At 60.2% G+C, this 67,780-nt stretch overlaps 4 protein-coding genes across 12 annotated transcripts in view; all 4 read right to left on the bottom strand.

Annotated features, from left to right (window-relative positions):
• LOC123370619 (N-acetyltransferase family 8 member 3-like) overlaps window positions 1-1,793 on the bottom strand; it is a 6,359-nt gene extending 4,566 nt beyond the window's left edge. The window contains exon 1 of one of the 3 annotated variants that reach the window (XM_045017253.1): window positions 1,612-1,793. In XM_045017253.1, the coding sequence (XP_044873188.1) occupies window positions 1,612-1,742 (131 nt within the window). In that variant the 5' untranslated portion in view covers window positions 1,743-1,793. Of the gene's footprint in view, window positions 36-1,391 lie in introns of those variants that run through there. The other 2 variants (XM_045017254.1, XM_045017255.1) reach the window with 2 other exon arrangements.
• Window positions 1,794-4,936: 3,143 nt separating this feature from the next.
• LOC123371424 (N-acetyltransferase family 8 member 3-like) lies at window positions 4,937-8,215 on the bottom strand. 2 transcript variants are annotated; one of them, XM_045019031.1, is made up of 3 exons: window positions 8,126-8,215; window positions 6,294-6,491; window positions 4,937-5,759 (listed from the first exon to the last, which is right to left on the bottom strand). In XM_045019031.1, the coding sequence occupies exons 2-3, from the start codon at window positions 6,365-6,367 to the stop codon at window positions 5,066-5,068; spliced, it is 768 nt and encodes a 255-aa protein (XP_044874966.1). In that variant the 5' UTR covers window positions 6,368-6,491; window positions 8,126-8,215; the 3' UTR covers window positions 4,937-5,065. The 2 variants fall into 2 exon arrangements, with proteins under 2 accessions (XP_044874966.1, XP_044874965.1); XM_045019030.1 differs by lacking the exon at window positions 8,126-8,215 and adding an exon at window positions 7,942-8,104.
• Window positions 8,216-21,557: 13,342 nt separating this feature from the next.
• LOC123370939 (probable N-acetyltransferase camello) lies at window positions 21,558-29,239 on the bottom strand. 6 transcript variants are annotated; one of them, XM_045017883.1, is made up of 4 exons: window positions 29,087-29,137; window positions 26,386-26,487; window positions 25,320-25,395; window positions 21,558-23,221 (listed from the first exon to the last, which is right to left on the bottom strand). In XM_045017883.1, the coding sequence occupies exon 4, from the start codon at window positions 23,213-23,215 to the stop codon at window positions 22,550-22,552; it is 666 nt and encodes a 221-aa protein (XP_044873818.1). In that variant the 5' UTR covers window positions 23,216-23,221; window positions 25,320-25,395; window positions 26,386-26,487; window positions 29,087-29,137; the 3' UTR covers window positions 21,558-22,549. The 6 variants fall into 6 exon arrangements, with proteins under 6 accessions (XP_044873818.1, XP_044873819.1, XP_044873817.1 ...); XM_045017884.1 differs by lacking the exon at window positions 29,087-29,137 and adding an exon at window positions 27,312-27,328; XM_045017882.1 differs by lacking the exon at window positions 26,386-26,487 and having other exon boundaries at window positions 29,087-29,211.
• Window positions 29,240-31,657: 2,418 nt separating this feature from the next.
• Window positions 31,658-53,521, bottom strand: CPXM1 (carboxypeptidase X, M14 family member 1). The gene is made up of 14 exons (XM_045017879.1): window positions 53,245-53,521; window positions 50,607-50,714; window positions 45,789-45,898; window positions 44,832-44,971; window positions 44,544-44,628; window positions 42,651-42,801; window positions 40,286-40,374; window positions 40,032-40,155; window positions 39,294-39,490; window positions 38,217-38,396; window positions 37,447-37,744; window positions 36,452-36,591; window positions 34,595-34,697; window positions 31,658-32,731 (listed from the first exon to the last, which is right to left on the bottom strand). The coding sequence occupies exons 1-14, from the start codon at window positions 53,450-53,452 to the stop codon at window positions 32,469-32,471; spliced, it is 2,196 nt and encodes a 731-aa protein (XP_044873814.1). The 5' UTR covers window positions 53,453-53,521; the 3' UTR covers window positions 31,658-32,468.
• Window positions 53,522-67,780: the final 14,259 nt, after the last annotated feature.

Below are 67,780 nucleotides of genomic sequence, written 5' to 3' on the forward strand. Positions count from 1 at the left end.
AGCTGCCTAGAGCCGAGCCGTAGCCGCCCCCCCCCCGGGAATCCAGCCAGCGGGCGGGGCCCAGGCTGCTTAAAGGGACAGCCGGCTTCAGAGAGAGCCTGACAGGCAGCTCCGCCTGGGGGGCAGGTCAGCTCCCCCCCGACTGCCGCACTCGAGCAATAAGCTGCTCGCCCCCCCCCAGAACCCCCCCTCTAGCTGCTCCCCTCCCTCCCGGCGGGCGTGGAAGCGGATTATAGCTGCGTCCGCTCGAGCTGCTCTGTGCTGGGAGCCCCCATCTCTGCAAGGGGGTCACAGCACGACCCACCCGCCCTCGGGGTCAGGCCTCGGCCACGTCCCGCAGCAGCCAGCAGCCAGGCAGTGTGGGCGAGTGGCTGGGGCGGTGGGCTAGCGTGCAGGAGGCGGGGCTACCCCAGCTCTGCCCCTGACCTGCTGCGGGACGTCTGGGCGGGTTTCCCCTCGGCCCTTTGCCTGGGGCGTCTCTGTGGCCTGGCAGCTGCTGGGGGCAGAGCCTGGCTGGCTGCGTGTGTGCAGGACAATGGGGGGCCAGGCGCTGCGGGGGCCACACACACAACGAATAGTTCACCTACAGGTGGAACTGGGGGGCGGGGGGGGATGAGCAAACTGGAGCCACAGCCCTTTCCCCCTCCCAGAACCTCTTGCCCAGATCCGGGGGGGGGGGGCACTCAGGACATGCAAAGAACAATGAAACCTGCCCCGGGCTATTCGCATCCCACTGGAGCGAGCTGACGGCCAGTTCAGGCTGTACCAGCTCCTGTGCCAGCTCTGCCGAGGAGAGACACCCCTGATGCTGCGGTTACTGCGGAGAATCCACAGGCTGCGCCAGGGCTGTCTGAGGGGCCGGGACGTTTTATAGCGAAACTGTCCCCAAAGTTTTTACCTCGCGTCCCCCTTAACCCTGTCCGCGCCCCTCCCCCCGCGCTGAGGCTGGGAGCAGGGCGATGTCTCCGGGTGAGGGGGGACACAGACAGGGGTGAGGGGGCCGAGGCTGGGGCCACAGCTGGGGGTGGGCCTGGGGCCAGGAGCAGAGGCCTGCGTAAAACCTGGGGGTCCTGCAGCACCCCTACACCCCTACTTCCCGCGCCTAGGCTGGCCGCTGCAAGTCCTAACCGGATGGAAGGCTCCCGGCTATTGCCATGCAAACAAGCCTGACATCGGTGCTTTGTCTCAGCGGCTCTCAACCGTTCCAGACCAGTGTACCCCTCTCAGGGGGCTGGCTTCTCTTGCGTACCCCACAAGTGTCATCTCACTTAAATCTGCTTCCTTACAAAACCAGACATAAAAATACCAACGTGTCACAGCCCAATGGCTGCGTCTCATTTATGCCATGTACTTATAAAATAAATCGATTGGAATATAAATACTGTACTTACGTTTCAGTTTATCATCTATAGAGCAGTATAAACCTGTCAGTGTCTGTATGAAATTTGAGTTTGTGCTGACTTCGCTCGTGCTGTTTACGTGGCTTGTTGTAAAACTAGGCAAATCTCTAGATGAGTTGATGTCCAAGCTGGAAGACCCCTGCGTACCCCCGGGACACATGTATCCCTGGCTGAGAACCACTGGTTTATCTCACCCACATACACCCCCTACCTCAGGCCAGCGAAGGCGGGTGGAGAGTGTTCTGCAGGGCAGTGAAAGTGAAAGGAGGGAGCAGGAACGTCTCTGTGTTTCCTGTGGAAGAGCGACTGAACGAGAACGCGCAGGGTGGCGTGCTCGAGCATGCAGGGGTGTAATCAGGAAGGCCAAAGCACAACTGGAGTTGCAGCTAACGAGAGGTTAAGAGTAACAAGAAGGGTTTCTACAGGTATGTTAGCAACAAGAAGGTCAGGGAAAGTGTGGCCCCTTGCTGAATGGGGGTGGCAACCTAGTGACAGAGGATGTGGAAAAAGCTGAAGTACTCAATGCTTTTTTTGCCCTGGGTCTGCACAGACAAGGTCAGCTCCCAGACGGCTGCACGGGGCAGCACGGTATGGGGAGGAGGTGAGCAGCCCTCAGTGGTGAAAGAACAGGTTAAGGACTATTTAGAAAAGCTGGACATGCACAAGTCCATGGGGCCGGATCGAATGCATCCCAGGGTGCTGAGGGAGTTGGCTGATGTGATTGCAGAGCCATTGGCCATTATCTTTGAAAATTCGTGGTGATCAGGGGAGGTCCCAGATGACTGGAAAAAAGCCAATGTAGTGCCCATCTTTAAAAAAAGGGAAGGAGGATCCAGGAAACTACAGACCGGTCAGCCTCACCTCAGTCCCTGGAAAAATCATGGAGCAGGTCCTCCAGGAATCAATTCTGAAGCACTTAGAGGAGAGGAAAGTGATCAGGAACAGTCAGCATGGATTCACCAAGGCCATCATGCCTGACCAACCTGACTGCCTTCTATGAGGAGATAACTGGCTCCGTGGATATGGGGAAAGCCGTAGATGTGATGTATCTTGACTTTAGCAAAGCTTTAGATACGGTCTCCCACACTATTCTTGCCAGCAAGTTAAAGAAGTATGGGCTGGATGAACGGACTGTAAGGTGGATAGAAAGCTGGCTAGATCGTCGGGCTCAACGGGTAGTGATCAACAGCTCCATGTCTAGTTGGTAGCTGGTATCATGCCAGGTGCCCCAGGGGTCGGTCCTGGGGCCGGTTTTGTTCAACATCTTCATTAATGATCTGGATGATGGGATGAACTGCATCTTCAGCCAATTCGCAGATGACACTAAGCTGGAGGGAAGGGATAGAGGGACCTAGACAAATTGGAGGATTGGGCCAAAAGAAATCTGATGAGATTCAACAAGGACAAGTTGCACTTAGGACAGAAGAATCTGACAATAAGGTACCTGGCCCCGCGGGCTCGGGAAATGCTCTTACCCTGGCTCAGGCACGGAGAGGCTTGTTCACACTCACACAGGCAGGCAATCGAACCCAGCTCTGACTCCTAGTCAGGGCCCTAACCACTGGGCCAGCCTTCCTCTGCCATCAGCCAATAGCAGAGCAGGCTCTTCTGGGATGCTAGGTGTTACATATAGGCCTGTTTGTGGGCTTGACAGAATTTTGGGGTTGCCTTTTGATATTCTTGTATCCTTACTAATATGTGTGATCAAAGACACCGTGTGTTGCTTCTCATAGAATCACAGAATATCAGGGATGGGAATGTTGTCTAGTTCTGCTGGGACTGTCTGCATGGGGGAGGGGAGATGTGGGGGTGACTTTATTTGAGGGTCGGTACCTGAGCCTGTAACCTGAGCCAGGAGGGGGGTGGGGCCAGGTGACACCTTTGCCTGGGACACTAGACAAAGGGAGAGGAGGAGCCGGGGGGAGGGGAGGGAGCCAGCTGGAGGAGGGGGTTCAGTTTGGGGCTGGCTGGGAGGAGGCAGGAACCCAAGTCTGGGGTCTAAGCTCCTTGCCCCCAGAGGGACCTGGCTGCAGGGTCCTGGCTGTACCCACAAGCCCTTCTTGGGACTGTGTCCTGTCGGCTAATAACCCTGCTGTGTTACTGGCTGGCTGAGAGTCAGGGTGAGTCGCAGGAAGTGAGGGTGCAGGGCCCGGACTCCCCCACACTCTGTGGCACCCCCCAAAGCTCTGCCATGCGACTCCACATTTGCGCAGATCAAACGCAAATGGACTTGAGAGTGCGGAGATGCAGGACTTCAGATCTCTCTGAGAAGAAAAGTGGTTGTCGAAACACTCTGCCAGTGTAGCCAGCACTTGTCTGTGAACTGACGGATCAGATTCAGTTCCTTGATCAGTGTTTGTCTAGCGTTTTTTTCAACTGCGGGCAGAGAGTGTAGTCACATGGAGGTAACTGAGGTGACATTGACTGCAGGTGTAGCATGAATTTTCACACCCCTACAATTAGTGTGGGCAAGAGGTGATTTTCTTCCCCTGCAATGACTCATTCAACACGTTCAGGTGACCAGTGATGTCGACGAGAAAAGCCACATCCAAAATCCAGTTTTCATCTTCTAACTCTGGTACGTTTGAGATTTCTGAGCAAGAACCGGCTGGATTTCTGGTAGACGTGCCAGGGAACGGCCCAGGACTTTAACCACGGCGTAACCACCGCATGTCAGTGGGCGTGACGAGGTCTCCATCTTCTGTTTCAATTAGTCCACAAGTTCCCCACCTGGACGGTGACACAGGGGGCGAGCGCATATGAAGTGAACAATCTGCACCACGTGGTCCCTTACAGGTTTCAGCCTGTCTCCCTTGTCAGGTTTAGCGCCGAGCACTTCTTGGTGTATTACGCAATGCACCCCAAATATGTCAGGTTCACAAGCTTTCCACAACCACAAAGCCATGGTGTGTTCCTGGCACGGAGGGGCACCCATCTGGTGTAAGCTGCTTCCAGCAACAAGGGCCGTTCCCAGCCGCTTGGCTAGTCCCTGTGTCACAGGGTCCCCGGGCGATGCTCTGGAACTGCTCCCCCACCAAGCCAGGCAGGACTCTGGGGAGCCTCCTCTCCCTCGGAGCAGCCTGTCTGCAGGGCAAGAAGCTCACGTCTTCCACCTTCCTGGGTCTCTCCTTGGAGCATTCAGCATCCTCTGCCCCTCCATGCGCTTCCCACAGCGAGTCCACCCCAGCGGGGTCCTGGGGAAGCCACAGGGTCCTGCCCCCCCACTGCGCAGTCAGACGTGACTCTCAGCCAGCCAGTAAAACGGAGGTTTATTAGATGACAGGAACATAGTCTAAAACAGGGGGGGCTGGAGGCGGTTTTTCAGATTGGAGCTGGCTGGGTACTGGAAGTGAGGACAGATGTGGGGGTCTGGCTCGCTGGGCCCCAGAATGGGGTGAGTCTGATCCTGGCCGGCTCAGCTCCAGGGGTGAAGGTCAGATCCAGGGGACCCAGGTGGCTGTGGGGAAGGGGGAGCCCCTGGCCCTGGGGGAACAATAATCCCAAGCCAGCATCAGAACAGCGTCTGCGAGCGAGACTTTTCCTCCAAGCGCAGTTTATTTTTTAACCAAAAAGGCAAAAAGTAGCAACTTGCTGGGAGTTAATTAACAAGCCAGGCAAAGCTCCCAGCGGCTGAGTGGGCAGGTGAAGAATCCACCCCTGAGCCTTCAGCGAGATCCTGGAATCTCGTATCGGTAACAGAACACGGAGAACTGCAGGAAGCTGGCGAGGCGGGATGGGGACCTCTCTGAAACCCTCTGGAAGCCCAAGCTCTCGTATAGCTGCTGGGCCGAGTAGTGAACCATGGAGGTGGACAGCACGACCGCACTGTACCCGCGTTCCTGGGCGAAGCGGATGACCGTCCTGCAGAGCACCCTGCCAATGCCCCGGCCCCGGTGCTCCCTCCCCACGGACATGCGCTTCAGTTCCAGGGCGCGCCCCCTTTCCGAGGGGTCCTCCGGCAGGATGGCCCCCACCATGCCCACCACCACCCCCTCAGCCTCTGCCACCCAGAAACAAGAGTCTGCTGCCTGCAGGTAGATTCTCCGGATGTCCAGTAGGTCGTTGCGAAGAAACTGCTGGACGTACTCGGTCCAGAGAGACTGGATGCAAAACCAGCCCCCGATGAGAGTGAGCAGGAGAGCCAGGAGGGAGACCAGGAGGGACCCAGAGCCTGCGAGCATGGCCAGGAACAGGCCCAGGAAGAGCAGCTGGGTCTGGAGACACTTCAGCATGTGGATGTAGGCAGCAGGAGCGTGCTCCATAATCCCATGGCCGAACATGGTGCGCACCGCCTCGTAGTCACCGTCCTCGTACTGCCGGATGCGGTACGGGGCCATGGGGCCATGCAGCCCAGGCACTCTAGGGCAGAGAGAGTTTAAAGCCAGGGGAGCGGGTTGGGACCTTGCTGATCCACCGGCCACTTCCCGCAGTGCCCCTCACTTCTCGCTGCACTGAGCTCCCCCGTCCCCCTCACTGACTCCTGGCAAACACCTTCCACGCCTCCACCCACAGCCCTGCCCTCCACTCCCAGCTACCTCAGCACCCGCCCATCAGCCCTGCCCTGCGAGAGGAGCACCAGGAACGGGTGGGGGGCGGGGGAAGACAATCTCTCCCAGGGGCTCAGGAGAGAGGGGCTGGGGGGCAGGGCAGGGGGATTCACTAGGCGGACGCTGCCCCTTTAAACGCCAGCCCCAGCTGGTGACAGGCTGGCCGTGGAGGTTCCATGCCCCACGCTCCAAGCAGCTCCCCAGAGTAACGGGGCTGCGATCCCGGCTGGAGGGGGACGGCAGGTGTTTGTGGATCAGCCTCTCCCCTCCCCCAGATCCACGCACAGAGCAGCTCGCACTGCAGTGGTCCTGTCACCCTTGTCCCCTGGGCCAGCGCGGTACCTACCCAGCGGGGGTGCAGCGCTGCGGGGTCACAGCCGGCCCGTTGGGCGCTCTCTGCTCAGGACGACCTGCTGCCATTGCAGGAGTGTTGGGAGCAGATCCCTGGAGCCCGAGTCCCCGGAGATTCCACGGTCGGGAGCAGAAGAGGCTTCCTGGACTCGTGGGAGAAGAGCCGCTCTGTATCCAGGGCTTGTGCCCCACGCTGCAGGGGACAAAGGACAATAACCGTCCGCTGGGACCAAGCCCCCGGGAAGCTCCTCAACTCCATGGGGCACTTCCTGGATTCCTTATTCCTCCTCTGCTCTTTCACCTTCCCCAGCAAGGAGCAGGGCAGGGGGCCCAGCCCTGGGATGGGAGGAGAGGCCTGGGCAGTGGGAGGGGGTGGGAGACCCCAGAGGAGGCAGGTGTCAGCTGGACAGAGAGGACCGAAGGGGTGGGAGGGAAGGGGCGGGGAGCCCCGGTGTTTGGGACATAGAACAAGGCACAACGGCCCATGCTGCCCGGGACGGCCCAGAGTCGCTGCCCCTGCCTGGCACCGTCAGCTGCACAGCCGGGACTGCCGTCCTCCCTGGGCATGGCCAACAGCCCGCAGGGCGTCCAGCTCCGTGCACCACGGCAGGCACACAGCTCGGGGATTGTTTTAAGGCACGAATGGCCATAAACCCCCTGCACGGCCACTTCCCCACCCCCCCGGAGCGTTTGTCTGGTGGTTTGATTTGTCTCCCCCCAGGCAGTGATCACAGCAAACAGAAAAACATTCTCCCCAGCCTCGTTGTCGGAGTGCGTGAGCATAACCCCAGTGTCACGCAGTGTGGGGGAGTCAGGGCCCTGCACCCCCACTTCCTGCGACTCACCCTGACTCTCAGCCAGCCAGTAACACAGACGGGTTATTAGCCGACAGGACACGGTCCCAAGCAGGGCTTGTAGGTACAGCCAGGACCCCTCAGCCAGGTCCCTCTGGGGGCAAGGAGCTTAGACCCAGACGTGGGGTTCCTGCCTCCTCCCAGCCAGCCCCAAACTGACAATAAAAACCCCTGCAGCCGGCTCTGCCCCCTCCTCCTCTCCCTTTGTCCAGCTTCCCGGGCAAAGGTGTGACCCCCCCCCTTCCAGGCTCAGGTCCTGTCCCTCACCCAAAGTCACCCCCTGCTCTCCCCTCCCCCATGCAGACAGCCCCAGTAAAACTAGACACATTCCCTGGGCAGCCTGCCCCGCTCCCTGCTGCGTCACCCCCAGCCCCCGCAGGAGCCAGCAGCCATCCCAGGCCGCTGCAGGGGGGTGGGCTGGGCACTGACCCGGGAGCCTGGCACTGCTGGTGATGGGGGCAGGCTGCTCAGTGCCTCCCTTTGCACACCTGGGCTTGCACACCTGGGCGCGAAGCTCTGTGGATCTAACACTTCCCTGGGGAGACCCCGGCTGGCCTGACTCCCAGTCACGGCTCTAACTACAGGGCAGGACCCTCGTGCTGCTCACAAGGCTCGCCTGCTCTGGGGCATGGTGAGCGACGGCTGCCCTCGGGGAAATGCTCCATGACCGGCACAGGGGAGGGCCTGACGTGCCCCGGATCCCCTCGGTTCGGCCTGGCCCTGACACACCCAGGCACCGCCAGAAGCTCTGGAGAGGGAGCGCAGCAGTCAGTGCTCGCCTGGTGATACCTGTTCTGCTGCCCGGCTGGGCAGGACGCCTGGGTTCTCTCCCCCGCTCTCAGAACGGCCTGGGCTCCAAAGCTCAGTGTAGCTGCGGCCTGGCCAGCCAGTCCCCACCAACAGCCCCCCACTAACACCTCCTGTGTGGGAGCTGCGGGCTGGCCAGCTCAGGGCCTTGGACAGCACGACCCACCCGCCCTAGGGGTCAGGCCTCGGCCACGTCCCGCAGCAGCCAGCAGCCAGGCAGTGTGGGCGAGTGGCTGGGGCGGTGGGCTAGCGTGCAGGAGGCGGGGCTACCCCAGCTCTGCCCCTGACCTGCTGCGGGATGTCTGGGCGTGTTTCTCTCTCGGTTCAGAGCCCCCCTTCTGACCCTGGCCCCCCTCTGGACAGGCTCCTCGGGGCGGGGCCCGGGTCTTACAGCCATCTTCCCCCTGTCCCGGGCCTTCCTCCCCCTCTGGCAGAAGTCACAGGAGCGGCAGTGCTGCCGGACATGGGCAAAGACCCCAGGCCAGTAATAGTTCTGTAGCAGCCTCTGCTGGGTATGCCAGGCTCCCTGGTGCCCTGAGGGGGGAATGTCATGGGCCTGGCACAGCAGCTGGTGGCGATACTCCTGGGGTACCACCAGCTGCCTCCTGATCCCCCCTGACTCCATCGTCCCTGGGGGAGCCCATTCTCGGTACAGGAGCCCCTTCTCCCACAGGAACCTTTTCCGGCCACCTCCCCCCATGGTCTGTCCCCCCCCGAGGTTGGCCAGGTCCCCTATGCTCCGCAGGGAGGGGTCTTCCCGCACCGCGGCCTGGTACTCAGCCGCTGGGGCAGGGACGGGGATCTGCTCTCTCTCACCGGCTGGGTCTGAGGCCACAGCCTCTCTGAGCCCTGCCCCTGGGCGTTCCCTCCCCACCGGGTCAGGGCCCTGCGCCTCGGGCAGAGTACCTTCCCCGGTGTCAGGGTGCAGAGCCCTGCGTCGACTCGGACTACGGTTCACGGCCAGGGCACCCCGGGTGTTACTTGGCCAGTCCTCGAGATCCCCCCCATTAACACCTCCGTGGGCAAATGTGGGTGCACCCCCACGTCCTTGGGGCCCTCCTTGTCCCCCCACTTCAGGTGTACCCTCGCCACAGGCACCTTGAATGGGGTCCCGATCACACCCCGCAGGGTCAGGTAGGTGTTGGGCACCATCCGATCTGGGTCCACCACCTCGGGCCGGGCCAGCGTCACCTCTGCGCCCGTGTCCCAGTACCCAGTGGCCTCCTTCCCGTCTACCTCCAGGGGAACAAGGCACTCGCTCCGGAGGGGCAGCCCTGTGCCCACCCTGTAAACCCAAAACTCAGGGCTGGGAGCATCCAGCCCCTCGGAGGGGCCGACCCGGGGCCCCCCTCCCTCCTTCGCAGGTGGTACGCGGCCAGCCCCCCTTTCCTGCGAACGCTGCCCCTCATCCGACTGGGTCTCTACCAAGTTAACCCGGTGGGGGGTCGGTCTGCTCAGTTTGTCCGTGGGTCTGGGGCACTGGGACTACAGGTGGCCCCTCTGGCCACAGTGATAGCAGCGCATGTCCCATTGGTCCCCTCGAACCGGTCGGTTGTCCCTGGCGCTGGCCGTTCCCTTTGGGAGGGGGTTCTCCCGATTCCCCTTTTGGGTGGTCTCAGGGTGACTCTCTCTCTGCATCGAGGCAGACCTGCTCTCTTGAGACGCCTCCCTGCTATCCCCTGCCCGACGGTCCACAAACTCGTCGGCCAGCCGGCCTGCATGCTGCAGGTCCTCCGGCTTCTGGTCCATCAACCACCGCCTCAGGTCCGACGGGCACTGCTCATACAGGTGCTCCAGTATGAATAGGTCAAGCAGGTCCTCTCTAGTTTGGGCCCCAGCCGTCCACTTGCGGGCGTATCCCTGCGCCCGGTTGACCAGTTGTAGGTATGTGACCTCCCGGGTCTTAAGTTGACTCCGGAACCTTTTCCGGTACATCTCCGGGGTCAGCCCAAACTCGCGGAGCAGGGCCTCTTTGAACAGGTTGTAGTCCCCCGCCTCCGCCCCTCTCATTCGGCTGTACACCTCCACGGCGGTGGAGTCCAGTAAGGGGGTGAGGCACCGGATCCTGTCTGCGGGGTCAACCTGGTGCAGCTTGCAGGCGTTCTCAAAGGCCGTCAGGAAGGTGTCTATGTCCTCCCCCTCCTTACGCCGGGCCAGGAAGCTCTTATCAAAGCTCTTTGTAGGCTTGGGTCCCCCCTCACTCACCGCACCCGGGGCCTTACTGTTGCTCAGCTGGGCCAGGGCCAGCTCATGTCTGCGCTGCTGCTCCTTCTCCCGCTCCTCGTATTCGCGCTGCTTCTGCTTCTCCTCCAGCTCACGCTGGCTTTGTCTCTCCTCACGTTCCCTCTGTCTCTTCTCATGTTCCCTCTGTCTCTCACAATCCTCCAGCTCTCTCAGTTTTATCTCTCTCTCCCAGTCCAGCCGCCTACGCTCCATGGAGGCCGAGCGTCGCCGGGACGATCCCCGGCTGGGGGGGGAGCTTCGCCGGGCCGATCCCCTGCTGGCCGGGGGGGGTCACGGTGCCCTCGGTATCTGGACTCCTCCTCCCCCTCCCCCTAGGCCTAGGGGTGGGAGGTCTCGGGGAGCCCTCAGCGGCCGGCTGACCACTCCCAGCGGGGACAGACACTGGTGCCTGCGCTGCATCTGCCCGGCTGCTTCCCTCAGAGACAGGGATCGGTTCATTCACACAATCTGTCTCCTCCAGCCGGGCAATCAGCTGGTCCTTGGTGAGCTTCCCACTGTGCAGCCCCCTCAGCTTGCACAGCTCCACCAGGTCGCACTTGCGCTGCTGGGCATACATCTTCCTGCTGGCCACTCGCAGGCCGGGGTGCTCGCCACTCCCCACGGGTTCCAGGGGGACCCCTAGTGTGCCAGTCCTTGAGGTCACCCGTCTCTGCCAGGGTCGAGCTGCAGCCTCCTCCGCCCCTGGGACCGCTCGCTGCGATCCCCTGGGGGACCCTGTTACTGCAAAGTCCTTCTCTCTGGTCACACTCTCCCAGGGGTTAATCGCCCCTTTGTTTTACTGCGCCCCAGTCACTTACTGCAGGAAGCGCCGTCCACGGGGTGCCGTCGATCCCACCTCTGCCACCAGTTGTCACAGAGTGTAGGGGAGTCAGGCCCTGCACCCCTGGGCTCCCTGCCGATTCACCATGACTCTCAGCCAGCCAGTAAAGCAGAAGGTTTATTTAGACGACAGGAACACAGTCCAACACAGGTCTTGCAGGCACAGATAACAGGATCCCCCCTGTTAGGTCCATCTTGGGGCCCCATAACCCCCATCGGGGATCAGACCCCTCTCTCTCTGCTTGCCCTCTTTTCCCCAGCCAGCTCCAGTCTCCCAACCCCCTCCGGCCCCTCCTCTCTGCTCAGCTTCTTTCCCGGCCAGGAGGTCACCTGCCCCCTTTGTCTCCAACACCTTTAGATGCACCTTTGCAGGGGAGGTGCTCGGGCCATCAGTTGCTAGGAGACAGAGTGTCAGGCATTCGGCCTTCTGCTTTGCTAGATACTTAGAGGCCTGCACCCAGCATTCCCAGCCCCCAGTACGAACAGTCCCACTTTGTCACACTCATTGAAAGATGACAGGGCCCGAAAGTGTTAATTAACTCACAGATTGACCTGACCCAGGGCCGAACTTTAGAGACTGGATAGGAAGATCTGTAAATGAACAGCGCTTTGAAATGCAAGTCTGCATTGTTAGAGACAGAAGGGGAGGTGTTTGCTCAGGTCTTGTGACTTAAGTAAACAAGTCTTGTCTATTGCTAGAGCTTTTTTCAAAGATCAAAAAAGGAATATTAACATTTAGGAAGACACTTGAGTGAAATAGTATTATTGTCTCTATGAAGGTTGTGGTAACCTGTATCTGAACTGTTTAATGGATAAATTCCCCTGTGCTAATTGCCAGGATGTTTGGGAGAAGGATTTAAGCCTATTGTTTTCTCAGGCCAAAAGGCTGCTGGAAATGTATAAGAACCCTGGGACACGATCCTGTTTCATCTCAGATCTGCTTTGGGTTTTAAGCCACAAGGATTGAGATCCCCAGTCACTGACTGAAGCCACCCTGAATATGGACATTGGACTATAACCTATGGACTATTTCTTAAAGGAGTTTTGGCAAGTACAAGCTCATCTCTGCTGTGTATCTGAACCTCAAGAATTGAATTCAAGTCTGTCTGTATATTGATCTTTTAACCAACTCTCGCTCTCTTTTCTTTTGTAATAAATTTTAGCTTAGTTAATAAGAATTGGCTGTAATGTGCATCTTGGGTAAGATCTAAGTTATAATTGGACCTGGGTGTGTGGCTGATCCTTTGGGATTGGAAGAACCTTTTCTTTTATATGATGAGATCAGATTTTCAGTAATTGTCATCCTATCTAACGTGTGTGTCTGGATTGAGTCCTGAGGCTGGATCACTTTAAGGGAACTACATTGTTTGGACTTCTGAGTAACCAGTGAGGTAATACAGAGAGCGTTTTGTGCTGGCTTGGTAAATTTCCAAATGCTTTTGTTGCTCTGTGCATACTTCTAACACTTCTTATAACAGTTGCCAGTGGAGAATGCAGCTTCTCCCAGCTGAAGTTAATACAAACACATCTACGCTCCACAATGACACAGGATAGGCTGGTCGGTCTTGCAACCATCTCAATAGATTTCAGAGTAGCAGCCGTGTTAGTCTGTATCGCAAAAAGAACAGCAGTACTTGTGGCACCTTAGAGCATGAGCTGGCCCACACTGTGGACCTTCAGGAAGCAGTTCAAATCTTTGCAACTGGAAAGCACCACTTTGATTATTCAAACAGATAAAAAGGCCAGTGTTTACTATGCAGACAAGAAAAGTTACATTTGCTGCTCAGGCGTTTGAAAGTTAAGTGTTACTTAAAATTTTCGAACAGGATATTTTAAGTTGTTAGTTCTCCTTTATTGGGGTAGGTAGCAGAGCAGGACCATGAGAGGAGTAGAACAGGAAGAAGGCAGAATTGAGACTTTTCAAAGTTTTGGCCCAATCGAGGGGGTTTGGAGGGGGGAGCCTTGGAGCTCCCTGCCTCAGGTGCCAAAATATTGTGGTCCGGCCCTGTCCCCAGGTTCTTTTCTGCAGAACTGCCGCTTAGCCAGTCAGTCCCCAGCCTGTAGCGGTGCATGGGATTCTTCCATCCTAAGTGCAGGACTCTGCACTTTTCCTTGTTGAACCTCATCTGATTTATTTTGGCACAATCCTTCAATTTAGTTAGATCACTTTGGACCCTATCCCTACCCTCCAGCGTATCTACCTCTCCCAGCAGCTCAGTGTCATCTGCGAACTTGCTGAGGGTGCAATCCATCCAATCATCCAGATCATTGATGAAGATGTTGAACAAAACTGGCCCCAGGACCAACCCCTGGGGCACTTCGTTTGATATCGGCTGCCAACTAGACATCGAACTGTTGATCACTACTTGTTGAGCCCGACGATCTAGCCAGCTTTCTATCCACCTTATAGTCCATTCATCCAATCCATACTTTTTTAACTTGCTGGCAAGAATACTGTGGGAGACCGAATATAAAGCTTTGCTGAAGTCAAAATATATCATGTCCACCGCTTTCCCCATATCCACAGAGCCAGTTATCTCATCATGAAGGCAATCAGGTTGGTCAGGCATGACTTGACCTTAGTGAATACATGTTGACTGTTTCTGATCATCTTCCTGTCCTCCAAGTGCTTCAGAATGGATTCCTTGAGGACCTGCTCTATGATGTTTCCGGGGACAGAGGTGAGGCTGTCTGGTCTGTAGTTACCTGGATTCTCCTTCTTCCCTTTTCTAAAGATGAGCACTATATTTTCCTTTTTCCAATCGTCTGGGACCTCCCCTGATCACCACAAGTTTTCAAAGATAATGGCCAATGGCTCTGAAATCACATCCGCCAACTCCCTCAGCACACTTAGATGCATTGCATCCAGCCCCATGGACTTGTGCATGTCCAGCTTTTCTAAATAGTCCTTAACCTGTTCTTTCACCACTGAGGGCTGGTCATCTCCTCCCCATACTGTGCTGCCCAGTGCAGCCGTCTGGGAGTTGATCTTGTCTGTGAAGACCGAGGCCAAAAGAGCATTGAGTACTTCAGCTTATTCCACATCCTCTGTCACTAGGTTGCCTCCCTCATTCAGTAAGGGGCCCACACTTTCCCTGACCACCTTCTTGTTGCTAACATACCTGTAGAAACCCTTCTTGTTACCCTTCACATCCCTTGTTAGCTGCAACTCCAGTTGTGCTTTGGCCTTCCTGATTACACCCCTGCATGCTCAAGCAATATTTTTAAACTTCTCCCTAGTTATTTGTCCAAATTTTCACTTCTTGTAAGCTTCCTTTTTGTGTTTAAGCTCACCAAAGATTTCTCTGTTAAACCAAGCTGGTTGCCTGCCATATTTGCTGTTCTTTCTGTACATTGGGATGGTTTGTTCCTGCGCCCTCAACAAGGCTTCTTTAAAATACAGCCAGCTCTCCTGGACTCCTTTCCCCCTCATATTAGCCTCCCAGGGGATCCTGCCCAGCAGTTCCCTAGGGAGTCAGTCTGCTTTTCTGAAGTCCAGGGTCTGTATTCTGCTGCTCTCCTGTCTTCCTTTTGTCAGGATCCTGAACTCCACCATTTCATGGTCACTGCTGCCCAGGTTGCCACCCACTTCTAATTCCCCTCCTAACTCTTCCCTGTTTGTGAGCAGCAGGTCAAGAGGAGCACGGCCCCTAGTTGGTTCCTCCAGCCTTGCACCAGGAAGTTGTCCCCAACACTCTTAGAAAACTTCCTGGATTGTCTATGCACCGCTGTATTGCTCTCCCAGCAGCTGTCAGGGTGATGAAGTCCCCCATAAGAACCAGGACCTGTGATCTGGAAACTTCTGTTAGGTGTCCAAAGAAAATCTCGTCTGCCGCCTCCTCCTGGTCTGGTGATCTATAGCAGACGCCCACCACAACATCACCCTTGTTGCTCTCGCCTCTAAACTTAACCCAAGGACTCTCAACAGGCTTTTCTCAAGTCAGCTTCTGCCCAGCCAGATGGGTTTGTTAATATAATGAGAAGAGAGATAAGGAATAGAGTTAAAAGTGTCACAGGGTGTGGTGGGAGCCAGGGCTGGCTCCAGGTTTTCCGCCGCACCAAGGGGGGGGGGAAAGCAGTGGCAAAGCGATCGCACCGCTCCACTCTTCGGTGGCAGTTCGGTGGTGGGTCCTTCACTTCCTCTCTTCCTCTTCGGCGGCATTTCGGCGGCAGCTCAAAGAGGAAGAGAGGGACTGAGGGACCCACTGCCGAATTCCTGCCGAAGATCCGGACGTGCTGCCCCAATAGCGGCTGGAGCGCTGCTCCTTTGTATTGGCCACCACAAGCATCTGCTTCTTTAGCTGGTGCCTGGAGCCGGCGCTGGTGGGAGTGTAATATAGGCTCCTCTCTCAAGCTAAAGGTCAAGCAACCAGTTAGGAGGGGCAAAGGGGTTGGCAGGGGAGGCATAAGAAACACTAAAAGCCAAAGAAAGTCTGGCCCTGACCAGAACAGAACCTCACTCCTTACCCCTCCCATGGGATACGAAAAAGGTGAGACAAAGACCCCAGACTCACACCCCTCCAGAACGGAACATGACCATAAATTGTAAGGGGAGTGACTAGGGGCGCGCGCTGTAGGTATATTTGGGCCGTCTAAGAAAGAGAATATAACATACATAAGAACGGCCGTACCGGGTCAGACCAAAGGTCCATCTAGCCCAGTATCCTGTCTACCGACAGTGGCCAATGCCAGGTGTCCCAGAGGGAGTGAACCTAACAGGCAATGATCAAGTGATCTCTCTCCTGCCATCCGTCTCCACTCCATCCCCCATTTTAAATTTCATTTGCCATTTTGTTGCCCAATCACTTAGTTTTGTGAGATCTTTTTTGAAGTTCTTCACAGTCTGCTTTGGTCTTAACTATCTTGAGCAGTTTAGTATCATCTGCAAACTTTGCCACCTCACTCTTTACCCCTTTCTCCAAATCATTTATGAATAAGTTGAATGGGATTGGTCCTAGGACTGGCCCTTGGGGAACACCACTAGTTACCCCTCTCCATTCTGAGAATTTACCATTAATTCCTACCCTTTGTTCCCTGTCTTTTAACCAGTTCTCAATACATGAAAGGACTTCCCCTTTTATCCCATGACAGCTTAATTTACGTAACAGCTTTTGATGAGGGACCTTGTCAAAGGCTTTCTGGAAATCTAAGTACACTATGTCCACCGGATTCCCCTTGTCCACATGTTTGTTGACGCCTTCAAAGAACTCTAATAGATTAGTAAGACACGATTTCCCTTTACAGAAACCATGTTGACTATTGTTCAACAGTTTATGTTTTTCTATGTGTCTGACAATTTTATTCTTAACTATTGTTTTGACTAATTTGCCCGGTACTGACGTTAGACTTACCGGTCTGTAATTGCCGGGATCACCTCTAGAGCCCTTTTTAAATATTGGTGTTACATTAACTAACTTCCAGTCATTGGGTACCGAAGCCGATTTAAAGGACAGGTTACAAACCTTAGGGCTAGTCCACACTTACCGTCCGGGTCGACGCGGTGAGTTCGACTTCTCGGAGTTCGAACTCCGGAAGCGCCGTGGTCGACTCCGGTACTCCACCACTGCAAACGGCAGTGGTGGAGTCGACAGGGGAGCCGTGGAGTTCGACCCCGCCGCGTCTGGACGGGTGAGTAGTTCGAATTAGGGTACTTCGAATTCAGCTACGCTATTCCCGTAGCTGAATTTGCGTACCCTAATTCGAACCCCCTTTTTAGTGTAGACCAGGCCTTAGTTAATAGTTCCGCAACTTCACATTTGAGTTCTTTCAGAACTCTTGGGTGAATGCCATCCGGTCCCGGTGACTTGTTACTGTTGAGTTTATCAATTAATTCCAAAACCTCCTCTAGTGACATTTCAATCTGTGACAGTTCCTCAGATTTGTCACCTACAAAAGCCAGCTCAGGTTTGGGAATCTCCCTAACATCCTCAGCTGTGAAGACTGAAGCAAAGAATCCATTTAGTTTCTCCGCAATGACTTTATCGTCTTTAAGCGCTCCTTTTGTATTTCGATCGTCAGGAGGCCCCACTGGTTGTTTAGCAGGCTTCCTGCTTCTGATGTACTTAGAAAACATTTTGTTATTACCTTTGGAGTTTTTGGCTAGCCGTTCTTCAAAGGAGGTGGGAATAGGGACACAGGCTCTGCGGCGTCAGAGCCGGGGACGGGGACACAGGCTCTGCGGCATCAGAGCCGGGGACGGGGGACCCGTCGAGGGCTCCATGAGGGGAAGTGGGGCTGGGCCTGGGCCCATGGGACCCGTTGAGGGCTCTGTGGGGGGAAGTGGGGCTGGGCCCGTGGGTCCCATTGAGGGCTCCATGGGGGGGGAAGTAGGGCTGGGCCTGGGCGACCTGTCGAGGGCTCCGTGGGGGGAAGTGGGGCTGGGCCTATGGGTCCCATCGAGGGCTCTGCGGGGGGAAGTGGGGCTGGGTCGGGACCTGTCGAGGGCTCCGTAGGGGGAAGTGGGGCTGGGCCTGGGCGACCTGTCGAGGGCTCCGTGGGGGGAAGTGGGGCTGGGCCTATGGGTCCCATCGAGGGCTCTGCGGGGGGAAGTGGGGCTGGGACCGGGCCCATCGAGGGCTCCATGGGGGGAAGTGGGGCTGGGTCGGGACCTGTCGAGGGCTCCGTGGGGGGAAGTGGGGCTGGGCCTGGGCGACCTGTCGAGGGCTCCGTGGGGGGAAGTGGGGCTGGGCCTGGGCGACCTGTCGAGGGCTCCGTAGGGGGAAGTGGGGCTGGGGCTGGGCCTGTGGGACCCATTGAGGGCTCAGCGCTTTCCCCTCCCTGCGTTCCCATTTCAAACAGTGGGGCACGTGGGGGGCAGAGGGTGCGAGTGGCACTGAGCCCTGCCCTCCCCCTTCTCCCCCCGTGTCGTGGTTGTTTGTACCTCAGAGGTGGCCTCTCTCCTCCCCCGCCCCCCTCAGCCTGCCTGCTGTGTCGGTTTGGGACTCACCTGGACCAGTCAGCGTCACTTTGGGCGCTGTAATGCCAGGCTGCTCCGGCTCAGAGCCTGACACCCGTGGCCAGCCCACAAGCATAACGGTCTCACCCTGGCTCCACAGCCTAATCAGGGTCCCAGCGTTTCAGGGGAGAGCTGGGACCCTGTTCACACCAGCGCTTTTCGGTGGTAAAACTTTTGTCGTCCAGGGAAGAGCTTTTCCCCCAAGCCCATGAACGACAAGTTTTACTGACGAAAGTCCAGTGTAGACAAAGCCAAAATATCAGCGTCTTATTCTGAGAACAACCTTTCTTTGCTGAAAAGGAGGTGGTTAGTTTTGCTCTGTCCTGATATGAGGGGCAGTGTCTGATCTTGTTCTCAGCCAGCCAGACACAAGAGACAAGATAGAAACAATGGGAGAAATATGCCTTTTGTGGATGTTTTTGGAACACTGGACCGCTGGTTAACTGAGTGGATGCTTTGGCTGGCAGATTGACTGAGAGACCTGCTGCTTGGACCCTGGTTAGTTACAATCAGGTTGAATCTTTTCTCTTCAGACAAGGCAGGTTTGGCTGACTGCAGTAGAGTTGACTTCAGGACTTGACAAAAAGCCAAGAGTGAGATAGAATAGGAGGAAATACAGTGGGGCAGAAACCAACATCACAAGGGAAGGGAATACGATACAGGATCTGCCCTGCCTTTGCAGTGCTCAGCACTGGCAGACTGAGGACTGGATGTCATGATTATGGTTAGATGTTGAGAGATGTTTGGCTGCATGTGTGTGTTCCCTCTGTGTGCTGCCCCAGCCCTGCACAGACAGCTAGGACGGCCGACCTCGTGTGAGCTGCCCAATAACCACAAGATCTGTTAAGGGACAAAGGCACCCAGCCAGGTTTATTGTCAACAAAGCGCAGTACTAGTATCCCACAGACTCTACCAGACCACTAATACACGTATGCCCGTAACAATGGACTGGCTCAGTGAACAGCAGGACTTTCCATTCCTACCTGGGCTAGACAGATACTCCCTCTGAGATACAACTTTATACCCCAATACAAACAAGTTAGTACTGCCCCTCTGACGTAGTTACTTACTGCTCCCTGGCGTGGCTAGTTATCACTCATCGCCTTGTACATGTTGGTTCGATCAAAACATCTTTACTACGTACTGTCATCCTGACCTTACCTTTTCGGAGGGGTCAGCATGGTCCCGTTATCCTTGGGGAATGTTATTGTCCCATCCTTGATATGGGGATGTGTTTGCGTGAGCACTTGGTGATTAGCACTTCTTAGGAATGTACATTTCTGCAATAGCAGCCGGCTTCTTGCCGGATTCTGTCAGCAGGTCCTGCCTCAGACCAGGCCTCTGGTACAAGGGCTTATGGCTCAGGCTCTCTTCCTGCTACAAAGATAATGTGATGACTTCCCGCACGCACAGGGGAGAAGGAAGTTCCTCAAACAAGAGCGAGGCCAGACGGCCTCCTCTCAGGGCAAGTCCTGTCGCTGAGCTGAGACTCCTGGCAGGCGGACGGATGAAGACGCTTTCCTCCCCAAAGTCTGTTTTTAAGAACTCCCAACTGTAGTAAAAGTGGGTGGGATATTTTATCCTCAGTTGTTTGCACCTCCCTCCCCCTGCAGACAGACCAGAGGCCATGGCGGCATCCTGCTGGCTCCAGCCCCACTGACAGTCATGGCCCACAGCGGCCTGTTTGGCTGAGGGAAAATTGGCGACTTGCACAATATTTTTCTCCTGTCTCATGAAACTAGCCCCCAAATGGCTGGAATGGGGAGAAAATCGTCCAGGTGGCCGTTCTGCTGCTGGTGCCAGGGACCAGAGCTGGACCTTGAAGAACTGACCTGCGGGGGACACTGGACGAGAACCCCACCCCCCACTGCAGTCCCATGCTGCCCTCCAGCCCACCCAGGCACCTTGCCCTCTGTGCCCGTGGGTGGGACACGCTGCTGCTTCGGGAAAGGGGGAGAGCAAATAGAGCCACTGGTGCTGGCCACCTCCTGCCCTACTGCCAGCCCCAAGGCGGACATACGATACCTAGGGGACCTGGGCCCCGTGCCAGGAGAATGGCTCCTCCCCCACCCCCAATGGAGCAGCAGGGCAAACCTTGCTCCCTCTCTGCACGTGAGCGCGACAGCAGGGCCAGGCACAACCGCCAGTTCCTCCAGCCACCCTGGCAAGGCGAGGGCAGCTTTGCAGCAAGTCTGTGCACAGCAAGAAGAGGGAGACCCTGCCACACGTCCCTCCTGTGCAGCGTGTCTGCCAGAGCTCAGCAGCTCACTCTGCAGGGGCTAAGCGTTCGCATGGGGCTAGAACGGACACGCTCAATTTCCAAGTGCAACTCCAGGCTCGGGTGCTAGAGCGCAGTCCCGAGCAGGTGCAGGAAGTGGATACTTCCCCCCGAGGTGAGCGCTATCCCTTAACTTCACCCCGCTATCAGATGATGAGCACGTTTGACTGCAATCCCACACGCCGCCATGAGTCGGGCCCCTTCGGCGTTTGTATCATCGCCCCACAAGGGCGGGAAAATGCTGCCGTTCTACTCAAGCAACTGAGCGGCACCTTCGTGTCTCCTGGCCAGGTCTGCAGGGCTGGCGTCTCTCTCCTGCTTCCTGCCCCATCTAGCTCACTGCTTCTGTCGAGCAGAGGCTGCCATCTCCAGAGAGCTGGCTGGAGTAGACATTCCTCTGCAGGGTGGCAATCTGGGATCTTAGTCTTACTTGCAAAGTCAAGCCACCTTCACCTCTAAACTAAAGAGGGAGGGTCACAGGAGGAGAGGGGCAGCAGGAGTGATAAAGGACAGCCCTGCACTACGCAGCTGGGTGTGTTCCCCTGGGGAGGGACAGGAGAGCTGTCTGCCCGCTGGGTAACACAAGGGCAGAAAATGCCAAAGGAGAGAAAGAGCAGGGGGGAAAAACCAGGGAAGAGCTAGACAGAGAAATTCCCAGCACCCGAGTCACTTGAGTTGGGGGAGAGTCTCGCACCAGGGGCTGAGAGCCTGGCAGGACCAGGGGGTTTGAGCGCACCCATAGCTGGTTGTGGGGAGGGGACTTTGGGGCTGTGTGAAACATGCACAAGTTGCATCTCAGGCATCTCCAAACCTGCTGCATCTGGGGTTTCCTGCTGTAGCAGTAACGGGGAAGTGTCTCTGTCATAGCAGCGAGTGATATACAGATTGTCACACTGGCTGCTCTCCTTAGCCCTAATGATACCTGTTGAGCCTGTGGCCTCAATGATACTCAGCTTCCTAGGGAGAGTCCAAGGCCAGAAGGGACCGTTCTGACCATCCAGTCTGACCTCCTGCGTGTATCCAGTGGCAATGAGTTCCACAGGCTAACTGCACACTAAGAGGAAATACTTTCCCAAGCAGATTTAACTGGGTTGCCTTTCCACGATAGGGGCTGTTCTCTTGTTTACATCCTATGACAAGGGGCTGTGCTATTCACCCTGTTGTCGCTTGTTGTGGTGTTACATATCGCACACACAACCCGATACAAGACGTTTCCACTCTCTGGGCTCTTCTTACACTTCACCCAAGGCAGAGGGGGTCAACAGTACCAGGGCGCAGAAGAGAGACATTTGCATCAGAAAGCGATGTAGCAATTTCTTTATTCACCAAAGTGCCACAACACCAACACTACAGCAACGCAGCACTGGCCCAGAGCTGGGACTCCCAGCCCCTGGAACCGCTGCCTCGGCAGCATGCTGAGCTGACTGCCGGATGGAGGGACTCCGGCCCACAGGCAGCCTGCTGGGGAGAATGACACAAATGCCTGTTCAGCTTTCTAGGTGGATTTGATGCTAGGAAGAAGGGCTGGATGAACCTTCTTCCAGCAGGGGTGGAGACAGGTTCTGCTTACAAAGAGGTTCCTCCAAACAGGATGGGACTTCAGTCCCCACGGCCCACTCAGTCTAGGGCTTCTGACGGTGATGACGACACCCCAACCAGTTAGATCCAGGTGTGATACCCCACCCCAAGACCGCTTGGTCTCCTCAAAGGCCACTGAAAGAACACAATGCACGTGGATTCAACGCCATTCCCACCCACGTGAGCTGGGTTTGAACTAGTGATTTACCAGCATCTCACCACGACCCACCCCCCAGAGTCATCCCGTCCCAGGGGTGAGCATGGAAACCTCCCTGCCGAGCGAGTTTCCTGTGCACGCAGACTACACGGAGCCCAGCGCGCTCAACCTGAGGAACCTGTCTGAACTGCTGCATCAAGGCAGCGTACCGAACAGGCCTCGAACGCACCGGGCCCAGCTCCGAGCCCTTGGTGCAGACAAGGCCGGAGGTCAGCGGGACAATGTCGGTGTGTCTGTCAGGCCAGCGCCCTGGGAAACACACCGTCTGCGCCTCGAGAAGGCAGCCAGGCAACAGGCCAAAGCGGATCCGGTCGGCTCTCCCCCACTGCACAGATTAATCAGACATCGGTAGCATAGGCCAGTAAGAGTGAGACACCACTTCCTTCAGGGCAGCGCTCTGCAAGGTGACCAGTCAGCTGCGTCTCACCCTCTGCGCTCTGTATGCTCCGGGGCGAGGGAACAGGAGATACTGGTTCCAGCCCTTGGCAGCAGCGCAGAGTCAGCTCCTGCGGGGGACGCTGTACCTGTACTTGGAGATGGTGACGTTGGCCAGTCTCCCGTAGACGGTGGGCAGCACATCGTCACGGTACTTCGCGAAGCCCACGCGCTCGTACATCAGGCGGGCCTCGTCCTGCACCATCAGGGTGTTCAGCACCACGGCGCGGCAGCCCTGCTGCTGGGCGAAGCAGATCACCGCCTGGCACAGCGCCTTGGCAACGCCCAGCCCCCGGTAGTCCTTCCGCACCGACATCCGCTTCAGCATCAGCTCCCCCTCCTGATCGTCAGACGGCCTGGCAGCCACGGTGCCCACCACACACTCATCCGCTTCTGCCACCCAGAAGCAGGAGCCCTTGCTACCCATGTAGGTTGTCCTGATGTCCAGCAGGTCCTCCTTCAAGCAGTGCTCGATATACATGGTCCAGAAGTAGCCGAGCAGCTGCCGCCCCGTAGCCAGGAGCAGCGTGATGGCCAGGATGGGCAGCAGGAGGGACTTGGAGCTGGTGAGCAGGATGCAGAAGGTGCAGGCCAGTACCAGGATCACCCAGGGCTGCTTTAGCACGTGCACACACAGGGCAGGGACGTACTCGCTCATCCCAGTGGCAAACAGCTCGCGCACCATCTCGTAGTCCTCGTCTCTGTACTCGCGGATCCGATAGTCCGCCATGGCGCTCTGGAGAGAGGAGAAAGCAGCTCAGCACAAGACCGGGGGTCAGCAGAGCCGTAGCAGTGCAATGAGCACAGGCCTGCAAGCCATCAGCTCCCGCTCTGGCCTCAGGCAAGTCACTCCCCCCCTCTTGTGCCTCAGTTTCCCCAGCTAGAAGAAAGGTGCATGTAGTCACCTCTCCCTCAGAGGGACTGCGAGCACTAGCGGGCGTAGCTATTTATTGGTAGCTCCTACAGCCCCATCTGAGAGCAGGGCCTCACACTGCTAAATGCTGGGCATGGACCATATTACGAGTCCCAAAGCGCTGACAGTTTAATCAGACTCCGGGAAAGGGGGAGAGAGACCCAGAGAAGGGTCACGCTGCAGGTCAGCGTCAGGAGCAGGCCGAGATCCCTGGGGGTGGGATTCCCAGTCCGGTGCCATAGCACTGCACTGCCGACTTCCAGGCTTCCCTCTGACCCATCCGCACAGCACCCGAGCGCCCCACCGCCTCGGAGGCAGAGGACCATCGCCTCCATCTCACAGATGGGGAAGCTGAGGTGACTGGGCCAGAGACAGTGGCAGAGGCAGCAACAGAGCAGAGACAGGGACGCAGGACGCCAGCTCAGCTCCCACCCAGTACCAGCCTCCTTGTCACCCCCCACAGCAGCACCCCCAGCTGCCCGCTTCCCAGCCCACGTTCGCACACACCAAAGCAGGGGTCCTCAGTGAGTGTGTGTCAAGGTCCAGACTTCACACTGCAAACGCCCCTGTTCATAAACACATTCAGTGCTGGGGGATACAGCCTGGGGCTACTGCTAAGAGTTTTACCAACCCACGAGGGGGTCGGGGTACGGGGAGGGATTTTGTTTGGTCAACCCTGAGGGAAAACATTCAACCCGGCAGGCTGCTGAGGCGGTACACAGCGGGATAGTCAGTGACACTCCCGAGCACAACTACCCATCGGTGCATTTCTCTGCCTCAGGCCAGGGCTTCAAAGGACGGAAGGAGTGGGGAGAAATCAGGGAAGGACGGGGAGCTAGGATAGACAATGGCCCTTATGCTGCACAGATGCACACGTGTGATCGACTTTACACACTGCGGGTAGCTTCACCGAAGCAACGGGACTATTCAGCGTGTATAAATGAACCATATGCTTATGTCTTTGCAGGATTACGGCCAGTATTACCAAGTTAGCACCCAATTCTACAAACACTTTCGTGCTCAACTTTATTACTGTGAAGTTCCCTTGATTTCATGACAGTAAAGTTAAGCATGGGCAGAAGCATTTGCAGGATTGAGGCCCGAGGTAACAAGTGCTCCACCTGGTAATAAGTGTATTCAGGATCAGGCCTTTATTTAATAAACTGTGTGTTACATTATTGTATCATAGGATTTTACTCCCTTATTCTTTGTATTGTCATTTTATTTCCACATTATTATTTTATTTGGGGTTTTGCTATTTTATTTGCTCAAGAGTTGGCTGACAATTTAAAAACAAAATTGGTAACAAAAAAAATCAAAGTTGTCTCCATTTCACCAGCTCTGACATTGAACAATTTCTTGCTATTTTTGTGATTGGTTTAAAATCAAAACAAGGCATGGAAACGTTTTCATTTAATGAAAAACTGGGGTTTTCAGTAAACAAACATTTTCCATAACCCCGTCATTAATGTTTATAACAAAATTTTTGAAAAAATAAATTGCAAAGTTGAAAAAAAAATCAACTTTCACCGTTTTCATTTCCCAGAGAAGCCCACTTTTCAATTAAAAAACCTTTTTTCAAAAACTTTTCTACCAGTTCAAATGTTTCCCTTCATTGTTCCCTGTTATTTATGATATTTCTATTTTATTTTCTTTTAGGACATTATTTTATCTGCTATGCAGCTATTAAACCCCAGGCTGATCCCAGCTCCAGGCACAAGATCCAAACCATCTGAGCTAACTGCATCAACTCTGATCTGCCACCATTTATTCAGATGTGGTCACTTCACAGCACCCTACTCTGATCCGGCTCCCTCTAAAGTCCATGGAAAAACTCCCACGGACGTCACTGATGCAAGATGAAGCTCTCAGTGAGGGCAGGGTTCTGGGCTACCAGTAACCGAAGAGCTTTCAGTTTTACCTGTTCTGCCCCCGATTTGTATCTCAGCTGGGAAAGGCAATGGATGGAGCCTCAGTTCCTCTCCTCTCACATGGGGCTGGGGGGAAAAACAGACAGTGTGACCGTGACATAGAGAGAAACTCCCTGAAAGTGACAGTAACACAAACTCTCAGGCTATGGCTACACTTAGCGCTGCACAGTGCTGCTGCGGGAGCGCTCCCGCGGCAGCGCTTTGAAGCGCGAGTGTGGTCGGAGCGCCAGCGCTGGGAGAGAGTTCTCCCAGTGCTGTCCGTACTCCACCTCCCTGTGGGGATTAACGTACAGCGCTGGGAGCACGGCTGTAACGGGAGCGCTGGGGCTCTGATCACACTGGCGCTTTGCAGCGCTGGAGTGGGTGTTTTTTCACACCCTGCTGCAGCGCTGCAAATCTGCAAGTGTAGCCATGGCCTCACTGTCCCCACAAGAACAGAACAGAGTGGGGGACAGTGAGCTCGGGGGCGAGGCCAATGAGCAGAGGGAATGGGAGGGTGATTGAAGTGACAGAGAAAAGCAGCTGCTCATTCCTCAGAGTCAGAGGCTTTGCCCATTGCAGGATCGAGACATCAGGAATATAACCCCCCCCTCGCCCCCCACCCAGCTGCCCCCCACTCGCCCGCCAGCTCCCCACCCAGAGAGGCTCCCGCCGCCCCACTCACTGGGCCTGGATGTCCGTGCCTGTGCTGCTGCCGGACGGCGGAGGAGAGAGCTGGTGGGGGCAGCCCCCTGGGGACACTGCACCCTGCAACCCGGCCCAGCTGCCTGCTCCGTGCTGGGGGGGGACCCAGAGCCGCACACGCAGCCCTGGCTCTGCTTCAGCCCATTCGATCTTTGTGGCCCATTCGGAAGCGTCTGGCAGCCCAGATTTGGCCTGTGGTCTGCTCTTGACTACCCCTGCCCTAAAACGTCCTAATCCAGGACCCCCAGGTGGGCTACAGGCAGCGTGATCCCAATGGGGATCCACATTCTCCAGGACCCGAGCTCATCCTTTGCTCTCTCGTTCGCCCCAGGGCTGAATGTGCTGCAGGTGCAAGGAGGGTTATATCAGCACCTCGCATGGTTCGAGTGACAGCTGCCCTGGGGGACAGAGCTGGTGGGGTCACCTTGGGAGAGAGGGCGCGCACAGCCACAACACAGAGCCAGAGAACGAAGCCTGGGGAGGAGAGAGAGAAGGGGAACAATTCCAGAAGGTTCCTTGCCTCCCATAATAAACCCCACCGGATCAGCTAGAGCTCCATCCCCACTGCAGGGGCCTAGGTGGGGCAGCAACCAGTGCTCGATTAGTGTCTAGAAGTAGAACATAAGCCAGGCTCAAACCTGCATTCTTATGAGGGGAGTCTGCAAGTATCACAGTTAAGGTTGCAAGACCTCCCCAAGAAAGAACCCCCCCCCACCTCTGGATCTGACTCCCACGGGACTTCCTACGGGTCTCCACACTCTACAAAGCCGCCAGCGGCTTTCCACCCAGAGAAGTGAGAGCTGCACTGTGAAACCTGGCACAGAACGGGGGTTCGTACAGCCACCACCCAGGCTGGGGAACAAAAATACAGGAGATTCAAAATGATCTCCACATGCTCAGGAGGATCTGTCTGGAGCTGCACCCTGTGCGGCACAGTTCACTGACCACAAGATATCCAGGGGGCTCAGCCCTGACACTGCAGTTACAAGAAGCAGCTCACACTCCACTGAGGTGAGTAACTGGGATCAGTAGCTGCTCTCTTTCCCCACCTCGTTAAAAAAACAGCCGTGAAATGCAAATAAGCAGCCCCCTCGTTAATGCAACAGTAAGGAAGGGGTTACATTTGAAAGGGAAGGATCCCACAGCGTTTAGGCCCCAGTCAGACCCATGAACCGATGCAGAGTTCCAGGGACCTCAGCCAGACTCACAAGGGTCTGCAATGCTGGCCCCAGGGCCGGCTCAGCGCCTCAGCCCAGGAACCGGTCACCTGTTTCCCGTGAAGCGTGTGGCACACTTACGTGTGCTACAGAAGAGAATGAATTGAGCCCCGGGGTTCTTAGCTGCTGGGCAAGTGTCACGGAGTGTGGGGGAGTCCGGCCCTGCACCCCTCTTCCTGGACTCTCAGTGACTCTCAGCCAGCCAGTAAAACCGAAGGTTTATTGAACAACAGGAACACAGGATACAGCCCAGCTTGTGTTCAGAGCCAGGACCCCTCGATCTGGCCTCTCTGGGGGGTTCAGGGTGCTTGGATCCCAGCCTAGGATCCCCTGAAAACCCACCACCCAGCTCCCCAACTGAAGACTGACTCCACCCTTCCCCTCCGCCCCTTTTCTTTGTCTAGCTCCTGGGCAGAGGTGTCACCTCCCCTCCCCCAGGCCTAGCTCATGTTACCGCTGAATACCTGCATCTCCCCTAAAATCCTCCCTGGCTCTCCCCTCCCCCACACAGACAGCCCCTACTCCACCACCGCAAGTGCCTGGGCGTAGCCTGTTGTATTACCGAGGGGCAGGAGGGCAGGGAACGGGGCCCCTCCAGAGCGGGCAACGCCCCCCCCCCGCGGCACGGAGCGCACAGCCGCTGCCTGCAACTCTGCTCCCTTCGCGGCGATTAGGAGTCGCCCCCGCACCGAGAGGCGGCTCCAGCGGGGTCCCAGCGTGGGTCGGGGCTGGCGGTTGGCAGCGCGGTACAGTCACACCCTGGGACGGGCACCCGTGGGCCCTGCCAAGCCCTTGGAGACACCTCAAGCCCCAGGACAGGCCGTCACGGGAGCCTGCACCAGTGGCTGCAGTGTCCCGGGAGCGGGACCCCGGCTCCCCCCCAGGCTGGGCTCTGCGGGAGGCGGCTGGGGTGACCCCCTGGCTGAAGGACACTGCACCAAGGAGCTACCAGCAACGTGCCCCAGGGAACCCCCATCACGGGGGGGGGGGGCCTGCTGCTGCCACGGACAGCGGGGTTCGGGGCAGTGGGGTTTGGAAGCTGCAATCCCGCTACTGGAGCCCCCGGGCCCCAGCCCCCCAACCCCCGCTCCCCTCCGCCCCCCCCCGTACGTGCACTTGGGCCCCCAGCAACCCCCCCGTGCACCCCAACCTCCCCGTGCACCCCCAACCCCGCCTCCAACCCAGCCCCCGCGCAACCCCAACCCCCCCCGTCCCCCAGCAACCCGCCCGTGCACCCCCCACCGTCCCCCCAGCACCCCCAACCCGCCTCCAACCCAGCCCCCGCGCACCCCCAACCCCCACCGTCCCCCCAGCAACCCCCCCGTGTACCCCCCACCGTCCCCCCCGCGCACCCCCAACCCCCACCGTCCCCCCAGCACCCCCCCGTGCACCCCAACTTCCCCGTGCACCCCCCCGGTCCCCCCAGCACCCCCAACCCCGCCTCCAACCCAGCCCCCGCGCACCCCCAACCCCCACCGTCCCCCCGTGCACCCCCCACGGTCCCCCCAGCACCCCCAACCCCGCCTCCAACCCAGCCCCCGCGCACCCCCAACCCCCACCGTCCCCCCAGCAACCCCCCCGTGCACCCCCCACCTCCCCGTGCACCCCCAACCCCGCCTCCAACCCAGCCCCCGCGCACCCCCATCCCCCCCCGTCCCCCCCAGCAACCCCCCGTACACCCCAACCTCCCCGTGCACCCCCCCGGTCCCCCCAGCACCCCCAACCCCGCCTCCAACCCAGCCCCCGCGCACCCCCAACCCCCACCGTCCCCCCTGCTACCCCCCCGTGCACCCCCCACGGTCCCCCCCGCGCACCCCCAACCCCCGCCCGGCCCCGGCCCCAACGCCCCCACTCACCGTCCGCCCCGGGCTCCCTCGCTCAGCAAACAGCAACGCCACTTCCGGGGGGGCACCCAGATCGCCCACGTGATGTCGCCCGGACCCGTTGCTCATTGGACGCGCTCCTTATGGGGACACGCCCACAAACTCTCGCCAGCCAATAGGCGGCCAGCGTGGCGCTGGGCGAGGCGGGAACGGCGTGCACGGGGGTCAGGACGCACGTTAGAGGGCGGGGCCTACTGTCACATGGCCTCACGTTGGGAAAGGGGGATGAGCTCTGCTCTCAAGGGGTGGAGCATAACTAGCCCCTCCCACCGGTGGGCGTGGCCTAACCACCAAAGAGGTCAGTCACCCGTTGGAGCAGGAGGGACATGGAAACTGCCTGGAAGGTGCCATGGGGTCACCCACCCCCACCTGTTCCCCACCCCACAGGGCTGCCCCCTTGCCCCGGCTCCAGGCCCCAGCCCTGCTGTGAGTGGCCCATGCAAGGGGCTTTGCACACACCCAGTCTCTGCCCCCCGCAGTTCCCCACTGAATTAATAATGAAATCAATGAAATGAAGAGAAAAGAACCTACAGCCCCACGCTCTGGGAGGTAAAAGAGTGAAGGTTTATTGCTCCTGAGGATGTCACTTGCCTGGCAAGGACACCGAACGCCTGCATTTGATCTTTAACTCATCAGCTCCTCATGCCGAGTCCGAGTGCCACCCGAGCAGTGTCCCTTCCTCGCCGCCCCCGTTAGGTCGGAGCCGCGAGCCATTGCTCCAATGCTATTTACACGCCCTGTTCCGGTCAGGTCCCGCCTGCAGAACGAAGCGCCCACTAGCCCTGGGTTTGCACGCAGAAGAGCTGGAAGCGCTGAATAACATTTGAACGCCCTCGGCAGCGGCTGTTCCTGGACATTCTCCTCTGTTCGCTGAGGGCCTGACCCTAGAGCGGTGCTGAGACCCACCCACAGCTCCTGGCGGATGCACCGTCACAGCTGCGTTTGCCCAGCAGCTGTCAGCGCCTGGCCCTGGGAGCCCGTCCGTTTTGCACAGTCTCAACCTCTGACTGTGACAGCACAGGCCAGTGCCAAGGAAACAATTGTGACATCTCATGCAGAGGAGGGTGACATCACCTGGGGCTCTAGGAGAACAAAGAGCTGAGGCTAAAGTCATCCCTGGGGTAACTCCAGTGTCTTTACTGGAGGCGCCCTGGGGAGGAACTGTGTTCACACAAGCACCCCTGACAACAGAGGCTGAGGGGAAAGGAAGCTACAGGAACCATTCGCTGCACCAAGGGAGTCATCTCTGCCTAGGATCTGGTTCATGGCTCGGATGAGGTGCCAGCTGGCTCTTTAGTAACAGCCCTTTAATTGTAATGCCCAGGGAACCTGGAGCGAATACGGAATCCAGCCCTGTGTCCCCTTAATGTGCTTCTGCCCTGCCCTGGAGGGGCGCCTCGCAGCTGAGAAGGCTGCTGGTATCTCTTGGGTTGGCCCTGAGGAGACTGCCAACGGGGGGACAATTGGTGCCAAAGGTGGTGGTTTCAGTGAGGGTGCCACGGCCACCCCTCTGGCCAGGAATCGGCTCCCCCCGATGTCTCCTGTGGTCCGGTGAAGTCAGATAAGGGAAGGCCAAATGAGCCGCCCATCCTTGGGAACTGTGCTGTCATTACCAACAGGGAGGAACAAGGTTATCCCTGACTGCACCAGGATCCCTCCCCCCAAGGGATCTGGGAATCCAGCCAGCGCACACCCTGCCATGGTTGGTACTGACTGACTGATGGATGTTTGCCCTGGCTTCCTGCCCAGCCAGACCCCGTGCCAGGCAATCCAAGTCCTGCTTGCGTCATGCCCATGGTGTGCCAGGAGCTATTTTTAGGGCCACGCTGGAGTCTCAGATGCAGACTCTGCATGTTTCGAGGAATCAGTGGCGGCTGCTCGCTCACACCCAGGAGACGCGAATGGACACCACTCAGGGCATGTCACGGGGCCAAACGCTGCTCTTGGGGATCGTCACAGGGCGCCCCCGTGGCTACCCAGTGTGCCACACTGCCTGGCCTGTTTCCTGATCTCAACCAAACACACCCCGGTCTGTTCCCCTTTCACTACGTGTGCGATTCCTCCCCTACACCGCATCACAGAACCATCGCAGGCTCACAGCAGAGAGATCCCCGCAGCCTGATAGCCCCTCACCTACTGAGACACCTGCTTTGTTAGCCCAGCGATTGCCACCCACGTGTCAGTAACCCCCCAACGAAACGGATTCACTGGTTTCAATGAAGGCAGTACAGCTGATTGAACCCCCTCGGGCGGGCGATTTCCCCCTCTTCTGACCTCACCCCATTCAGGTAGAGAGAGGACAAGACCCTTCTTTGCCCATCGCAGTCGGGAGCGGAGAGCCACAGCCCAGCTCACGGACCAGGGCCGCCCGGGGGTGGGGTGGGCGGGGGGTGAGTGGGGCAATTTGCCCCAGGCCCTGGGCCCCGTAGGGGCCCTGTGAGCCCTGGCCCGGTGGAGGTCCGGGTCTTCGGCGGCATTTCGGCGGCAGGGGGCCCTTCAGTGCTGCTGAAGACGCGGAGCGACTGAAAGGCCCCCCCGCCGCCGAAATGCCGCTGAAGACTCGGACCGCCGCTGTGTGAGTACAAGCACCGCAGCTCCCCTGCTTTGTCCCAGGCCCCCTGAATCCTCTGGGCAGCCCTACCCAGGACCAGCTCACATTCCTGAGGCCCTTCCCTATTCTTCCGCACGCCCTGGGGCCTGCTGTCCAAATGCCTTGTGGTTACTGCTGCCTCCCGGAAGCCTTCACCCGAGGATTCCTCCTGGGGGATTTGCCAAGCGGTGGCCAGGCAGAGCAGAACGGAACCAGTTAGCAGACGCCTCTGTTGGGTGGCTGGACCGGGACCTGCAGGATCCCACTAAGCAGGGGTCTCCCTGGTCTGGCTTAGACAACAGCAGCCGTGCTGAGACCCTCCTGGGGAAAAGCTGCTCTCTGAGGTGTTATAAAGTCCTCTTCCGCTGGCAAAGCCCATCCCGGGTGCCTGTCGGCTGCTTGTGCCCCTAGGGAACACGCCTGCAGCTTTGTCTGTGCCACTGATTTCTGCTGTCTTCTTGCCACGCCCAGGCACCCCTCCCCCTGAACTGGGAGCATCTGGGTGCTCCGAAGCAGGGTCTGGAGGCTGCGGGCTGGAGAGCAGGAGGGGCAGGGCAGGAGGTAGGAAGGGACAGACGAGACCCCAAGAGGACACTGGGCCGGCAGTCACACCCCGCTGCAGACTCACGAGTCAGAGCCAGAAGTGAAACAACTCAGAGGAGCAAGAAGCCGCTAGACTAGAGAGCGTGGGGGAGGGACCGCGAGCCGCACAGAGCACATCCCTCTTCTACGTCCCCACACAGTCCAGAAGGGGTTAATCCCCTCTCACCGGGCCTGCCGCTGGGCCCGCAGCTTGCGGAGCCGCAGCTGCCGGAGCCGCAGGATCAGGTCCTTGGGGATCTTGCCCCCCTTGGCCAGGATCTCGCGCAGCCGCTGCTTGGGCGTCTTGGTGAGCTGGAAGTCGCAGAGGGTGGGGTTGTCCTCGTAGGAGACGCGGCAGGTCCTGGTGACGGGGTGGTAGCCTTCGGCTGCGGCGGTGACCTCGTACTCGCCCGGGTTCAGCAGGCGCCAGTAGTCGCCGTCGAAAGCTGCCGGGGTGACAATAAAGGCCGGGGTGAGGGCCGAGGGGCGGCAGCGTCACAGGGCTGGGTCTGTTAGCGCCTGGCTCTGCCGAGCCCTAGTCCGCAGAGGGCTGGGCTTGTGCTGCCACCTCAGCGACTAGCAGCCCTGTGTAGACAAGGCCTGGGCCCTGCCCTCCCCAGGGCCAACACCGCGCTGCTCCCCCCAGTGCTGTCCGGGGCTGGGGTGACCGGTCCCATGGCACGGCTCCCACTGCTGGGGCCGGCCCCTGACTGTCAGCATCTCCCTTTCCCTGCTTTCACCCCATTCCTGCTATTTATACCCATCCAGAGCCCACCCCACCCAGCTCCTTTCCCCCTGGGGCCCTAGGTCCGTCCGTCACTGGCCACGGTCATCCCCCGTCCCCATGGGCTGGGCCACCCAGACGGATTTAGTTCCTCGGGACATCCCTGGGTGGGAGGTCAGTGGGACTGAGCCCAGGACCTGCGTCTCTGAAGGCACGAGCCTCGCCCCAGCTCGGCCGGCTCGGAGCCAGCAGCGCCCTCGGAGCAGGAATCCCCAGCCCCAGCGAAGCTGGGAGCTTTGCCACTGAGTCCATGGAGTGAGGACTCCACCCACAGGCCGCTGGCTGGTCCAGCCGCTAGACGGGGCAGAGCGCGGCCTTGTGCGAGCACCGGTTACACAGACGCCTGCTCCCAGGGCCGCTCCCCTAACGTGGGCCACGGACCCCCCCCCCCGGGGCCGCTCCCCTAACGTGGGCCACGGACCCCCCCCCTCCCGGGGCCGCTCCCCTAACGCGGACCATGGACCCCCCCCTCCCGGGGCCGCTCCCCTAACGTGGGCCACGGACCCCCCCCCTCCCGGGGCCGCTCCCCTAACGTGGGCCACGGACCCCCCCGGGGCCGCTCCCCTAACGCGGGCCACGGACCCCCCCCCCCGGGGCCGCTCCCCTAACGCGGGCCACGGACCCCCCCCCCGGGGCCGCTCCCCTAACGCGGGCCATGGACCCTCCCGGGGCCGCTCCCCTAACGTGGGCCACGGTCCCCCCCCCTCCCGGGGCCGCTCCCCTACCGTGGGCCACGGACCCCCCCCCTCCCGGGGCCGCTCCCCTACCGCGGACCACGGACCCCCCCCTCCCGGGGCCGCTCCCCTAACGCGGGCCACGGACCCCCCCCCTCCCGGGGCCGCTCCCCTAACGCGGGCCACGGCCCTCCCCCCTCCCGGGGCCGCTCCCCTAACGCGGGCCATGGACCCCCCCGGGGCTGCTCCCCTAACGTGGGCCACGGACCCCCCCCCTCCCGGGGCTGCTCCCCTAACGCGGGCCACGGACCCCCCCCCCCCCGGGGCCGCTCCCCTACCGCTGACCATGGACCCCCCCAGGGCCACTCCCCTAATGCGGGCCATGGACCCCCCCGGGGCCGCTCCCCTAACGCGGGCCACAGACCCCCCCTCGGGGCTGCTCCCCTAACGCAAGCCATGAACACCCCCCGCCCCCAGGGCCGCTCTGCACGGACCCAGCTCCTCCCACCAGGGCTGCTCCCCTAATGTAGGCCAGGGACCCGGCTCCTTGGGGCCACTCCCCTAACACGGGCCACGGACCTGCCCTCCCCCATCCCCGGGGCTGCTCCAGTAACGCAGGCCATGGACCCGGCTCCCGGTGGGGCTGCTCCCCTAATGTCTCCCCACAGCTGTCCAGTAGAGGCTAGCGCTGCCCGGCTCACTGGTCACCCCGTGCCATACAGCTGGGGCTGGCACTGCCTCCCCCCCCCGTCCCTCTGCCCCGCAGCCCTGGCAGGCCAGACGCCATGTTCTGCTCTGGCCGCAGTGCGAGGGGCGTCACGGGGACTAAGAGGCTGCAGCGCCTGCGATACCTGTTCTGACGTCGTGGTTGATGCCGTCCACGGCAATGATGGCGTCTGCAATTCCCTGCTCGGTGTCCTTGTCCCGAACGACCCCTTTAATGCCCCGGCGGACCTGGGCAAACACAGGACAGAGCACATCTCAGAGGGGTTCCCAGGCCCACACGGCCCACCTCCCTGGGTACAGCGGGGAGAGCGAGCCGGCCCCCCAGCCCGGGGTTATGGGGCACCAGCGTCCACGTGCCGCCTGCTGGGCGGCTCCCTGCAGTTTGTCCAGACCCGGGTTAAACATCCAGAGCGCTGGGGGTTGTGCCCCTTGGCTGGGGCGGCTGCCTGTCCCGCAGCCGAACGCCCCGGCAGGGATCCTGGATCTCCCTTTGCTCCATCGCTGCTCAGCGCCCCAGCAGGCCCCAACAGCTCCCCTCCTCCCAGGGCGTTCACCCTCGGCCAGTCAGACGGCGCCGCGCTCACGGACTAACCCCGTGGAGAGGGCTCTGCGTCACCACCCCCGGTTCCGGAGGAGGCGCAGTTCACCCAAGGCCGCGCGGTGAGCCAGTGGCAGAGATAGGGTTAGAACCCAGGCATCCTGAGCTCGCCCCACAGCTCCACACAGCCTCTTGTATCAGCTGCGGCGGCTGTTTCATTCGTCACCCAGCGGCTCTCCTGTCCGTGTGCGCAGAGCCCAGCTAGACGGGGAGTTTTCAGCCTCTCCCCAGAGCGGTGCCTTCAGCCGCTGGTCACCCTCGCTGCCCTGGGGCTCCCCACCCTTTGCCATTCTCTGAGCCGCCCAGCGCCGAGCCCCAGGGCACCAGCTGTGAGAGCCCAGAGATTAACAAGCCAGCCCCTTACACGGCCCGGCCAAGCCCCTGTAGGAGAAGGGTGTGAAACGCGTGGGCTGCCCACACTGGTGAGAGGAGAGCCGAGGCCGGGCCCCCCGAGGCACACGCCGCCCAAGGGACCGAGCTGGCACGGAGAGCTGACCCCAATTACCCGCTATTCCCCCCGGCGGGTCATTGCCCCACGGTGACCTCTGCAGCCCCCAGCAGCTGCTGGTTTACGGGCCGTGCGTGTGTCCAACGTGCGCTCAGCGAATCTCGGCAAGCGCCCGGCCCCGGGGACGCGGGACGGTGTCAGGACTCGTCTATCCTGGGGTTTGAGCCACTGGTGCAGTTTGAAATGCGGCTAAACTGCGCAGGTGCAAATCGCACTGCACCGTACGAGTAGTGCCTACGCCAGGCAGCGCGCGCAGGCTGCTGCGTGGGCGGGGGTGAAAGTCCCAGTGTAGACAAGGGCGAATGTCCCTTAGGATGGCGTCGCTCGCCCCCGCCGGCCCCCCAGAAGCCGGATATCACTATTTATTGTTTGGGAGCCTCTCTCATCTCGATCTTCCATGATCTTCTGACTAGCCTTTAAAAAACTGTCATCAAGCCCTGTGTGCTTGTGCATGCATGTGCATATTACCCTCTGCTGGCTGGATTCAGAAATGCTCTGTGTCATTGCCCCTACACTGCTATCAGCTAATGGTGAGTCTCCTTTAGCTCAAGAGGTAGGGGATTGGGTTTTGTCCTGAGTGACACCAGTTCCATACTCTAACCACTGGGTCTCCCTCCATCCCAGGTGGGTAAGTGCTGCCCCGTGTCTCTCCAGCCTTGGCGCCGTGACGGGTTCAGCGCCAGCACCAGCACCCAGCCAGAACCTGCCTTGGCCGGAGCAGCCGCTCCTGGGGCCTTGACCAGCTCCCACAGGGCCACGTGACCTCTGCGGAGAAGCTCCAGGAGGCGCTGCCCTAGATACCCACGTGCAAGAGCCAGGCAAGGCTCCGGGATGGCCCAGGCCCCGGAGCCCCCCCCCTTAGGCCAGGACACGCACCTGCTCCATGAAGACCAGCAGGGACTCCTTGTTGTTCTCCCACTCCCTGGGCAGCTCGGACTCGTGTGGGAATTTGTCACAGGACAGCTCTACAGTGACCTCAAAGCAGTTCGTGTGCAGGTAGCTGAAGTCGTTCATACCTGCACCGGGAGACAAGCATGGGGCGATCTGGTGCCACACCAGAGAAGGGAGCTGAGCTCCTCACGGCAGCCTGCACTTAGAATGGGAAATACAGCAGGGTGTTGGGCCCTGCAGCTTGTTTGTTATTGTAGGGTCACTCGGCAGCGACAGGCCCCGCGCTCGGGTTTATTATTGTAGGGTCACTCGGCAGCGACAGGCCCTGCGCCCTGGTTGGTTATTGTAGGGTCACTCGGCAGCGACAGGCCCCGCGCCCGGGTTTGTTATTGTAGGGTCACTCAGCAGCGACAGGCCCCGCGCCTGGGTTGGTTATTGTAGGGTCACTCGGCAGCGACAGGCCCCGCGCCCGGGTTGGTTATTGGAGGGTCACTCGGCAGCAACAGGCCCCGCGCCCGGGTTTGTTACTGGAGGGTCATTCGGCAGTGACAGCCCCGCGCCCGGGTTGGTTATTGTAGGGTCACTCGGCAGCGACAGGCCCCGCACCCTGGTTTGTTATTGTAGGGTCACTCGGCAGCGACAGGCCCTGCGTGCAGGGTCACTCCTGAGCGATGGACACAGCGACAGAAGCTGTTTCAGCCGGGTCTGGCCAGAGGGCAGCTGGGCAAGGGCTGTCTGTGTCCTGAGCCAAGAAGCTCCGTCCCAAACACAGTGAGGCCTCCCCGCCCCCTAGTGCCAGCCAGTGCCCTGGGCAATGCACAGCCGGGATCGCTCCCAGCTCGGGGGCCTCGGGACACGACGGGGCTGCAACCCAGAGACCCCACTCCCTGTCCAGCGCAGGGCACGTGGGCTGCCAGGACCTCCCTGCCCCAGAGGATCCAACAGCCCTTCCCCCCGGGCTCCGGAGCGGGGCCACCTACTTCCCGGCACCGTGTGCCAGTTGGCGCCGTTGATGATGTTGCCCTCCCTGGTGAAGTCCTCGTAGTGGCAGAGGCGGCGCTCGGCGTCCACCATGGCCAGGTTGGTGGTGGCATAGACGGTGGCGAGCCAGCGGAAGACGGCGTCGTCGGGCGTGGGCGTCAGCTCCTGGGCCTTCCAGTAGGTGCGCGTCATGTCATAGGGGTAGGTCACCACGAGCTCCCCGCCGTGCAGGTTGGCGCTCAGCACAAAGGGGAGCTTCTGCATCCAGTCGATGACGGCGCGGGTCTCCGGCGCCACCTGGGCAGGGACAGGCCTCGGCCTCAGAGCGCTGGGGGGACAAGTGCCCCCAGGCGCTGAGGGCAGGGATGGGGCGTGAAGCACGCGGCCTGACCCTCGGCTGGGACTGGCTCCCGTGCGAGGTGCTGCTGTTCTGCCCGGGCAGCATCTCGCACCCGCTTCGCCCTGGGGGGAAGGGCTGCAGGAGGAGCAGGGTGCGCATGGCGTCTGTAGGCCCCTGGCCTGAACCCCGGCTCCCCCTCGGGGCCTGGATCGTCCCACTGCCACTGCTGGCACGTGAGAGCCGCTGGGCAGCAGGCCCAGAACACCCCGGTTCGCATCCGTCACCCCAGCAAGGAGAATCCCCAGGCCTCCCAGCCCCATCCAGCCCTGCACCCCAATGCGCCCCCTGCCCCTGCACCTCACAGCGCCCCTATGTCACCCACACCCCACAGTGCCCCTCCCCCCCCACGGCGGGGCCGGCGGGGCTCACCGTGGCGTTGGCGAAGGTGTAGTACTCCGGGATGGGGAGATAGTGGTTGGGGAACTTGTGAGGAACCAGCTCGTTGTCTTCGGCGTCCCACAGGGCCGTGTTGAGGTCGGCGAAGTTGTGGTTGAGGTCGATGCCTTCGTAGGTCCAGCGGCCCACGGCCCAGCCCGCCAGCTCCGAGCCCTGTGGGGAGGGGGGGCTGCAGGAGAGCTCAGCTCCCCCTCCCCTGCCGTGCCGCCCCCCCCACTCTCTGGGGCTCATTCAGAGCATGTGGGGCTCAGAGCCCCCCACAGGTCAGAGCCCCCCAATAACAGCTGGGCCGCCGTGACATCCCCTGGCCTGCCACGGCCCTCCCACCCCCGTCTGCCTCCCTCCCTCCTGGACAGCCCAGCCCACACCCGCCAGAGGGGCCCCCCCACTCCCTTCCGGCCCCTGCCCCCCATCCCGTCTCGCTCCCCCCTTCCTCCCTGTGCGTCTGTGTTGCAAGAGAGCACGACGACGTGAGGCTGACGGCCCGGGATCCCCATCGCCCTCACTGCCCTCAGCCCGGGCGCTCCACGGCCAGCCCCTAGCGCCGTCCCCCTAGAGCCCGCCAGCCCCTCTGGCCCACTCCCTGCCGGGCCCCTGCAGGCACATGCCGCTTAGCTGCCTCACCACAGGAGCGAGCTGGGTTAACCCTCCCGAGAGCTCTGCCCGTGTTCCCGCCTGGGGCTGGCCTCTGCCGTGCCAGCAGCACTGAACAGTGCCGGCCGGGCGTGCTGAGAGCGCCTCCTGCTGGCTTCACGGGAGTGGAGGGTGCGGGCCTTCAGCAGCCGCCCGGCCCTGCATCAGCAGGGTGCAGAGAGGGACCCAGCCCCGCCGCCGGGCCGGGATTCCCGGGCCGCCCCACTCGGAGCCAACCTGGCTGGTGCCCGGTGCAGCCGTACTGCCTGCTTCCCTGAGCCCGTCAGCGGTGCCGCCCTGCGTCCGCAGGGGCCCCGGAGTGGCGGTGAGATGATGCCCATGGGTCCCCCGGGCCCTGCAGTGGCGCCGCCCGGCCGGAGCTGCCCTCCCCTGGGCGCGGGCCCCCGCGGCCCCTACCAGCTTGTAGGCCGTCTCGTAGCCGTCGGGGTTCATGGAGGGCAGCAGGTGGATGCGGGTCTCGCTCACCAGCCGGACGACGCGGGGGTTGCCCCGGGTGTACTCGCCGCACAGGTACTGCATCAGGTTGAGCAGGAGCTCGCGGCCCAGCACCTCGTTCCCGTGCATCCCGGCCACGTAGCGGAACTCCGGCTCCCCTGCCGGCGACACGCAGCCAGCTGCCCACGGAGCCTGCTGCCCGCCCGCCCGGCGCCACCCTCCGGCTGACAGCGCGGCCAACCCCGCCCGCTCCCCGGGGCAGGCTCAGCAGGTGCCCTAGACTGGGGGTGCCTGGGAGCAGACCCAGTGGGTGCCCTGGCTCTAGGGGGTGTTTGGGGGCAGACCCAGTGGGCGCCCTAGACTGGGGGGCGTCTGGGGGCAGACCCAGTGGGCGCCCTGGCTCTGGAGGGGGGAGGTGTTTGGGGGCAGGCTCAGCGGGTGCCCTAGACTGGGGGGTGTTTGGGGGCAGACTCAGAGGGGTGCCCTGGCTCAGGATGGAGTTGAGCCAGGCCAGCCTTGTTGCACATGGGCAGCAGAGCAGCGGTGCAGATGGACGTCCCCCCAACCAAAACGGGACTCTCTGCGCGTGGCACGAGAGGCAGGAAACCGAGCTCCCCCCTCCATCCGCCAGCGCCAGGGGTGCGGCCGGGAAGCGGTGCCGGTGGCGTCTCCCCTCGGCCCCGTGCTGCGGGGACTCACCCAGCTCATGCTGCCCGGGGTTGTCCGAGATCTCCATCACGTACATCTTCAGGCCCTGGTAGCTCTTGCCGATGCTGTAGACCCGGGTGATGTTGGGGCACTCCTCGTTCACCTCCTTCATCAGCTGTGAAGGGCAAGGGGCACGGCTAGCCTCTCCTGCCAGGGCTGGCCGACGCGTGCCTGCCTTCCCTGCCGGCGGCGGGCACCGCGAGGGGCAGGCACGGGGCGGGAGGCAGGGAGCGAAGGGAAGGTACCTTTCTCATCTCCTTGTAGTTGTGATGCCTGAAGTCCAGCTTGTCGGTCGGCACCGGCTCGTTCTCCCAGGAGTAGATGTTGTTGGGGTCTGCAGGGAGAGACGGGCGTGAAGTTCGGGGCTGGCATCAGGTCCAGGCACCAAGCGTTCCCGTGTTCGCTCGCGGGCCGCCGGCCCCCATTCTCCCCAGCTGGGGCCATGGGATGCTGCCCTCAGCAGCTGGATGAAGGCAGCGGCCATCTTGGCTAAGGGCAGCCCGCTGCCTCTTTCCGGTCTGAGAAGGCCCTTTGCGGAGAGCGGCTTGCGTCCCCTTTAGAACAAGGGGAGGTGGCCGCCATTTTGGAAAGAGGGCAGTTCTCCCCGAGCATCGCTAACGGAGATTATTGTGCAGCCTCCCTCTTATGGCGAATAATGGGGAAAAAATGACCAGTCAGCCTAGAAAGTTATGTACAAATCTATCCCTTGCTCCAGATCCACCTCTCAGCCGCTCGGTGTGTAAACAGCCAATACCTGAGCTGAGATCAACAGGGACAAAACGGGTCTGACGCTGCAGGCTGCGTTGACCCATTTGCAGAATTAAATTTTGTTCACAACCTAATTCACGGATCGACGTGCAACCCCTCAGCCCGTGCGTGCTGGGCTCAGAGTCTGGGCTGCCCGGCGTGGGACAATTGTGACGTTATTGATATAAACTGGAACCATATAGAACATGGTTTGCAACCAAGGTCCTCTAGTGGCACCAAATCTTAGGTAAAGGGGGTCATCTAAGGTGTCTAAGACCAGGTTATGGGTTGCTGGTTATGATTATGCTGTCTGTGTGCATGTGTCATTTTTAGTTGAAGTTATGAGTATTGGCTCTGTACTGTCTGTACTTCAAACTTATGCTCTGCTTCTGGGAAACATCCCAGACAAGTTGGTGTTAGCTCTGCCTAGCCTGCTTGATGGCCCATTAAGGACCATCAGCTACACAATTGACCCATGGAGAGAAGGCAGACACGCTTTGTGACTCAGCAAAGTATACAGGGACTTGCCCATGTGACTCCAGACTCCATTTTGCTGTAATTTTTCACAGTAAGGACAAAGAGGTTCTTACACCTGGAAAAGCCTATATAAGGCTGATGCCTCATCTCCATCTGGTCTTCAATCCTGCTTCTTACCTCTGGAGGGACTTTGCTACAAACTGAAGCTCTGCACAAAGGACTGAATGACCCATCCCAGTGGGGGATGTTCCAGAGACTTGATTTGAACCTGCAGTTTATTCCATCACTGCTACAAGCCTGAACTAAGAACTTTGCCATTACTGTATGTAATTGATTCCATTTAATCAATTCTCGCTCTCATCTCTATCTTTTTCCCTTTATGAATAAACCTTTAGATTTTAGATTCTAAAGGATTGGCAACAGCGTGATTTGTGGGTAAGATCTGATGTGTATATTGACCTGGGTCTGGGGCTTGATCCTTTGGGATCGAGAGAACCATTTTTCTTTTACTGGGGTGTTGGTTTTCATAACCATTCATCCCCGGGACGAGTGGCGCTGGTGGTGATACTGGGAGACTGGAGTGTCTAAGGAAATTGCTTGTGTGACTTGTGGTTAGCCAGTAGGGTGAAACCGAAGTCCTTTTGTCTGGCTGGTTTGGTTTGCCTTAGAGGTGGAAAAACCCCAGCCTAGGGCTGTGACTGCCCTGCTTGAGCAATTGGTCCTGAATTGGCACCTCAGTTGGGTCCCGCCAGAACCGCATCGTCACAACGATACACAGTCTTTTTCCTACGTAACAGAGGCTGTATCCCTGCTCCAAGTGCAAAACTCACCCTGAACTACAGGGCATGGCCAGCACCTCCAGGAGAACAAGACGACCCAGAACTATACCAGTAAATACGTAAAAATACCCGAGCACGCCAGGAGGGACAGAAATGTTCATGCTTCAGGGCTTGACCTGGCCTATAGCTCCTGGGGGGTCAGGAGGGAACGCTGCCATCAGCAGGTTAACCCATCCCCCAGGGACTCTCTCAAGCAGCTGGTACAGGTCACTGCCAGAGCCCGGGTTAAAAGGACTGTGGGTCTCATCTGGCCCAGCGGTTCCTGTGTTGCTGTGCACAACCCGGCAGGGCTGTTGGGTGAGAGGCATTTCTCGGACAGCCACGTCCCAGGCCATTTGGGGTTTGTGCTTACAGTGCCAGCCCGGCCCGGGACCAGGGGCTGCTAGCGCGACAGAGGGTAGTGGAGGAGACAGGCCGGAGGGACTGAGAGCACAGGGCCCCGGCTTGATGCCACACAACAGAACGAAGGGGAGGACGGACGGGCCTGGCCAGACGCCCTCTCGGAGGGAGAGCGCAGGGACAAGCCCATCCCAGCAGCGCGTCCTACCTGGCAAGGGGCAGCCCAGGATCTCCGCCCTCAGGCAGATGGTGCCGTTCTCAAACCAGGTCTGGGGGTTGATGCGGATGTAGCGCGCCACCACCGGGGTGGGGAGTGCATTGAGCACGGGCGTCTCGGGGTCCTTGTTCCCCAGGAACACCTAGAGACAGACAGACGGACACGGCCCTGGCCTTCGGCTGCTTGCGAGGCTCATTCTCATCCCCGTTAGAAATACTCGTCCTTCTGGGGGAGGTGGGTGCTGGTGACAGGGGCTAGCGTGCCAGGCCTGGGGCCTCCAGCCCTGCACGCCCCCAGCAGCCGGAGCAGGGCTCCCCCCTGCTGCCCCGTGCCCTTGGAGTCACTGAGCTCCCGCCTGCGCCCCAGACCGGATCTCCCCCTGCTCTGAGCAGGACAGCGCCCACTCGCCTCGCGGCCTGCTGCCGCCATTGCCCAGAGCGCTCTCCAGCCACACGCCCAGCCCTCCTCCCGGGGCAGGAGGCTGAGTCCGTCTTCGAACACAAGCCGGGGTTCTCCCAGGCTCCCGGGACTCTGGGAACCAGGGCTCTTGGACTGCCAGGCAGCGAGAGCTGCCCCGTGTCGCCTGGCACCAGAGAAGCAGCGGCTGGGTCCAGTGTCCGCATTGCCCGGCTGGCAGCTCGGAGGGCCCGGGATCAGAACCCAAAGGGTTACATCCGACCCAGCCCCCGCCTGCTCCCCCTGGCTCCCATTCAACCCGAGCTGCCTGCGTGAGGCTGGAACCTGCCACCAGACCCAGGCTTGTGCCAAACCCCAGGGAAAGCAACAGCTGCTCTGCCCCGGGCCATCAGGGCTCGAGGCGCCCGCCGGGACCCGTGCCAGCTCCGAGCTCCCCAGGGAGAGAGCCGCAGAGTGCAGTGTGGGACTCTCACAGAGACCCACTCACCGCCCGGCCACAAGCCCACCCCCACTGCCCTCCCCAGGGGGGCCTGGCTCCCTCTCGAGGGCGCCAGTGAGATGGGACGAGCCAGGCGGGACCAGCCTTTCCCCCTAGCGCAGAGGGGGCTGGGAGCTGCCGGTTCCTCCCCCCGGCTGACTGCTTTCTGCCTGTTCACGAACTCAGCTCTGTCCCAAAAGATTGGGCAGGAGGGACAGGGAGAGGTCAGAGCAGAGCTAATTCCATAGCGCAGACACACACACACTGCACGGCCGTACACACGCACGGCACTGATTTATTTACACACACACACCGCACTTCTGTACACACGCGCAGACACACCATGTATTCACACACACACACTGCACTGATTTATTTACACACACACACACACACACACACACAGAGGGAGGCAGGAATTTGGCCGGGGGCTGGGGGCTGCCAGGGGAAGCAGAGCTGCCCTGGGGCTCTGGCCGTCCCCCCACCCCCCCAAACAGAAGCTCTTTGTGCTGAGGATGGATGGAGCCCAGCTGATGGGGGGGGGGGGCACAGGATGAGCTACAAACCAGCCCAGCCCATGCAGCTATATTAACCCTCCGCAGACTGGCTGGCGCCAGGAGAGGGCTGTGGGGAGTAGGGAGGGGTCAGGTCCCGTTGGGGGGCTGTTGTGGCTCCTGCTGCTGGGGGAAAGGCCCCCGAGGTGGGTGAGTGAGAGGCGCCCTCAGGCTGGGGGTCTGGCCTGGCACAGCCTGACCCCAGGCTCCAGGGCAGCAAATGTAGCTTAAAGCGTCCAGTGCCCTGCCCCTGGGGGGGCCGCGCAGAGCTCAGCGAAATCCAGAGGCTCTGACCCCGCACCTCTGTCCCTAAGTCCTCGAGGCGCAGGCAGGCCCTGCCACCCACTGTAAAAGAGCCCATTGGCCCCGGTGCTGGCCCATCGCCCTGGCCGCCTGCCCCACCAGCCTCCCGGCCCCATGAGCGCCCCCACTCACCACTTCCTCCGTCCCGTTCCTGCCTGGCTGCCAGGTGTGTGTGTCGTTACTGAACTGGACTTTGTAGGAGGTCACCCAGTCGTACCTACATGGGGAAGAGAGAATCAGCTGTGGGGTCAGTCACCAGCACTGGGGGGTTTATAGGGACCCTGGTCCCCTTCACTGATAGCCCCACAAGAGCTGTCCGAGAGCCTAGATACCACAGCGATGGGCTCGCTGACCCAGCCAGTGGCTGCGGCCCTGGATCCATCACCCCGCGCGCTCTCCTCCCTTGCACTCGCTGCTTACGTCCAGATGGAGTTCAGTCCCTGCGTGATGACGCCGGTGAAACGGGTCGGCCGCCGGGCATCAATCTCCAGCCACTGGTCCCGGTCCTTGTGGCCAGCACACCAGCCTCCATCGTAGAAGTCATCGTCGTGAATCCCGGACTGCAGCGGGGAGGGGAGGGACAGAGAGAGCGGCGGGAGGTCACCGTGGAGCATCCGTGCAGCGCGTGAAGCTGTGCACTGGGAGTTCCCATGCCAGCGCCCTGGGGTGCTGGACTCCTTGGGGCTCCCCGCGGCAGGGACTGTCCCTCCCGAGATAGCGAGTGCTACTGCGAACAGGTAACCCTGCCCGAGCTGGTCCTGGGCTCATCGCCCCCCCAGAACTGCGGGGAAATTCACCAGCTCTGTGCTGATCTGACTATTCTCAGCAACTTGGGCCAGAGGTCACGAGCGCTCCCGCCACGTCCGGGGCGCAGGCCAGCGGGACCCACCGCGCTACCGGGAACAGGGCAGCTTCCCACCCAAAATCCCCACATCCTGGCTGGAAAACAGAGCCCTGGTTTCAGTGGGGAAATCCACGAAGCTGTGCAAAACTCCCCCCAACCCTCCCCGCAGAAACGGGCCGAGTTCTCCGGCTCTGAACGAAAGGGAACGGCGCGGGGGGCTGCCGGGTCGTTATGTACATTTCAGTGCCTGATGGCAGCGCCCCCTACTGGGGAGGGGAAATGCTCAGCAGGACCCTTTAGCCAGCTGCCGTGGGAGGTTTCTTGCCCTCCAGTGGAAGACGGTGCAGTGAAGAGGCTAGTGTGGGGGATGTATGGGGTGAGGGGGCTGGGGCTGCAGCCAGGAGCCGTCAGGATGGCACCCCAGAGCCCCTGGAGGGAGACGACGCCCAGCTGGTGGCCAGGTAACTGCCATGTGGGCCGGGAGAGGCCTCGCTCTGAAGGAAAGGGCTCCCCCTCCCCCCGGCACAGCACACCTGGATATTGAGGCGTCCCCGGTGGGCACCCAGTCCGTAGCGCTTGATGCTGGAGGCTCGTAGCTGCGAGTCCGACACCCTCAGAGACTCCAGCCCCAGCGGGGGACATTCTGGTGAGAGGCCGAAGGAAAGAAAATCAGCTTAAAGAAAACCCAGAGGGGCCAACGGCATCCTTGGTGCAACTGCAAACAAACCTCTCCCCCCCTGGAGCCTTGGCCAGCGACAGGGGCAGGAGGAGAGGGAGGCCGGGCCAGGAGCCGCTCCCCCTGGAATCCCATCCCCTGAACAATGGGGAGACCCCACCCAGGGGCAGACCAGCCAGGCTGAGCACCCTGGGGTGTCAGGGACCATCTCTCTCTTTCTCTCACTGGCTGGTGTCAAGTGGGGTGTGATGTCCGGGGGCCCATGGTCTGGGTGACGGCCAGTACCAAATCTGGCTGGACCCTGCCGCCCCCTGCACTTAGCATCACCCGGGCCCCAGTGAGCCCTGCTCAGAGCCTTCAATCTCCAGAGCCCTCCCCGGCACTGACTGCAAACTCCCCCAGATGTACCCGGGGGCAGAGCTCCGCACTCCTAGCTCCCTGTCCTCGGCGCTGGCCCTAGACCCGGGCAGTACGGTACCCCCTGCGGCCTATTCCCAGTGCCGTAGTGGGTCTGGGGGTAAGTGCTGAGCAATGGGGGTTACCCCGCGGCATGAGAGACGGGAGTATTTCCTCCTGTTTCCCTTTGCTTGGTTTCAGTGTGTTTGATGAGCTCTTTCTCGGAGCCGATACAGAGCCCAGGGCCCAGCTGGCTGCTACGGGGCGCTGGGCTGCTGGCTTGGAGACCACGTCTTGGCTGTCACAGAGGCACAGACAGTGCCACCATCAGCAGGGAATGAGCCTAGGGGCTCACGCGTCTACTCCCAGAGCCAGAGCAGAGCAACTTCAGTACTGGAGCCAGCCGTGCAGGGACACACCGTAACGCCATCCAGCCCTTGCTAACGCCCCCGGGCTAACCCCAGCATTCCCGCCTGGCCGCTTACATTCAGCTTTCCTGAGTCCCCCAGCAGTTTAAACCGCATCCGGCATTCCTCCTCGCTGCCTGGCCTACATTACTGCAGGGTTACTCTGCCTATTAAACAGCGGCCGGGCTCCCCCCCAGAGGTGGCTGCAGCATTTCACGGCTGGGAGGAGTGCGGGCACGGCTGTTTGCAACACCCAGAACACTGCGTTAGTGCGAGGGCCGGGGATTATTTATTGTCACACTGGGCACAAAGTCCGTGGGGATCCCCTGCATCCAGGGGGCTGCACACAGCCGCGAGGCCAGCCTGATTCAGTTCTCCCCCGGCCAGGACGCAGAACGAGCTCCCGGGTGGTGTCTAGCTTTGCACACTTCCCCCGCTCCCTGCCCCAGGAAGAGCGCAGCGCACTCAGCCCAGCCTGGAGCCAAACACACTGCTGGAGACACAAGCACTGCTGGAGATCAGGCCAGCGGATACCAGAGAACAACAGGGGCTGCTGAAACCACAACCACAGCCTGTGAGGCTGAGTCAAAGACCCATCATATCCTGCCCAGCTGGCGCGGTCCCAGGGGGTCTGTGCGGGGGGTGGGGCCAGGCCGCTCGCAGCTGTTCCCCTGTGGAACCTCCCGCTGCAGGCTGAGCTTGGCCCTGCGGGGGAGGCAGGTAACTGTACAGCTCTGGGGCGCCCCCTCTGGTCCTTGCTCAGAGGGCAGGAGAGTGAAAGGGGAAGTCCTGGGAACTCCCTGGCACCCAGACTCGGAGACGCGGGGATCTCGCAGGGTGATTCGGACACAAACCCTCCTCCTCCCCCCAGTGCTACAGCCCAAGCATGGGAACCAGCAGGCCCCGCGATGGGAGAGCCGCGCCGGGCCAGCCACAGGCTGGGAGTGGCTCTCACGAGGTCTTTGCCCAGTGGAGTCATACACCCTCCCTCCCCCGCAGCTGTGGCAGGGCCAACGCCACCCTGGGGCTGCCCTGGGCACGTGTGGGGACGCAGGGATGAGCCCGGGGAACTGGGCTTCTCCAACCCGCTGCGGGGCGGGCAGCCTCCCTCCTGCCTCTGCAGCCCGACGCGGCCCCCGAGCCCCGTTTCCCCCGGGAACGCCCGAGCCTGAATCCCAGCAGCCTGGAGCGGAGCCTTCGGCTCCCTCTTCCTCCCAGCCACGGCCCCCCGATCTCGTCTTCTCTACTCCCTGGCCACGCGCTCAGACCCACGGCGCGAGCCCGCCCTGCGGTTCAGCTGCCCTGCCAGGGTCGCAGGTGGGTTCCCTGCCCCCTGCTGCTGTATGTCTCCCCGGGGACCTGCTTGGGAGACACCCCCTCTCTGGGGGACAGTGAGAACAGGAACCATTAGGTAACGCTGCTCCCAGGCCCTGGAGCAATCACAAGGTTAGGATTGGCCTCACAGAACAGCCCAGTGCCCATCTCACCCTGGCGTTGCCAACTTTCTAATTGCACCAAACCAAACACCCTTGCCCTGCTCCCTTCCCGCCTCTTCCATGAGGCCCCACCCCTTCTCTGAGGCCCCGCCCCCACTCACTCCATCCCCCTCCCTCTGTTGCTTGCTCTCCCCCACCCTCACTCACTCATTTTCTCCGGGCTGGGGCAGGGGGTTGGAGGCGGTGAGGGCATTGGCTGGGGCTGTGGGCTCTGGGGTGGGACTGGGGATGAGAGATTTGGGGTACAGGAGGGGGCTCTGGGCTGGGATCGAGGGGTTCAAAGGATGGGAGGGGGATATGGGCTGGAACGGGGGTCGGGGTGCAGGCTCTGGCCGGCACTTACCTCAAGCAGCTCCCAGAAGCATGTCCTCCTCCGGCTCCTACACGGAGGTGTAGCCAGGCAGTTCTGCACGCTGCCCTGTCTGCAGGCACCGCCCCCACAGCTCCCATTGGCTGTGGCTCCTGGCCAATGGGAGCTGCAGAGCCGGTGCTTGGGGCTGGGGCAGCGTGCAGAGCCCCCTGGCTGCCTCTATGCCTGGGGCACATGCTGCTGCTTCCGAGAGCTACGCGGAGCCAAGGCAGGTAGGGAGCCTGCCTTAGTCCCACTGTGCTGCCCACTGGACTTTTAACAGGCGGGGTCCCTTTTCGACTGGGCGTTCCGGTCGACTGGACACCTGGCAACCTTGTCTCATCCCCAGTACCCCCTTTCTTCCAGGCAGAACAGCCCAGAGACCCCTTGTCTCCTCCAAAGCCCCACTCTCCTCTCAAACCTGCCCATCTCTCTGGCTGCTTCCCAGGGGAGCACAATCCCCAGAGCCCAGGGACAGTGGCTCCCCACCTTGCAGGGGAATGTCCTCCGGCCCCATGCTAGTGATCAGCTCCCACTGTGAGGAGGGAAATTGCCCAGATCTTGCTCTGTGCCACTCGCAGACGTGCCCAGCCCCAGACTAGTGCCCTAGACTCGGGGTCTCCTGCTGGGATGCTGCCAAAGGCTCCTGGCCGGGCTTTGCTCCGTGTTTGGTCATCGGAGGCTGCGTCTACACTAGATGTTCCCTGGAACTCTCCCCAGTACAGCTCCTCAGGGGCTTGCGCGAGCGGGCGCCCTGCTGCCCTGGCATCGCTGCCTCACGAGGCCGTCCCAGTGAGCAGCGGGCTCCTGCCAACGTTCCACCCGGCTGCACCGGAGCTGAGCAGGAAACGCTCCTCAGTGCTGCTTGAAGCCTCAAAAGCCCAAGGAAAAACAGCGCCAGCTTTCCAAGAATAACCTGCGGGAGCCCGGGCTGGCCCCTTCTGCGGAAAGGTTCAGAGGCACTGCCCGGGGGCACACAGGGGTATCTGTATGTGCATGCAGGAGCTCGTGGGAGGGGGGAGAGTGCATGTGGGGGCATGTGTGCGTGGGGGATACATGGGAAGGGGGTTCAGGCCCAGGCATGTGGGGGCAGGCGCACAAGGATGTTTGTCAGTGCACAGGGCAGGGGGGTGGGTACATTTTGATGGGTATGTGAGCCCGTGGCAGTCCCTGCCGGGGTGCCCAGGGCGGGGGCGGGGTGCAGCCAAGGGGCAGGAGCAATGGGGTGTTAACGCTGATCTAACGACAGCTGTAACTGCATTTCTGCGGACACCCCTAGCTATGGCAGGTCCTGGGGGCTGGCTGCAGTGGCAGGCACGGGGTCGGGCGTGGGGGGGACCAGGCTGCTGACAAGGTTTGCTGAGGTGTGTGTGTGTGGGGGGGTTAAGACTCCAACCCTGCTCCCCCACAATGGAAAGTCACCTCTGCCCCAAAGGGAAAAGGAAGGAGCTGACTCCCCTGCGCAGTGTCATCTGCCTCCCAAGCGGGACACCGTTAGCTTTGCCAGCTCGGAGGTACAAAAATACCAGGACATCCGGGCTGCTCCTGAGCCAGCGACCGTGTGTACGCAGCAGCCCGACAGCTCTCCCAGGAGAAGGGACGCTCCCGAAAACCTGAGCAGGTGGCAACTGCTTCCAAGCCCCCGCTGGCCCTGGCCATCTCTGCAAGGCAGGTAAGCGTCGGGCAACGGAGCAGCGCGCTGGCAATGTAGCGGGGGCCCAGGGGCAGCGTATAGTCAATGGAATTTGGGATCAGACCCAACCCCACCAGGAATCCCGTGCTGCTGCCTTGGCCGGGCGGCTATAGTGGGGCGGGGGAGGGGGAGCCGCAGGACTCCGGGGTCTCTGCTGCGTAGGACCGATGTGCCGCATAGGACGCAGGCCCTCGACTGTGTGTGCGTGTGGGAGCTGGAGAAGAGACCGGCGCTGGCCAAGTGGGACCGTGTGGAGCGGCCGGGATTGCTTTCCTGCAGCCTGGGAGCGCGGCACGGGGCTCAGCGGGGATACCCGGGTGGCATCAGTACATACGTGGCTGCTGCTCGGTGGCTGCTCCCTGGGCCGAAGTCTTGGGTTTCTTCTTCAAGACTTTTTTCTTCACTACTTTAATCTGCACGGATTTTTTCGTGGTGCCCCTGGCTGGAGAACGGCAAACCAGACACACAGTCACCCTGCTCCTCCTTGGGGAGGGGGCACCCGGAGCAGCCAGCACAGCAGCGAGCTCTGGACCGAGCAGCCGGGCTGGGGGACGTGGGGGCTGCGATTCAGGGCGCTGCCGGCCGCCAGGCCTGCCATGGGGGGTGGCTGTGAGGATTGTGCTGCTCCCTCTAACCCGAGAGATCAAGGCTCCTTTGTGAACCACTGGGGACTGGTGTTTCCTGCTGCCCCAGAGCTCAGCCCCATAGCAAGGGGCCCAGCTTTGCTGGAACCACCCTGTGGGTCCTGTCCGCTGTGACACACACAGTGCCCCCAAGCAGCTCCATTGCTGTCTCTGTGCCGCACGTCCCGGCTGCTGGGAGCAGCACAGCTGCAGCAGGGCCAGAAGTCGGTTCCTCCGGCTCCAGCGGCTGTGGCTAGAGGAGGTCACGAGGGCCTGGGACACGGACTGGAGCTGCTCGGCCCGGCCTCATGAAGGCAGTTGGTGCCCGGCGCCCTAGTGAGTTTGTCAGTAGGTTTGGGGCAGAGCAGGGAGGCACCCAGGGCTGTTGGATAGTGGGGGATCCCCTGACCACAGATTTGCTAGTTCCCCCCGGCCCGGAGGAGCCTGGGGAGCACCCGGAGACCTGGCAGTGGAGGGGAGGGCGGGGGCTAGCGGGTGTGGATGGGTTCACTCGGCTCCACTCCCCGACTCCTCTCCCTAGGGCCCCCGGCTCAGAGATCCCATTGTCGCTTCTCCACCCCCTTAGCCAAGCCCAGCTCACGCGGGAGGCCAGGGGCCTGGGATCTGGGAGCAGCGAGGCTCAGGGGCATCCTGTGCATCACCCTGGGCCAGGATCCGCCAGTCCCGGCCTCGCCCACTGACTGCTCAGCAGAAAGCTGCTGCCAAGCGTGGGACAGGCCAGCTGGCAGCCAGCCGGCACTCGGGGAGAGCGGCCCGGCCAGCCGATCCCCCTGCGGGCAAAGGGAAGGGAAGAAATCCTGGGAGGGGAGCCGGGCTGCTCGGGGGAAGGATCCCCCCAGCCCAGTGCCCAGCAGCTGAGCGAGCCCCCCGCCCCGCCCCGCCCCAGAGCGGCTTCTCAGCAACGTCGCACAGCTTGTGTGTTACTGCAGAGACGGGCAGTGGGAGCAGCCGCTGTGCCCAGCTTGGGGGATGCTGAGTAGTGAGAGATCTGCCCCCCCCCCCCCCGAGCCACACAATGAGCACACAACACGCCCCACAGAGCGCACACAACACCCCGGCACCGCTCAACACGCCCCACAGAGCACACACAACACCCCGGCACGACACAACATGCCCCACAGAGCGCACACAACACCCCATCACCACTCAACACGCCCCACAGAGCGCACACAACACCCCAGCACGACACAACACGCCCCACAGAGCGCACACAACACCCCGGCACGACACAACACGCCCCACAGAGCGCACACAACACCCCGGCACGACACAACACGCCCCACAGAGCGCACACAACACCCCAGCACGACACAACACGCCCCACAGAGCGCACACAACACCCCGGCACGACACAACACGCCCCACAGAGCGCACACAACACCCCGGCACCGCTCAACACGCCCCACAGAGCGCACACAACACCCCGGCACGACACAACACGCCCCACAGAGCGCACACAACACCCCATCACCACTCAACACGCCCCACAGAGCGCACACAACACCCCAGCACGACACAACACGCCCCACAGAGCGCACACAACACCCCGGCACGACACAACACGCCCCACAGAGCGCACACAACACCCCGGCACCACTCAACACGCCCCACAGAGCGCACACAACACCCCGGCACCACACAACACGCCCCACAGAGCGCACACAACACCCCATCACCACTCAACACGCCCCACAGAGCGCACACAACACCCCGGCACCGCTCAACACGCCCCACAGAGCGCACACAACACCCCGGCACCGCTCAACACGCCCCACAGAGCGCACACAACACCCCGGCACCGCTCAACACGCCCCACAGAGCGCACACAACACCCCGGCACCGCTCAACACGCCCCACAGAGCGCACACAACACACCCCACACCACACAACACAACACGCCCCATACCACACAACACACAGAGCGTACACACCACACAACACACCCCACAGAGCGCACACAACACCCCGGCACCACACAACACGCCCTGCAGAGCGCACACGCCAGGCCACAGCCCACAGCGCCACAGGAAAGAAAACGGGACGCAGCAGGCTCCACAACAGGACACACCATGCCCCAACACAACCCCCGAGAGCCCCACGGGGAAGCCAAGCCGAGCGCACCCAGCCAAGGACCCACAACGCACCCCAGCAGCGCAGACACCCCACAACACACCCCGAGCAGAGAACTGGCACCGCCCAGTGCACGGACCCAACGCAGCCACAGGAGACTGGAGCACCCTGCCCGAACCCACCCCACCTCTGACCCCCCTCCCCCAAGCACCCAGCCCAGCCCAGCCCCCCGGTGCCAGGCTGGGCTCCGGCCCCTACCTGCACCACCCGCTGCCTTCCCCTCGGCCAGCCGCAGCCTCTCGCCCTCGGAGACGGGCTGCCCCGGGGTGCTCGGCGCTGCGGGTGCCGCCGTCACCTCCCGCTCGCCGCCCGGGCGGAGGGTGGCGCGGGCAGGGGCCCCGTGCGCGCCGGGCAGGCGGGCTGCGGGGGCCGGGGCGAGGAGGAGCAGCAGGGGCAGTGCCAGCATGGCGAGGGGCGCAGGGGCCAGGCGGGGTGCAGGGGCCAGGCGGGGCGCAGCGGACGCGGGACGCGCTGCTCTGGCTCGGTGCGCTCAGCCCGCAGCGCGGCTGGTCCCTCCCCCGGCCCGGCGCCACACGGCTACCGCATTGCGCGGAGTAGCGGGACCCTCCAAAAGCGCCTGGGCTCCCGGCTGGAGGGGCGGTTCCTGCCGCGCCTGGGCCCCGGAGTCCTCAAAGCCGGGGCAGGGGCCCGGCCCGCTGCTCCCTGGGGCGAGCCAGCTGCTGTTTGCTGCCCTGCTCCGCCAGCGAAGCTCCCGGGCGCTGCCCGTGCCCATGGCACCAGGGCTGTGGGCGAAGCGTGCCCACATACAGCCCCGGCGTACAGTCCAAGGCCGGCAGGGCCCGCGGGGATCATCTGACCCCCTGGATGGCACAGGCCAGAGACGGCCCCACAATCACTCCAGGAGGGGGGGCTGGCTTTGGGCGCTGGCTCTGGCCAGGAGTCTACGGGCCTTTGCTGCCCCCACTGAAAAGGTGCCAGGAGATCTGCCTTCTAGTCCTGACTCCTGGGCCTGCCATCCCACCCCCCGGCTTTGGGCCAGTCATTTCACAGCTCTGAGCCTCAGTTTCCTTGTCTGTAAAATGGGGCTTCCCTCTGCGAAGATCTCCCTCGCCACAGCGACCGAGCAGCACCTGCTCATTAATGCGTTTCTCCTCCTTGCACCCCGGGCAGCAGGGCAGGGCTGTGAGCTGCACTGGACAGATGGGAACTGAGCCAGACAGACTTTGGATCAAGAAGGTCCTAAGGACCTGAGTCTATGTGACTTGTCCAAGGCCATGCCAGGGGCGGTAGCAGAGGAGCCAGGGACACCCAGGCCTGTGCCCAAGCCACTGGGCCAACCTTTCTCCTCTGCCTCCTAGGAGAGGGTGTTAATCAATTAGTGCTTGGGAGGCGCTTTGGGCTGCTTGGATGGAAGGTGCTAAACCGGCGTTGGAGTGAAAGTCCTGCAGGAGGGGACCCTTGTGGCTCTCACTGTGTCCTCAACCCCATGGGGTGCATGTGCCTCCACAGCACCATGCACACTCTGAGGCCGTGCAACACTGAGAGTTAAGCATCGCTATTAATACGGTATCTTCAGTGGAGCCTGCACCAGGGCGCCTGAGGACAGAAATCGGCCGGGCACGCTCTGTCTCGGTTCCAGAAAAATGCGAACAAAAATTGGCAATCTTTTAAGAACACTTTACTGGATGCCCCAAAAGCCAACATCAAGACAGAAGGTTATACTGGTTAAAAAGCCAGCCTGGTTTAGAGGGGAAGTGCAAAATATATATCGCTAGTGGAAGAAAGGGGAAGTTGATAGTAATGAATATAAATCAGAAGTTAGGAACTGAAGAACATTGATAAGAGAAGCCCAGGGACACAAGGAGAACTCTATGGCCAGCGGAGTTAAGGACAATAAGTTCTTTAAATATATTAGGAACAAAAAGATGGAAATGGCAGAACTATCAATATTAGTGCAGAAAAGGGAGAAGTGCTCAAGAAATATTTCTGTTCTGTATTTGGGGAAAAACCAGAGGCGGCAGGTTCTCACCATACGGTGTTAACACTCTTTCTAGTCCAGTATCTCTGCGGGACGTTAAACAGCAGCTGCTAAAGTCTGACATTTTAAAGCAGCAAGTCCAAGAGTTTTTAAAGAGCTGGCTGAGGAGCTCGCTGGACCATTAATGTTGATTTTCATCAAGTCTTGGAGCACCGGGGAAGTTCCAGAAGACGGGAAGGAAGCGAATGTTGTGCCAGTTTTTAAAAAGGGTAAAGGGGATGACCAGAGTAATTATAGGCCTGTCATCCCGGCAATGATTCCGGGCAAAATAATGGAGCAGCTGATATGGGAGTAGATTAATAACGAATTAAAGGAGAGAGATGCAGTTAATGCCAGGCAACATGGGTTTATGAAGAATAGATGCTGTTAAACTAACTTGTAAACTCATCAGAAAAAGATACCGAGTTTGGTCGATAAAGGTAATGGCACTGATTTAATATACGTAGCCTGCTGTAAGGTGTTTGACTTGGTATCATACGGCATTTTGATTAATGGGGAAATGCTCAGTGGCGGGCAGCCCAGAGCCCTTTCAATCCCTGCCATGGAAGCCGGTGCGGTCTGGCACGGCGTACTGGCTCTTGCCCGTACACCGGACCGGACCGGACCAGCTTACTTTTGCCTCTGCTGACAATGCAGCAATGGCTGGGAGATGGGGATGCCTCACGACACTCCTGGACCAGACGGGATCCTAGGACCCCAAAAGACACCCAGGAGCGGAGACTGGGCCTGGGACAAGGAGCCTGGGCTAGGGAAGAGGCAGGACAGGGACAGGCTGAAGGGGAAGGGATAGAAGGGACGACTGGGAAACACCCCAGACCGGCCCTCCTGGCCCCAGAACTCCTCTCCTCCTGCGGACTCTCGCAGGTCGTCTCTGGTCCAGCCCACCAGCCGGTCACGCCTGGGCCCTGCTCTGCGGTTCAGCTGTCAGGGTCGAGCCCAGCCACTGCCCAGCGCAGACCATCCTCTCCCTAGGGCATGGCCAGAGCTGTCCCAGCTCCCTGGCAATGAGAGACCCGGGGGACAGACCTCCCCTCCCCACAGGACAAGGAGTCGAGAACTTGGTGAACCACCGTTACTGCATGGTAGCCTCCTCCGTCGGCACCCTGGCCCCAGCAGCCCCTCCCTCCCCATCGCCCGCATCATCACGGTTCCCGACTCCCGGCGCCGGATGGAGAAAGGGGCTGGAAACTCGAGCGCCGATGGCAGAACACAAAGGCTGCTAAACACAGGACGAAACCGAACGGATCCCGCCAAGCCTACGCTGAGGCTGGATTACAGGCCAAGAGAACCTGCCTAGCAGGCTCCACCGAAGCGGACGTGTCCCGCCCCGAGGAGCTAGCCAGGGTGGTGAACCCTTCGCCAATCCTGCGTCTCCAGCCTGCACCAGAACAGAGCACCAAGCGCTGCGCAGAGCGATCATCCGACTGCGCCGAAACGCTCACGCATGTTCGGGAAGGCCTGTCCAACGCAGACCATCCCCCCACCACAACCCCATCCTCGCCCTCTGTATTTCCAGCCGCTGAGCACCTAGGACTCCAGCTCAGCACCTCGGCATGCGGCGGGCGAGCTCGCAGGGCTGGCAAGGCCTGTGCCTCACGCGGCGGAGCCAGGAGGCGTAGTTCCCGCTGGGAAAGCGCTCCGCGCTCTACGCTTGGGCAGGAAAGGGTTACAGAGCCGTCTCCCCAAGCCGAGTGGCTGGATAAGAAATGCTGGAATTTCTCTCCACCAGCTTTTCCTGTTTTCTTTCCCTCCCTTTGCAGCGAAAACACACATGCTCCTTATGTAACTGGGCTCCAGATTCCCCCCTCTGGCACGTGCCTTAACCCCTTCGGGTTTGCTCTGGTTTCCCCTTTCCACGGGCTGGCTGGAGACTGCCTTCGGCTCCTTGAGCACTGGCTTTGCCACTTGAATACTGAGCCCCAGCAGAGCGCCTCAGAAATACCCGAGCAATTCTGTTCCTGGGCTCCGACTGGCCTAGGACGACCTCAGCCCCACCCCCATAGGCCCTTGCAAGCTCAATTCTTATTTTATTTCAATGATTTCATTTTTGTTAGGTGTTTCCTAGTCCCTGCACAGACAATGAGGGTCAAGAGGCTGGGGGAAAGCATATGAACTTGCTAGCATATATGTGTGACACTCTGTTTCCCCCTGTTGGTCAGAATCAGAACTGCTCATCTGTGTGTCATATGCTCTGTATGGCTAATCACTAATGAAGATTCCCCTTTAGCTCAGTTAGTAAGGTCCTGAGCTCTAGCTGAGCCCATTTGTACTGTGACATTCTGAGCACACTCAGCGAGGACGGCTGTACCGTGAAGTCCACAGTGGTTCCGTGCGTATGATGGTCTATTTCATGGCACACGAGCCTAGAAAAGAGAGAGGATTTGAGCGGACTGACGTAAGCGAGGAGCAGCGTCTGTGGTCTGTGCCAAGGGGCTGGGAGGCCCTGCCCTGCTCAGGGAGACGGGAGGCAGAGAGTACTGCCTGTCTCACCCGGGTGCCGTTCCCAGCTCTGGAGCTGGGAGAGCAGCTCACCCAGGCGGGGGAGCCGGGCACAGGCAGCGCCCCCTGTGAGCTGTGCAGGGTGCGTGTGCTCAGTCCCTAGGGCGTGTCTCCCCATGGTCAAGACTCTGCGGAGCAGCCCAGCCCGAAGGGAGCCTTTGAGAAGTGCCCCAAGATGACTCAGGTTGGCCCACTGAAAATGCTAGCAGCAGCAGCAGCAGCATTCAGGGCCCCCTGCTTTGAAGCCCCAACTGCCTTGGATAGGGAGAATCTCTAACTATTACAGTATGGGTACTAGGCCACACAGTTGGGTAGCCCCCTTTCCACCCAGTAGAGGGCAGTGGGGCACAGAAACACCAGCCAGTCAGCTCTAGTGACATCTAGAGGACTCCAGGGGAAACACCTCCCAACCAGAGGCCAAAGTATGGTGGTTATCACCACGCCCGTTGGCACAAGGGAGGCTAGAAATCCTGAGCAAGTGCTCAGTCTTGGGAGATGGCTGGCCGGGTTTGTAGCCTGGAGAGGGCTGGCAAAGGAGCCTTTGATGGGGTCCTTTTAACTTCCCAGCTGATAAGACAGAGAGAACAAAAGCTGCTTGTGATGCACTGGGAATGTTCTTGCTGTGGTCTGTGAATGCTGAGTGGGGAGCGTTGGCCTGGGAAGGTTGCAGGGCAGTTTTGCTGGGACTGTCTGCATTGGGGATGGGAGACTTTCCTTGAGGGAAGATACCTGAGCACGTAACATGAGAACCCAGGAAGGGGGTTGGAGGTCAGGTGACACCTCTGCCCGGGAACCTGGACAAAGGTGGGGGAGGAGCTGGGGGGAGGCTGAGTGAGAGGCTGGAGGGAGTTTCAGTTTGGAGCTGGCTGGGGAAATGGAGGGGAGCCCAGATGGGCTCTGGCCTCCCAGTGCGGCTCTGGCCTCCCTGGCCCCCCAGGTGGACCTGACTGAGGGGTCCTGTTCTCTGTACCTGCAAGGCCTGTCTTGGACTGTGTTCCTGTCGTCTAAATAAACCTGCTGTTTACTGGCTGGCTGCGAGTCCCGGTGAATTGCAGGAAGTGGGGGGTGACACTGCTGTTTGCTAATCCTCACAGCTCAGCCTGGGCTCGCCTGGAGTAACAGGAGCGGCAGGGGCAGTTGCCCAGTGGGTGAGAACAAGGCCAGGGTGGCCGAGGACAGGCCAGGGGGTCGACATTGCTTTGCTGGCTAGCTGGCTCCAGCCGCTGCTCACCCCTGGAGAAGAGGGGGTGGGGAACTCGAGGGCTCCTTGGTGGTGGTGGAGCCAGTCCGGAGTCAGGGCTTGCTGGGGGCTGTTGAAGCAGGATTTGGCACCATAGGCAGAAGCCGAGGCCAATGCACGTGGCTCTCATCCGCTCGTGGTTTGGTTTAGCCTGACTCAGCACAGCCAGAGCTTTTATTCATTCCCCCAGAGCACCGGGAAGAGATTCAAGCTCAGGCCACATCTGTGCATCTTGTGCCGCTTCCTGTGCCCCTTCCTGCAGCCCAACAGGGCAGGGAATTGTCCTTAAAGGAGCAGTATCGCGGGGCCTTCTGGTGCAGGGCAGTAACCCCCGTCTGTGCCGCGCTGGGGTTCCAGGATGCTGCTCCTTCCAAGGGGCTGCTGTGTCCAAACTCGCTGGGTCTGGCTTGAACCTGGCGAGGATGCTGAGGCCTGACGTGTGGAGAGCCAGGCTGCAGCATGCAGGCTGTTCCATTAATCTCTGGCCTCCCCGGATGCCACAGCCGGCACTCCACTGCACCACAGGGCATGAACTTCCCAGCGGCAGCCGGGATAGCACCTAAGTCTTCCTTCTAAAGCCCAGGGCCTTTGCATTTGAGCTAAAGGAGAATCCCCACCAGTTGGTAGCAGTATAGGGCCTTTGATACACAGCTGATCAATTCTTATTATGTCCTGGCCAGAGGTGCACATGTAACCCAGGAGATGTGTGGGATACACACACATACCCACTAGCCAGAGCTTTGCCTATTCCTGCTGGCTGCCACCTGGAAGTGCTTCTCTAGCCCTTGGCATGTGGGGAGCCCTCGCAGCCCCCCGGAGAGACAGGCCAGCACCCGAGGGGGTGATTGCCCCGGGGACACTGGCGCTCAGATCGGGGGTGGGGGTGGGGCTGGCCCATTGGTTTGGAAGACGGCAGGAGGTGGTGCCAGACCAGGCAGGAGGGGCAGCCTGTGTGTGGGGACAGGGCGGAGGAGGGGGGCTGTCACTGGCAGAGCAGCCGCAGGGCCCCCCAAGCTCCTCCCCCCTTGGCCACTCCCTGGGCCCTTCTTGGGGCTCTCGGTGGCCGGGGTGGAGGGCATAGCCCCCCCCGCCAGGTACGGGGCTCCCCTCTGGCCCATGGAGAGCAGGGGTTCCCACCCACTGCACCCCCATCTACTGGCTGTTTGCCACTGAGCCGAGAGCCTCACCTTAAACCGCCCAGGTCCCAGCCCCTGCCTGCCACGCTGGCACTGCCCCGGCGCGTGGGTCTGCCCCACGGCTTGGCCCCAGCCTCCTTAGCCCCTGCAGGACCCACGGGAGCAGGGCTGCCCGTTCCTTTGGCCAGGCCCCAAGTCCCCACGGCTGAGGCTGCCGGCCCCTTTCCAAGGCAAACACTGGTGGCAGCCCGATGGCCACATGGCCCCTGCCCAAACCAGCTGCACTTCAGCTCTCCTCTGCACGGGCCCCGGAGCCACAGCGACGACAGAGGAGCAGCAGCCGCACCTGACCCCGCGCCAGGGCCCCGAGGGGTGCCGATCTGCGCCGGGCACCAGGAGGGCAGGGCAAAGAGCGCTTGGCTTGCAGAGGGATGGACAACGCCAGCTGCTGGCATCTGCACGTCCCTGGGAAGGGGGGGTGGGCGTCACCCCCACCCCCCACCCCTGTTGCAGCATCAGGAACAACGGGATCTGGGCATCTGACACCATTACAATAGGGGTTTGATGGAACCTGTAGGACCTTTCGGAGATTCCCCTCCCCCAGGGCAAATGGGCACATTGTGTGGGTTAGCGCTGTGACGCTGGCAGGCCAGGTGCCAGTCCATGCCAAGGTCCCCCTTCTCAGCTGAGCGCTGGCAGACATGCTGGGAGCAGCCTGGCTCCCCTGGGTGCTAGGGTTGTTAAAACAGCTGGGTTATCCGGCACTGTATCAGCCAGAAAGCTCTATTAACCGGCATTTCTGGTATCTCCCAGTACAAAGCTTCAGTCTAGTAACCGGGACCAGGATTCTGCCCAGGAGGTTATGCACTTGCACATTCTGCACTCCACTTTTATGCAAAAAAGGCAGAAGACAAGCAAGCAGGCTGACATCTGGGATTGATTCAAAGAAGCAGCTTCCAGGGTGTGTCATCGGGTCAATACAGATTCAGCCCAATCTCCTACACCTGCTACATCTACAGTGATAAGTGATGTTGATAATAATGATCCTGAGGCACTGCAAGATCCTGACGTGCCTTCTGAATCATCAGAGACAGATTCAGTTATGTTCAGTACAGTTTTAGTGTTGAATATTTTTAGTGATCTGGGTGTACGCATGCGTACTGGGTGCACTGCCCATAGTGATATGAAGTGTCATCAGAGAACCTACTGTATAGAAAACTCTCCTGTATACACCTAAGTGCTTCAAGAAACCAACCGGTGAGCGCCTGTAAACTATTTTATACTTGATTCATTCTATTGTATTCTTGTTCTTTGAAAATTGGTAAGTAGAACTCTTAGTGAACCGGAATTTTTGATTAACCGCCCCCCCATTCCCCCAACATCCTGGATAACAAAGGTTTTACTGTCCTCGGATAATAAGAATGTGGTTGGTGTTCAGACTTTATGGAATGCTGGTGAGTTGCTACAGGCATTAATCTCACTTATCCCATCTGTATCTCATCTTGTAAGGTAATACTGAAGCATTTATACTGCGACATTGTAACTCACCAGAGGGGAGGGAGACAGTAACTGTGTGAACTGCTGGTCTCCAACAGAAGACATTACTCCTCGCCACCAGGGCAGGCCCGTCGACAGCAGATGGACTATTGTGGGACATTAAAGAGGACAAAAGACTTTGTTGTCCCGCCCCCCCCCCCGAAGAGGAGTCATGCCAAGTAGATTCCTTCTGTCAGCTGAGTTCACAGCTTGGTGCACACGGGAGGTGGGGGAAGGGAATAGAAACCCCTCACAAGAAGGAACAGGGTCTCGGTGCTGCTTGAACTGTGGGGGGTGAGGTGTCTAGGCAGAAACCAGGGACCCCAGCTGCTTAGTCCTAAAGGACATACAGCGTTTGCTCATCATTAAAGCTTCTGTTACCTTGTGAAACGTAAGATGGGAACGTGTTTGTGTATCTATGTTTACCTGCTTTAACCTTGTAAATAACGCTCCTTTTCTCTCCCTAGTTACTACATCCGTAGACAGTTTGTTGTAGGGCTGGAGCCAAGCGTCATCTTTGGTAGGAGCTCTACGGTGCAACGGAGCTGGGGTAAGTGACTGGGAGTAACCGGACAAGGTGTCAGTCAGTAAGGGACCATGTGTCACACAGGCAGGCTCAGCTGGGCGGCGAGATGGTGAAATCGAAGTACAGAACTCCCGGTCAGCGTGGGCTTTGTGCCCTGGTTCCAAACAGCCTGCCTGAGGTTGGGCCTCACGCTCCTGAGCCCCTGCAGGGCAGCCTGACAGTCAGCACCCTGACCTGCAGGCCCCTCACCACGCATCTAATACAGCCAGAGGGGGCTGACTGTGGGAAGCTAACTGTGAAACTTTTGGCCCTAGTGTGTTATATGCAGGGGGACACGGACACTGACCTCCAACACCTGACGGACCAGCTGTGGTGCAGTCACCACATCTCCCTGACCTCCAACACCAGACAGACCAGGTGCCATACATCACTGTATCACACTCTGATGAGCCTCAATTCCCCATCTGTAAAATGGGACTAATACACCTTCCTTTCTCCCACCTTTTGCCTTGTCATCTCTTCAGGGCAGGGCCTGGTTCTCATTCTACATACGTACAGCACCGAGCACCGAGCTCCGGGCGGGGTGCCTGGGAGGGGCCGTAACACAAGCAGTAACAGCACTAGATCGGCTGTCACATACGCTTTGTACATGGTGGGTGGCAGGGCTGCTACTAGGACCTCAGGGTCTTGTGCCAGAGCTGGGCTGGCCCCAGAGACATACACACCAGGTGTGTCCCCCACAAGCTCCTGCAATGCCTGGCCAGGTCCAGCTGTTGTATGTGTGTAGACCAGATGTGGGTTGCATGGCGCCAACTAGTGGCTGAACTGTGTAATACAGCGTAACAGTCCATTCGGTCTCGCCGGGCCAGTCCCGCATCCCGGCCAGTCACAGGATTCGCACTGTCCCCCTGTCTGGGAGGCTCCGCACCCAACAGTCGGTTCAGGGTCTGAGCCGCGCTGGTTTTCCAATCACGCGGCCCGACCGCGTAACAACTCGGCCACCAGGCTGCCCCGTAACTGCACCGACCGGCTGGGGTCGGGCGGGAACTTTGCGTCTCCCTCGCCTGGGCCAGCATCGGCCCCTGCAGAGCTTGCGCCGCCGCTTGTCCTTTCGGAGGAAGGCGCGGTAGGTGTCGGAGGTGTCCGCTGAACTCTCCGCGCTGGGTCCGGAGCACACGGGAAGGGTCCAGGCCGGGCCGTTCTCCGCACTTAGTGCTTTAAGGGAGATGCTCTGCGCTGGCGGGAGAGGCGCCCTCACCTCCCCCCCCCCCCCCCGAGAGACCGCGGCCCCGCCCGCGGGAGAGACCCGCCCCCCCAGAGCCCGCGGCCCCGCCCGCGGGAGAGACCCGCCCACCTCCCGAGAGACCGCGGCCCCGCCCGCGGGAGAGACCCGCCCACCTCCCCCCGAGAGCCCGCGGCCCCGCCCGCGGGAGAGACCCGCCCACCTCCCCCCGAGAGCCCGCGGCCCCGCCCGCGGGAGAGACCCGCCCACCTCCCCCGACAGACCGCGGCACCGCCCGCGGGAGAGACCCGCCCACCTCCCCGAGAGCCCGCGGCCCCGCCCGCGGGAGAGAGCCGCCCACCTCCCCGAGAGCCCGCGGCCCCGCCCGCGGGAGAGAGCCGCCCACCTCCCCCGACAGACCGCGGCACCGCCCGCGGGAGAGACCCGCCCACCTCCCCGAGAGACCGCGGCCCCGCCCGCGGGAGAGACACGCCCACCTCCCCCCCCCCCGAGAGACCGCGGCCCCGCCCGCGAGAGAGACCCGCCCACCTCCCCCCCCGAGAGTCCGCGGCCCCGCCCACGGGAGAGGCCCCACCCCCGAGAGTCCGCGGCCCTGCCCCCGGGAGCGGCTCTCCTGCTAACATAGCGCTGTCTGGGGGGGAGAAATTAGGTTGGTTTAGCTAAATCACTCAGGTACGGATTTTTCACACCCCAAGCGATGCAGTTATACCGATGTAAGTCTGTAGTGTAGACCTGCACTAAGGGACGTCTGGCCACTTTGGAGAGTGGAAGTTGGAACAGCAGTTCTGAGTTGTCTTCTCATAAGGAGCTGTGCTGGACTGTATCCAGTAGCTGTTCTCAGAGATGATCTGTACTCCGGAAGAGCAAGGAATGGATCTTCCTGCTGTAGAATTTTCTTAGCTGTCTGTACAGCTCCCTCAGCCTCTCCATTCGCTTCTGGGTAATGTGGGCTGCTAGGAATAGGATCAAAATCATATTTCATTTGGAACGACAAATTCTGCTGCAGTGCAGTGAATTGAGGTCCATTGTCCATCACTAGTTGTCCTGGAATACCAAATACTTCAGTTTCTCAGTAACACTGCTCCATGATATGACTTTCAAGTACATTTGTGATGGGTTGGGTCACAGAAACCCCCTTGGGAGCTGCCACCCGATGTGCCAAGACTACTTCTATCCCTGCTTTCCCTGCCAGCTCAGGACCCCAGCACCCTGTCTTGCTGAGCCAGACACTCTCATCTGCTCCAACACAGACCCAGGGTCTGAATTACCTGCCCCAAAGCTGCAGGTTTACCTGAAAGCAGCTCACAGACGTGTGCTTGTCTTTAGCACCCAGATGCCCAACTCCCAATGGGGTCTAAACCCAAATAATTCCCACCAGCACTCCCTGCCCCGTTCCTTTGCCTTTCTCCAGGGCCCGAGTGTCCAGGCCACCCCGTGGAGGGTCACCAGTCTCATGCCTCTTCTACCACGACCCCGTGTCAGGTCTCCTGCCAGAGAGCCCCCTGCAGCGTCCCATGGCCCAGGACCCTGCCTGCGAGCCCCACCTCGCCCTGGGGCCTTCCCTCGGGGACCTGCCCCCTGTTCCTGGCCTCTTCCTGCAGCCGTCAGACAGCTCCCCTCCTGCAGTGCTGGGCTACCAGAGCTCCCTGCCTGCGAGTCCTGCCCCAGGGGACCTGCCCTCCAGCACCACCAGCCCTCCTGCCTCGGCTTCCCCTGCCCTGGCCGAATCACCCCCTTTTCCTCTAGGCCTCCCCGAGCCTTCTGCTCGTCAGGGCCCAGCTTTGGGCAGCTCCAACCAGCCGGGCTCTCCCTCCCGTGCAGGGGGGGCTGATGACCTGGCTACTGGGGGAGGCTAACTCCCGGTTCCTCCCCTTGTGCCCGAGGCCCCGGCCCTCCCCTGCTGTCTCCCCTCCCCCACAGGAGCCTGCCCAGAGCACCCCCAGCCCCGGTACACCGGGCATGGCCCCAGTGCAGCCACCCCAAGTCCCTGCAGCAGGCAGGCTGGCCAGCCCCAGCCTGGGCCAGGGCAGAGCACCGGGAACTGCAGGAGGGGGCCTCAGGGCAGAGCATGGTGTGACGATGCGGTTCTGGCGGGACCCAACTGAGGTGCCAATTCAGGACCAATTGCTCAATCAGGGCAGTTACGGCCCAAGGCTGGGGGTTTTCCACCTCTAAGGCAAACCAAACCAGCCAGCCAGAGAGGACTTCGGTCTCACCCCACTGGCTAACCACAAGTCACACAAGCAGTTCCCTTAGACCAGAGGTCGGCAACCTTTCAGCAGTGCTGTGCTGAGTCTTCATTTATTCACTCTAATTTAAGGTTTCGCGTGCCAGTAATACATTTTAATGTTTTTAGAAGGGCTCTTTCGATAAGTCTATAATATAGAACTAAACTATTGTTATTAAAGTAAATACGGTTTTTAAAATGTTTAAGAAGCTTCATTTAAAATTAAATTAAAATGCAGAGCCCCCCAGACCGGTGGCCAGGACCCAGGTAGTGTGAGTGCCACTGAAAATCAGCTCGTGTGCTGCCTTCAGCACTCGTGCCATAGATTGCCTACCCCTGCCTTAGACACTCCAGTTTCCCAGTATCCCCACCAGTGCCACTTGTTATGGGGATGAATGGTTATGAAAACCAACACCCCAGTAAAAGAAGAAAGGTTCTCCCGATCCCAGAGGACCAAGCCCCAGACCCAGGTCAATCTACACATCAGATCTTACCCACAAATCACGCTGTCGCTAAATCCTTTAGAATCTAAAATCTAAAGGTTTATTTACAAAGGGAAAAAGGTAGAGATGAGAGCTAGAATTGGTTGAATGGAATCAATTACACACAGTAATGGCAAAGTTCTTGGTACATACAGAGCATAATTATACCCAGCAAATCATAACCTTGTGATAGACACCTCCAGGGCCGGCTCCGGCTTTTTTGCTGCCCCAAGTGGTAAAGGAAAAAAGAAAAGAAAAAGACAAACCGGATGGAGCTGCCGCCGATGTGCTGCTGAAGAGGAACAGAGGGACTGAAGGACCCGCCGCTGAATTGCCGCCGAAGAGCCGGACGTGCCGCCCCTTTCCATTGGCTGCCCCAAGCGCCTGTTTCCTTTGCTGGTGCCTGGAGCCCGCCCTGGACACCTCACACGACAACCTATGTACAATATTTGCCGCAAATATAGAACAGTGGTGGCAACAATGATCTACACAGTCACAGTTTATGTCAATAATGTCACACAGCCCTGCCCCCCCAGCTCTGCTGGTGCCCCTCACTCCCGACCCGCAGCCCCCCCATCCCCTCCCCCCCTGCTTGCCCACAGCAAATCCACCTCCCTCACGGACATGATCCAGCTCCCACCCATCCACGCACCCCCGGGAAGCCGCCTCTTGCTTTGGGACCTGTGAAGTTGAACTGACCCCACCCCTCAGCTCAGTTTATGACGTCAGAAGCAGCCAGTGTGGCCAGGGGTAGCAGCTGCCTCGTGGGGCAGACAAGCTCCGGGGCAGGTGGGGGCAGAGGCCAGCAGAGGAGCTGAATGGGGCATTTCCACCCCACTGGATCTGGCACCCAGGGGAGCCCCAACGAGAGGGGAACGTAAGTGCAGGGCTGGGAACGTTGCCCAGGCGGCCTGGGCCAGCTGCCGCATTCGTGGCGACCGGAAGCTGCTCCTGTTTGGTGGCGGCTGCACGAAATGAGGTTGGTGGGTCTTAGCCTGGCTCCCTATGGACGGGCATCAGCACCAGCTCTCTCATATGGCTGGCACGGACCAGCCCCCGTGTGGGCAGCCTCAGCAGAGCGGCCCCGGGCCGAACAGGATCCCCCTCTGCAAATCCAGCCTTGTGGCCAGTGCTGCGGGTGTCCCAGACACGGCCCCATGGGATGGGACAATGACCAGCGCTGGGAGAGACCCTGCCGAGGGGAAGGAGTGGGCCGGCGCGCCAGGCAGGGGCAGGACTCTGGGGAGGCTCAGCCCGGTCTCTACTATCCATATCGGCTTGGGAGGCGCCGGCAGAGGTAAGGTGGCTGGGAGGGAGGAGGCAGACAGACAGACAAGGGTTTGACCCCGGGGAAGGGGAGTGGAGGCAAGTCTGGGAGGAGGTTGTCTGCAGCTCACAGAAGCTGGTTTGGAGCCTGTGGGGTGGGAGCAGGGTCCTTCTGGGGCAGTGGAGGGGTGGGGAGGCCAGTCTGAGAGTGGGAGGAAGCTGGGACCCAGGCATCAGAGAGGGGAAAGACTCAGCTCAGCACGTCATCTGGGTCAGCGCGGGGCTGCTCCCTCCCCCGGTGCCTCCAGCCTGGCTGCCCGTGTGTTGCCACCGCTGCCCGTGGGCACAGCACCCCATGGCTAGCGCAGCCTCCCTGGGACCCAGCCTGCTCCCCTCTCGAGCCGCCGCCCAGCCCGGGCCCCGGCTTTCCGAACCAGGCATGGAAGCGGGGTCTGTCGAGCTCGATGCTAACGTCCCTCCAGCTGCGCTGAGCCCCACCTGCTGCCCCTCGGGCCCACGAACTGGGCCTGGATCCCTGTGGTGGGGCGACGACTCACCGACGGCGCCTCCTGCTGGTCGG

This window comes from Mauremys mutica, chromosome 5 (assembly GCF_020497125.1).
Source record: "Mauremys mutica isolate MM-2020 ecotype Southern chromosome 5, ASM2049712v1, whole genome shotgun sequence".
Classification (NCBI taxonomy): domain Eukaryota; kingdom Metazoa; phylum Chordata; order Testudines; family Geoemydidae; genus Mauremys; species Mauremys mutica.

What these genes read in the sequence shown, in the direction of transcription:
- LOC123371424 (XM_045019031.1), bottom strand. Translation starts at nt 6,367, where the DNA reads ATGGCAGCAGGTCGTCCTGAGCAGAGAGCGCCCAACGGGCCGGCTGTG. An exon ending in CAGCGCTGCACCCCCGCTGG is followed by an intron (nt 5,760 to 6,293) that starts GTAGGTACCGCG and finishes TCTCTGCCCTAG; the next exon opens with AGTGCCTGGGCTGCATGGCC.
- LOC123370939 (XM_045017880.1), bottom strand. Translation starts at nt 29,182, where the DNA reads ATGAGCAACGGGTCCGGGCGACATCACGTGGGCGATCTGGGTGCCCCC. An exon ending in GAGGGAGCCCGGGGCGGACG is followed by an intron (nt 23,222 to 29,086) that starts GTGAGTGGGGGC and finishes TCCTCTCTCCAG; the next exon opens with AGCGCCATGGCGGACTATCG.
- CPXM1 (XM_045017879.1), bottom strand. Translation starts at nt 53,452, where the DNA reads ATGCTGGCACTGCCCCTGCTGCTCCTCCTCGCCCCGGCCCCCGCAGCC. An exon ending in GAAGGCAGCGGGTGGTGCAG is followed by an intron (nt 50,715 to 53,244) that starts GTAGGGGCCGGA and finishes GCCGTTCTCCAG; the next exon opens with CCAGGGGCACCACGAAAAAA. An exon ending in CCTGGGCTGCCCCTTGCCAG is followed by an intron (nt 40,375 to 42,650) that starts GTAGGACGCGCT and finishes CTCTCCCTGCAG; the next exon opens with ACCCCAACAACATCTACTCC.